At 36.5% G+C, this 72,089-nt stretch overlaps 2 protein-coding genes and 1 long non-coding RNA gene across 3 annotated transcripts; 1 reads left to right on the top strand and 2 right to left on the bottom strand.

The window, feature by feature from the left end:
• Window positions 1-30,728: 30,728 nt before the first annotated feature.
• Window positions 30,729-40,347, bottom strand: LOC145093369 (uncharacterized). The gene is made up of 2 exons (XR_013702842.1): window positions 40,224-40,347; window positions 30,729-30,878 (listed from the first exon to the last, which is right to left on the bottom strand). It is a non-coding gene; the product is annotated as an uncharacterized LOC145093369 (long non-coding RNA).
• A 302-nt stretch (window positions 40,348-40,649) lies between these two features.
• On the top strand, window positions 40,650-42,303 carry LOC145093368 (NAC domain-containing protein 2-like). Its single transcript, XM_079031480.1, has 3 exons — window positions 40,650-40,968; window positions 41,084-41,361; window positions 41,462-42,303. The coding sequence occupies exons 1-3, from the start codon at window positions 40,806-40,808 to the stop codon at window positions 41,876-41,878; spliced, it is 858 nt and encodes a 285-aa protein (XP_078887606.1). The 5' UTR covers window positions 40,650-40,805; the 3' UTR covers window positions 41,879-42,303.
• Window positions 42,304-64,053: 21,750 nt separating this feature from the next.
• LOC145095876 (zinc finger BED domain-containing protein RICESLEEPER 2-like) lies at window positions 64,054-66,374 on the bottom strand. Its single transcript, XM_079033692.1, has 3 exons — window positions 66,014-66,374; window positions 64,485-65,180; window positions 64,054-64,112 (listed from the first exon to the last, which is right to left on the bottom strand). Exons 1-3 carry the CDS (start codon window positions 66,372-66,374, stop codon window positions 64,054-64,056), a joined length of 1,116 nt encoding a protein of 371 aa, XP_078889818.1.
• Between the last annotated feature and the right edge of the window lie 5,715 nt (window positions 66,375-72,089).

The raw sequence follows: 72,089 nt of genomic DNA, 5'->3' as shown, positions 1-72,089 counted from the left end.
GAGGATGAATTTCGATAAGGTCTCAAAATCATTAAGATTGTCTTAAAACATGATACTAAAGTACTCTCCCATATTTTCAGATTTGAGAAACTTTTATCTTTCTGCCTAAGTTGATTCTTCTTATTCGCTCTGCCATACATTGGAACCTTTTCCAATGTCTCAGATTTACATTAAGCTTGTAAGTATAACCATATTTACTGAGCTATAATAAATTATGACGAATAGTCTTATCGATCTTTTGTGGTGGACTTAACCAGTGCACAAAAAATGTGTACTTGATCCCTTAGTCCTTTACTTGACTCACACATCCATGTGAACAAGTAGTTAGTCTTAATTTTTCAAATGCTTGACAGTTCTCATCCATCATGCTATACAACTTGCATGATTCCAAGTTTCGGACCAATTGAAACCTTGGGTGACGAGAATCTTTCCTTATTTGGTAAATTTAGACATTACCGCAAATGAGAGAATCAAATTCACTTTCCAATATTGCTATCAGTGGAATCTTATAAGCAACAAAAATTTTCACAAATCTCATTTTAAGGATATTTTAAAATAAATAAAATCAAAATTTTTCCTTTTATTTTAAAAACTTTGCGGAAAAACTATCCTTACAATGCAAAAGCACATGAAAACCTTGTCGTTATCTATTCCTAATCAATATATCATAACTCCTAAGAAGTAGCTCAAGAATCCGATCTTCAAACTATGCGATAGACATCCATCTACGCGATCAGATTCAACATATTCTTTCTTTAAGTTTCTTCACTTTTTCTTTGATTCTTAAAACATCAACATGTGACCCAGTCACATCATGTATCAAGAATCTCAGAATAAAAACTTAGTAGAGTTAGATAATGGACTTTACCTGAAGTAGAGTCAAACTTATTGACTTTAATATCCTTAGGTAAAATTGGCAACTTCGCAACTAATGACCCTTCCTTTGGCAATAGATACCTATGGACCCTTGATAATGGGACTATCTCAGACTTAACCTCTCACTTTACCATTTGGTCAACCAAGTTTACTATGTCTGATCCCTTTCCATTGGGAAGAGAGAGCTTTACTAGATATCCAATGTCACATTGTCAATGTCCATTGAAAGTTTGGGAAGTTGATATTCCAATCACATTTGCTTTACCAGTGTTTCAAATCATTACTGATTTAGCAGCACCAAGCAAATAGATAAGATCATTAAGGGCCTTGTCATAGTCTATTTCATAGGTGTCCCAAAGGAACTCACTATGTGACTTAGAAAGTGATTGATCATCAACTTCCTCTAGACTTTGACACCCAACTCTCCCGACTTGTCAATATGTGACTATGTCACACCCCAAAACCGGAACGGCGGAAACGTTCTGGGGTGGATGACGTCATGTCAAGTATCACAACACATGCACTATAGTAATCAAAGTACAACAAAACATTGCATTAATAGTAATAGTTTTACATGGTTTACATTACAATATACAAAAGTAATACAAGTAAATAATATAGGTGCAACTTGGTACTAAACTGTCTTCGTCAGAAGCTCCGGGGATGTACCTGTCTAATGCTGACCTGAGAATACAAGTTATTTGAAAAGTGAGTATCAACATTTTCACAAATGCTAGTGAATTCATAAGTATTTAGTGTCATTTTATTCAAATAACTTTAATAAAAGTGGTAGTTTTAGAGTATCCATTATCAAAATATGAATTATAAGGTAACCTGGGATACTCGTTTCCTACTTGGTAAAACAGTTTACAGTGTGGTAAATCCTTGTGCATGCGGGTTATCATTCACATGTGATTGATATGATAACTGGCATGTTTAACTTGTATTCCCCCCCCCCCCCTATAAAACATGTAAAAACATTTAAAAGGTTCATTCAGGGGTATGAACTCACCTGGTGTAAGTGGATCCGACGAAGGTGCCAGTTGGGTGCTCGGTGTCAAGTAAAGACTTGGACACACTTAGTGACCTATTTAACATATGATAACATATGTTCACATACAATTAGTACATTTAATACTAATTAAACAACTATACACACTCTAAGGAGCGGAAAACACTTTGGTTAAGTGTTTGGGGTGTCCCGGGTAACATTTAAAGGTGTGAATAGCTTAGGAATGGAGTTTACTCTCCAAGAGTAAACTCTCCATATAGTGTTTACGGACCTGGGACAACTCCCCATGAGTTTACGGCCGTAAACTCATGGTGAGGGGTTTCTAGGATGTTTAAAGGCTTTATCTTGATCGTGGAATTTTGCTAGGTCCAAATCTAAATTGTATGAGTGGATTTAAGGTGTTTAAAGAGACTATATGGGAGTTTACGGCCCATGAACCACCCCTATGGGAGTTCACACCCGTGAACTCCTATCCCTTGATTTTATGGAAGTTTAAGGCCCTTATTTCAATCCTAGTAATTTATAATGAAGTATAAGGCCATTTGGGGGAATTAAAACTACCATTTGACATGGTTTGGAGGTGTTTACGGCCTAAGCACTTGCTTGGGCCGTAAACTCCAATTTACCCCACATTTCTTTAAGTTTGAATGTTCCAAACCCGAAATAGCAAGTCCTTAATTTATGTCTTAAGCCTAAGGGTGGTTTGGGAGTGTTTGGAACTTGTTTTAACAAGCTTAGAGGGTGTTTACGGCCTAAGCATGTGCTTGGGCCATAAACCCTCTTTTAATTCCCAAAAATTGTTGTTTTATGCCTCAAACACTCCTAGGCTAAATCCTTAATTGGTTCCTAGGCTCAAAGGGACAAATTTGGGTCATTTTGGCCTCATTTAAGGGGTTTACGGCCTAAGGAGGATCTTAGGCCGTAAACTCCTTTTCAACAGCTTCTAAGTCCGATTTTTGGGGTATAACAACAATCCACGATGTTTAGAACAAGCTAGGGTAAGGGGACTTACGATTTGGAAGCGTTTGGTTGCGGATTTGAGACGAAATCGGGCTTTATGAGAGAGAGTATAGAGAGAGGGTGAAAAAGGTTGAAATGGAGTTTACTCCCCCTTATATAGGGGCTTGAGTTGAAGCTCAGTGGAAATCTACCCGATACTGCCGTTATACGGGGCTTTTTGGTCGCACCCGATTTAGTGGTCGTAATAAAATTAACTTTTTCCCAATTTAATATAGAAATGTAGAGTAATTGCTTTATTTACTTTATTACGACTATAATGACATAGAATATAAATAAATAAAACATTTATTTATTTTACGACCTCGAATTAACGGAACTTTTCTAAAATGGAATATTCCGTTAACGGTAACGGGGTAATGTAACGGAATAAACTTTGGGTTGTCACAGACTACATCTCTAAGATGTGATCACACATAGACATTTGCTTGCCAATAGGGCTTGAGTGACCTTAAACTTTTCAAGAACTTGTGGGTTAGGGAGAATAATTGGAGGAGGTCAAAGAAGTATGATTTCCATGGGACATCATCATCATTTAGGAAAGCTTGTTTCAAGAGATTTGGGAAGATCATAAATGTCTAAACCAGACATCTTTTGGGAGATATTCAAGATATTTGATTTATAGTCCCTAATATGACACCCAATATGAAATATTAAGGCTCGGACCCAACAATCTATTTTATAGATTAGAAGAGGGATGTCGTAATCGAAGCTATAAAATATTTGAAGGTAGGTGAATGACAATTCACCAATTTCCACCAAGATAAAAAAAATGTATTATTAATTTGTTTTTGAAACTCCTAGATTCTTTGAGATTCATTGAACTTTTCAATGGCATGTTTCAATCTCGAGTGTGCCCTTCAGGTTTTGTGACTAGGATGTCGAGGATCACAAAACAAGGTGTGAATAACCATGCAAATGTACTTGATACCCTTAATATTTACCCCTCAATCGATGTGCCTGTTAACCACACATGCTCCATCGATACTATGATAAACAGTAAGTTACCCTTTGCCTACCTTGTTAAATACTAGTTAGTGTGTCGGTTAACCACACACGCTCTACTAACCGACTTAAACAAAGTGCAAAATGTAATTTCATGGATTAGCACCTTATTCACATTTTCCTAAGTAACTAAGATTGGGTATTCAGAAGAGTTTAGTTACTTAGTATTTATCATTAATACTTTAAATGCAGGGATAATTATAGTCCTTGTCCTACTCGTTCGGCTAACGACCCTCCACTAGTCAAGGAAGCGGTGAGTGAGAGTGGACACCCATTAAACTGCCATTTTATAGGCAGTAACCTTATACCCCCTTATAGATCGGCTTCGTGAATGAGGCCTACTAATGGTAAGACTAACTTTACTCTTATACATACATACATACATACATACATACATATATATATATATATATTATTAACTTATAATATTATAAAGTATAAGGGTTGAATTTTAACTTTTAAAATTCTAAGGGCTAACTTGGAATTAAAGTATTCATAAGTGAAAAATTTTCAAATTCCAAAACTTGAGGGCAAGTTTTGAAACTATTCAAAACTAATTAATTCCATAACTTATGTGTTTAAAGTAGTTTTAATTAAAAGACTCTTCAAGTTCCATAACTTGAGGACAAGTTATGGAAGACTTTAAACTACTAAAAGAATGTAGCTTTTCTTTATTTTGTAACTTTTGGAATTAATTAAGGTTACACATTTTAGTGATTTAATGAAGTGACTCTTGAACCTCCATAACTTGAGGAGAAGACTCTTCATTTTTGTAACCTTTGCCAACTTTTATGAGTTTTAAGAAACTTAAATGTGACATTTCATGTAACTTGAGGACAAGTTACACAAACACATTTTAGAATCATCTCTTAGATTAAAATGGATTGAAAACACATAATCAATTAACTTATCTTTTAATCTAAGCAACTCATATGAACAAAGATAATACACATCAAACTTTTTCATGTAATTAGCATAACTTTTAAACTAATACAAAACATGAATCTATTGAAAATTATATTTGGAATTGGATTAGCATGAACATTACCACATCAAAAACAAGTTTATAAGTCCAAAAACATCTTAGGGTAATGTTCCTAGTCCATTTCTAGCCAAAAAGGTCGAATATATGTTGTTTGGGGGTCCAACTCGTCGAGTGCACGAACTAACTCGGCGATTTGGATGCTTTTTGCCTTCGACTCCGCGAGTCCATCAGTGGACTCAGAGAGTCTGTTGTGCAGACAGCACCAAAATTCGATTTTCAGCTAATTTTGCAAGTATAACAAGAAAACAAGCCTAGGGTCTGATACCACTGATGGGTTTTGAGCATTCTAACACTCCTAAGTGTACATGCAACCCTAAATACCCTAGATCTATGTTTTCTCTATTATACATGCAAATATGAACTTTCCAATGTACTCATCCTAACTAGCATAATAACATTGATTTATATGAATAGCTCGAGTTAGAATTACATACCTCAAATGGTTCACACAACACCAAATACACTTAGAATAGATTAGAGAGAAATCCACACTTCATAAAATCGGCTAGCCCTTTCTCTCACACATAGTGGCCGATTTTTCCCAAGAATATGATCTCTATATAGTGTCACATCTAGGGTAAACCCTAATTGTCATGGCTTTCCATTTACTTGGATCCATGGGTTCAAATATACCATGGAGCATCCTGTGGGTTTTAGCCCAACTTAATAATCCATGGAGTCTTAGCCCACTATACAAGTATGGATGATTTATACAATCAATCCATATATTTAATTAGTCTTCTTTTGATCACTTAATTAATTCTAGATTAACTATTGATCAATAATAATTAAATAATCTTATTAATATATTAGAACTTATAATATATTAACAAACCTTAAGTGTTATTTCTCTCATTATAGTCTATCCAAATGCATGATGCCATGCAACCCAAATGGACCATATCGGGTCGGGTCAAGTCTTACCAATTATAGTTATAGACTTAGACATTAATCCAACATTTACCTCAAATGAGCTGGAAATGGAACACAACCTCTAGATCTACTAGCTTCAACGTGAACTCCCAAGCTCCTTCCTGCTTCTCAAGCATCATAGCCACCAAAAATGCACAAGAATGGCTTAAGAACACTCAAACAAGGCTAGGGTTTCAGTTTAGGGTCTTCTGGAAGTGAGAGGGATGATGGAGGCTGGTTTGGGACGAGATAAGTTGTTTAAATAGGGTAAAAACCCTAAATATTAGGGTTTCATCCAAACAGCTTCTACTCGTCGAGTCGGTCCGCCGACTCGTCGAGTAGGTCACTAAACCTCCCGGTTAGAATCGAGTCTACTCGACGAGTTGGGCCTCCAACTCGCTGAGTCCCAGGGCAAAACATGGAATTACTTGAATTTAAATACGTACCAGGAACAAGGTGAAACAAATGTCCCCCACTTATTTTAGACTTTGTCCTGGTAGTCTATTGCTGAATCCGGAAAAAGCTCGGGGTAGTGCTCCGTCATCTTTTCCTCCGGCTCACAAGTCGATTTCGAGCCCTTGTGGTGCTGCCACTGCACCTTTACCAGCTCTACATCCTTGTTCCGTAGTGCCTTCGTCTTCCTATCTAGAATGGTTATCGGTCGCTCGATGTAGTTCAGGATGTCATCCACCTGAATATCCTCAAGAGGCACCATCGCAGAGTCGTCTATCAGACACTTCCGTAGCTAGGAGACGTGGAAAGTACTGTGAACTTGGATAAGCTCGGCTAGCAGATCCAACCTATATTCCACCTTGCCCACCCGGGCTGCAACTCGGAAAAGGCCAATGTACCTGGGACCCAACATCCCCGACTTCCTGAATCGGATGACACCTATCCAAGGTGACCCCTTCAGGAGGACCATATCTCCGACCAGGAACTCCAGGTCTGAACGACGGTTGTTGGCATAACTTTTCTGCCGACTTTGAGCAGTATGAAGCGTGCTCCGAACCTGCTGAATCCTCTCCATTGTCTTGAGCACCACTTCAGTGCTCCCCATGACCCTCTGTCTAACTTCGCACCAACATATCAGTGTCCTGCACTTCCTCCCGTACAACATCTCGAAGGGAGGGCGGTCAATACTCGCGTGATAGTTGTTGTTGTAGGAGACTCAACCAAAGGGAGATAGGTATCCCAGCTACCACCGAAGTCTAATACACAGGCCCACAACATATCCTCCAGTGTCTGGATGGTCCGCTCGCTCTGACCATCCATTTGCGGGTGGAAGGCAGTGCTAAGATGTAGACGAGTACCCAACTCATCGTGAAATTTCTTCCAAAATCTGGAAGTAAACCGCATGTCTCTGTCAGAAATCATGGAAACTGGCACTCCGTGTCGGGCCACAACCTCCCGTATGTAGATGTTGGCCAGCTTCTCGGGCGATATGCTCTCCTGGATCGGTATGAAATGGGCACTCTTAGTCAACCGATCCACGATGACCCATATCGAATCCACTCCCCGTGCGGTCCTAGGCAGCTTGGTGATGAAATCAATAGTAATATCATCCCATTTCCACATGCGGATGTCCAACGGCTGTGTCTTGCCATGAGGTTTCTAGTGCTCTGCCTTGACCTTCTCACAAGTCAGGCATCTCTCAACATACCAGGCTATATCCCGCTTCATGAAGGGCCATTAGTAATCAGGATGGAGATCCCTGTACATCTTCGTCGCCCCGGGATGAATAGAAAACCTGGATTTTTGCGCCTCCTCCATCAGCACCTAGCGCAAACCTCCATGATATGGGACCCACACCTTACGGTGTAGAGTAAACAACCCATGACTATCACAATCGAAGGAGGAAACCTGCCGCACAATACGCTCTCTTTTTCGATGCTCCTCCTTCATTACCTCCTGTTGGGCCTCTCGGATCTGCTCCAACAATTGAGTCACTACTGTCATCCGTAGGCAAATATCTCTGATTAGGGCAGCCTTGCGGCTAAGAGCATCGACCACCACATTGGCCTTCCCCGGGTGGTAGAGGATCTCACAATCATAATCCTTCACCACATCAAGCCACCGACGCCGCCTCGTATTCAAATTCGGCTGATCCATGAGGTGCCTCAAACTCTTATCATCCGTGTAAATGGTACAACGGACCCCATAGAGGTAATGTCGCCAAATCTTAAGGGCGAAGACAACCGCCCCAACTCCAGATCATCCGTTGGGTAGTTCGCCTCGTGAGGCTTCAGATGCCTTGAGGCGTAGGCGATGACTTGCCCTCTCTGCATCAGTACTGTGCCAAAACCCAAAATGGACGCATCGTAGTACACTACAAAATCCTCCACACCCTCTTGCAAGGCGAAGATCAGCTCCTAACATAGCCTCTATCTCAAAGTCTCGAATGCGACCTGCTTCTTAGGCCCCGAGCGAAATGCAACGGCTTTCTTTGTCAGCCGAGTCAAGGGAACGACTATCTTGGAGAAATCCTGAATGAATCTCTGGTAATATCCCGTCAGTCCCAGGAAAATCCGAATCTCAGATGGAGACTTTGGAGCCTCCCATCTCATCACGGCCTCCACCTTGGCCGGGTCAACCAAAATCCCGTTCTGGTTGACAAGGTGCCCAAGAAACCGCACCCCGCGCAACCAGAACTCACACTTGGAGAACTTAGCATACAAGCTCTCACTCCTCAGGGTATCTAACACCTCTCGTAATTGCTCCTCATGATACTCATACGTCTTGGAATAAACCAAGATGTCGTCAATGAAAACTATCACAGGACGATCGAGCATTAGTCTGCATGCGCGGTTCATGAGGTCCATGAATGCAACACGAGCATTGGTGAGCCTGAAGGGCATCCCCATGAACTTGTAGTGGCCATGGCGAGTCCGAAAAGCAGTCTTATGTACATCATCCTATCTGACCCTCATCTGATGGTAGCCTAACCGGAAGTCTATCTTGGAAAACCAAGATGCCCCCTGAAGCTGGTCAAAGAGATCGTCAATCCTCGAGAGTGGGTTCTTTACAAACAGAATCGGGACTCCCCAGGGTGAGCTGCCCGGTCTGATGAATCCCTTATCTAACAGCTCCTACAGCTGTGTAGACAACTCCTGCATCTCAGTAGGAGCCAACTGGTATGGTGCCTTGGCTATCGGAGCCGCACCAGGAACTAGGTCGATCCTGAACTCCACCTATCTCTCCAGAGGTATTCCAGGTAGGTCCTCCAGGAATACATCTGCGTACTCTCGCACCACCGATACATTGCTTACCGTCTCCTTACCCGCCTCTCGGGTATCCATAACATAGGCGACATACTCTGCGCAACCCTATTGGAGGTAGCGCCTAGCCCTCACTGCTGAACATAAAGTTGGTCCATGTTATGGCCTCTCGCCCTAAATCACCAGCTCTCCCCCACCTGGGGTCCTGACCCGAACCAACTGCTATGCGCAGTCGATCACTGCCCCATTGGGGCTCAACCAATCCATGCCTATAATAACCTTGTTCCCCCGCAATGGTATGGGAACCAAGTCTACCAAGTAGCGCTCATCGAACAACCTCAAAACACAATCCCTGAAAACCTTTGATGCTCGCACGGATCGATCGTCCGCAATCTCGACCTCTAGAGGGCAATCCAACATGCCCAATGACTCAGGGAACTTCTTGCTAAGTGCAAGAGAGACAAATGATCGGGTAGAACCCGATTCAAACAAAAACTGAACCGGGATACCATTCACATGGAACGATCCTAAACAAAGCATAATACATGGAACATCAATATCATAAGCAACATAAAATAAAACCTAGGAAGAAGAAATCATACCCATCACCACATCGGGTGCAGCGCGTGCCTCCTTGGTAGTCAACTGGAAGGCTCGGCTCCTCACCACTGGAGCCTCTGCCTTGCCCTGCCGACCATAAGTAATTTGCAGGGTCACTGGAGCTGGCATCGCTACTGGCGCTGCTGCCGCTACTGTCAACCTCGAGCAATTGGCCCTTTTGTGGCATCGCTGGTTGCAATGGAAACACAGCAACTTTGATGTTTGAATAGTAGGAGCAGGGGCGGTACAATCCTTGCTAAAGTGCCCCGTCTTGATGCACTTATAGCAGCCCAATGACCCTAGTCTATATGCCTCCTCATGTGGCTTGCCGCACTTCCCGCAGCGGCTCCGGCCCTGATGGCCCTTCGACTTAGAGTCGAATCCCTTGGGTTTCTTCCCTGAAACCCCAATACCCTGATCAGTCTCTACCTTCCTCTTCAGGAGGTGCTCTGTATCGATCTCCCTCTCCCTTGCCTTGGCAATCATGGACTCTAAGGTCGGGCACACTGAGTAGCTGACATGCTCTCGAATATCAGTCCTCAGCATATCATGGTAGCGGGTCTTCCGCATCTCCTCATCTCCTGCATACTGAGGTACCAGCAAGGCCCTCTCCCGAAACATGGTGGTAATCTCTGCTACCGTCTCAGTAGTCTGCCTCATATCAAGAAACTCCCTGGCTAGCTGTTGAAGCTCCACAGACAGCACAAACTCCGCCCTGAATCTTGTCACAAAGTCCGCCCAAGTCATAGCCTCGATAGTTGAGGCTCCCAAAGAGTCACCAACGGACTCCCACAAATCCTTAGCCCTGTCTCTCAAACATCCAGCAGAAAACCAAACCTTCGACCCCTCATGGCAGAAGCTAGTCAACTGGGCAGACTCTATGTCTGCAATACATCTCCTGGCTACGATGGGGTCCTTCGCCCCATGGAAATCTGGCACACCACTTTACTTGAAGTCCTTGAAGGATAATGTGAGTGACCCTGACTGGCTAGACGCTATGTCGCTCCTGAATGCCCTGAGGTGATCCTCCATCAGCTTTATGATCCCTTCCTTGATCGGCCCAAAGATAGTCGCGGTCATCTCAAGGATACCTCTCGTGATCTCTGATGCTATGAACTCGCGTAGTCTCTCATCCACTGGCTCGGAACACGAACCCGAACCTAATCCTGATCCTCCTGCTCTGTGACGCGTAATCATCACCATTCTGAAACAAAATACATAAATTTCAGGGTCATACATAATATCGAGAGGTCTTACACTCTCTATAAATTCCTTGGTTCCATCTCGGCCCCCTTTGACTCGAGTACGGATCCTTTACTTTCAGTAATACGGGCCCATACTACATTCCACATCTATCCATACTTTCCTCAAGGACTGTCTTGACTTTACCAAGTCCCTCTACTGCTACTGCTCTCTGCACTAATCTCATCCTAGGCTTATCCTAGGGTAACTCTCCGACCTACTCTCCGCCATCAGCTGCATAAGGAATTCCTGGTTCCTTTACCTAACTAGTTTTTGAATACCATTACATATCGCTAAGACCAGATAATTCTTCGAATGAGAGGCCCTACCCTACAATGGTTGGACTCAGACAAGAGCTGCACAATAGGGCTAGACCTAACCTTCTGAAATTATTTAGTCATCGCAATATGTAACTTAACGTATTCGCTTACTAATTAGCTAAAGATAACTAGAACTCCTAAAAGCACAAAGCAAGCAGTATTCAAGCATTGAGTAACCATACCAACCATATCCTATTCAGGCCATCATACAACTCAATAAGCAAATACAAAAGGAATAACAGGCATCTTCCAATATCCTTAGCCCTATTCTAGCATGCAGTTCTCATAATTATCTCATAACATAATATAACATGTATGGGTATCTTGGGGAAAACATACTTGAGCTCGGTCGGTCGCACGCATCACACACCTTGTTCTTTCTCAAAACCTTTTCGCTTTAACTTTTAGAAAACCATTTTTCTTGAGGAAAAATCTTTCAAACCCTCGATTTGAGTCCAGACACCCCCGAAGGTGTGTCCAAATCCCTCAAACCAAGGCTCTGATACCAACTTGTAACATCCCAAATTTCGAGTGCAAAAATTTCGTTTTTAATTAATTAACTTATAAAACCATTTACTGAAAACATTATCGATATCATAGCAATCCATAAAACCATAATAAACATGTCTCAAAATCATAACATCGAACAGTAATAAAATTAGAGTACAATCCCATAGATCTCAAAATGTGGAACCCAATGTGTGTATGTGATGCGTTGCTACCGTGCTGACTCCTTCCCCTTCGACGAAGAGGTACCTGAAACTAAACTGAAAACTGTAAGCATGAAGCTTAGTGAGTTCCCCCACCATACCACATATCCTACTATAAACATACTGTTAGGCATATCTGGGTGCCCAACCTACCCTGCTAGGCATATCGGGGTGCCTAACCTACCCCTGTCAGACGTACCGGTGTATCCAACCTACCCCTCCAGTTTATCTTAACCGGTTACAGGGACTATTTCACCCCTACTACTATCGCATACTAACACAACACAACCCTACTGTCCAACATAGTTGGTACTAAACTACCCCTTTGGTCCTATCGACCGGTAATCGGGGACTATTCCCCTTACTACTACCACTATCACATATAACATATCATGGTAACACATAAACATACATGTAGTAGCAAAGCAGAAGATTATCACAAAGACAAACATTTCAACTATAATCAACGACTAGTGGGCCGGCCTTGGTGCCTTAGTCCCACATCTATTGGAAGGTAACTCACCTCAATGTCGTATAGTGACTACGATGTCCTCGGTACGAAAATCGACTCTTCTCGACTCTCTAATCCCTACACAACATCCTTTCTACATTACCATTTCATACTCATAACCCTTACAAGGGTCACTAAATTCCAAGTCAAAGTCACGGTCAAAACCCTGGTCAGAGTCAACTTTGGTCAACTAGACTCGCCGAGTTGGTTCACCAACTCATCGAGTCCCTACGTCCATAAAATGTTACAATCTCTTCCTTACTCGTCAAGTCTAGCAAGAGCTCGACGAGTTTACCTTCAACAGATCAACGAAACCTACTTCAACGGACTCACAGAGTTCATCCTTGAACTCGTCGAGTTCATCCTCATCCGTATGAAGGTGGTTAGTCTATGACTCGTCGAGTTCTCCTTCAACTCGTCGAGTCCGTCTTCAAGTGGTTGGGATATTGCCTTAAACTCGCCGTGTCTACACATACACTCGCCGAGTTCCATGATTTCCAGGTCCCTAATGAGCCTCGAAAGCTGAGTGTTCTTCTATCTTAGCATCTGGTCCATCAACAGAAGGATTTGATGGGGAAATACGACCCAAATCGCCAAGTCCATCTTTGTCCAAAACTATACAGTCGATTTCAGTAGGTCTCAAAGCATTTAAATCATAGATCTGACCTCCTAGGTTCCATATGGTACGTAAAGTTACAAACTTTACCTTCATGCATGGGCCATTTAGCTCAAAAGGCCTTAAAATGGAATCTTCAAGATGCATGGGGCTCTTATGGCAGGAAAGTTGGCACCTTTATGCCATGAGAACCCTCCTATGTTCCATCTCTGAAGTTATTCCTCTATATAATACCCCAAACCCAAAGGTGACTTAGAAATATCCCAAAAATGACAAGATTCAAGCCCTAAACAGGATCTAACAAATGGAAAGTCAAGGTTGAAGCTTTTTACCTCAAATGAGCTGGAAACGGAACACAACCTCTGGATCTACTAGCTTCAACTTTAACTCCCAAGCTCCTTCCTCCTTCTCAAGCTTCACAACCACCAAAAATGCATAAGAATGGCTTAAGAACACTCAAACAAGGTTAGGGTTTCAGTTTAGGGTCTTCTGGAAGTGAAAGGGGCGATAGAGGCTGGTTTGGGACGAGATAAGTTGTTTAAATAGGGTGCAAACCCTAAATATTAGGGTTTCATCCAAACAACTTCTACTCGTCGAGTCGGTCCACCGACTCAACGAATAGGTCACTAAACCTCCCGGTCAGAATCGAGTCTACTCGACGAGTTGGGCCTCCAACTCGCTGAGTCCCAGGGCAAAACATGAAATTACTTGAATTTAAATACGTACCAGGAACCGATTGTTACACTATACCAGTTTTCTCTCTGAAATTACTCAATCCACAAGCAACATTCAATTTCATACTTCCAAATCCATAACACTCTTGTCAATTTCGTATAATCCACCTTCAAACTGGAACAACATTAAAAAACAACGAATCCATCTTTATAAGTCCTCGTTTGACTGCATGTTTTTTATTTCGATTTATGGGTCAATCAGAGATGAACATGCAACTGGAAAAACGATACAAAACCGGAAAAGAGATCCTATTTGTGGGGTGATTTACCCAACAACTCTTCCTGCTTGTCGTAGTTGTTTCCACTATTTTTTTTTCTTATTCAGTTTTAAAGACCAGTCACCGATTTGCTGAGGATAGATACTCAAAAAGAAAAAGGGGTAATTGATATGAGATCTAGAATTTCAAGGTTAGTGTGAATTTTTTGTTTGCTCCTTGTCAGAGCATGCACCTACGAAGGGATATCGGAGTTGTGATTATACTGACCGTGCCATTTTGGTGGGTCACTGATGCTAGAAATGGTTGGCGACTGGAGGTGGTCAACAACTATAGGTGGGTGTCAGCACTAAGGCTACTGGTCGAGGGTTCTGGGTTGCTTTGGTCATTTACATGAGACAATTGTTGTTGAAAATGCTATTTCAGAGTTGAAGGCGACTGCAACCGGCGATTGAGCTCATCATGGTGAAGGAGCAACAAACGTAACCCAGTAATGGCGGTTTACACAGGGGTCAAGATGTGTTGGTCCGATGGAGCTTATGTGAAGGGCGTCGATGGCGATGTTCGAAGATAAGAGATAACAGAGATCAATGGTTGCTGTTGGGATGACATATAGGAAGGGTTTTGTCGGAGCTTTTGTTGGCCTACTGGAGACGACTATGAATGAGGAAGAAGGATATTTCAATAATCATGTGTTTGATTTCTGTAACATCCATAAAATTCGAGCCAATTTAAAACTTTTTAAATAATTTAAAACCATACAGTTATTACATTTTGCTTTCAAAATAGTTTAAACATCAGAGTTCCCAGAAATCAAAAATCATCAATTGAGGAAGTGTACGGTCACGCTTTAGCCTTCCCGCTGTCATCCGCTGAACCTGAAACAATAAACTGAAATTGTAAGCCCGAAAAATTAGTGAGTCACCCCCAAAATACCCATACACACAGTAATACACATACAATAACAAACAACATACTATGGGTCCATTCATCCATCGGGATGGAATACCCCAGTCCCTCAACCATCGCGTTCGAATGCCAACATACCGATACACTTCACATAACACATATACAAATAATAACATATACTGGGTCCACAGCTTTACAAACTGGATTACACCTGGGCCCACAGTGTGAGTCTGGTTTGCCTTCCAGGCCCACAACTCACATCCGGATTGCCACCGAGCCGACAGTACGAGTCTCCCTCAGCTTGTATCTGGAATGCTCCTGGGTTTGTTGGTTGCCACACGGAGCAGTATCACCTCAACCCATCCCACATAATATGACGACATATAACACAACTAATGTGCATACATATAATCACATAATAACACAGGTAGTCCTACAGATCTACCTAACTGCCATAGCAACTAGCATGAAACACTAACTCATACTCAACATACTACCAAGTACTAGGATATCATATCCAATGGGCTGGCATTGGTGCCTTAGACCCCTTGGTATAGTGAGGATAACTCACCTCACAACTGATGCGCTGAAGTGATAAGCTCAATTCTCGGATCATCATGACAAACTCCACCACCTATATCCACCATAGAACCATATCCATAAATTTCCAATTTCCCAAAATGCTCCCAAAAGTCAAATAGTTAACCCCTGGTCAAAGTCCAAGTCAATGGTCAAGGTAACGAGTCCATGTTGACCTCAACTCGTCGAGTACAACCATCCACTCATCGAGTTCCTTGCATAACTCATCAACTCGACGAGTCACTTGAGTGCTCGTCAAGTTCCTAATGTTTTCGGCCATAAACTCCTTGGCTAACTCGTCGAGTTTCCCTGAAACTCGCCAAGTTCATGCGTGTCTATAGGTCGGGAAAACCCTCGCTGACTCGCCGAGCCCACAACAGTCTTCATCGGACTCGTCGAGTTGACCATGCAACTCGCCGAGTCCCTTCAGTCCATATCCAAACAGATGCTTATTAAGCCATCTTAAGGTTCCACATTGCAGATCCAGCTTCCCAAGGCATGTTTATCACGTAAAGTTGCAAAATTTACGTTCATGCAAGGCTGTAAAGTCTTATAATGACAAAACTAAGCTTGAAATGGAGTTTTACACTTAAGGAGAGGTTCACACTTGCTAAAGCTGAAAGCTTTATGGACTTAGAGACCAAAGAGAGTTCAGATCTGAAGTTACAAGTTCAGATCTGAGCTCATACCCAAGAATAGCTTCATAAGATGCTATAAAAGCCCTAAACTTCACCCAAATGAGATCTAGAAGGAAATGAGGTCAAGATAACAACTTGATACCTTCAAATGATGCTAACTGGGGTAGATTTCTGATTCCCACACATTCTTTGCTTCTAGCCAATTATTCTTGAAGCTCTTCTCACCAAGAATCCTCTTCTAAAGCTTAAAACACACAAATGGGGCACACACACACGTATTAGGGTTTGCTGAGCTCTCAAGGGTGCAAAACCCCAAAGATTAAGGTTTCATCCTCCAGCGCCTACTCATCGAGTCCCTTCTTGGACTTGGCGAGTAGGACACTTAAACACGTGGACCAACCCGTTGCTACTCGACGAGTCATGGAAACCAACTCGTCGAGTAGACCTTCAAATCATTAAAATTTAACCATAAATAAATACTTTCAAATCGGGGCGTTACAATTTCAAAGAGATACTAATAAAAAGGAAGAAGAAGAAAGTAGGTATAATCAGTAAATGGGTGGGCTAAGTGAGGTTTACTTTATTTATTTATTTTTTCTTTTTAATTAATATAAGAAAAAGATAAAGATAAAAGAAATAGAAAATGGCATAGAAGTCATTTTATGTGGCTAAAGGACCAACCATGTAAGTTTTAGAAACCATAGGGACCATATTTGTCAAAAAAAATAATAAGGACTGAGTTTATGACCTTTGGTAAACCATAGGGACCATTTTTTTGTCAGGAATAAAGACGAGATGATGAATGCAGAATCTGAAGAACAATCATGACTCAATCACCATAATGTGTAAGTAATCTGACAAAGTTTCTGATTCTCAATAATTTGGATTGGAACGTATAGAGAACCCTTTTTTGGGAAAAAGCTTACATCATAAGCTAACGTAATGATTATTTATAGGGAACGTAAAACATTTACCAAAAATATAAAACCATAAAAAGGCTTCCCTAACTAAACAAAAATGCCAAATCAGTTTCAATATCTTAAATACTCAATAATCTTCCCCTAGATGTTGAAACCGATGAAGACCATGATTTCCAATCTTCTTGGCATTTATCCCCCTAAATTGTGAGACTCATCAATAGGTCCTTCAAAGCGAGAGAAACAAATATCATCTTCCAAATGCGAACTACCCCTTGAATCTTCAACAAATACCATGGAGAGAATCCGGAAAGTTAAGAAGAATCACCAACAACCTACGATATCCCAAAGAGTAAGTCTGTGTATAACCTGCTCTGTCATAAGGAGCGAGTTTGCCAAAATGGATCTTCAAAACCCATCAGATTTGAACAAATGATGAAATAAACTCTTTTTGGATTTTCACGATTTTCATAAATTAAAACTGGAAAAATAACAAAAATTATTTTGTATTTTTTGGTTTTTAAAATTTAGAAAAAAAGAATAGAATAATTAACAATTATTAGAAGGGATTTGAAAGAATTAGAACAATGAGAAATGAAAATATTTTGGGTAGAACGGGTAAAAGTGGTAAAAACCCAAGAAATTAAAAGAATTAAGAATTTAGGGTTAAAGTTGTCAAGCTGATACCCTATTTAGGGTTAAAGTTTGGGGACTGGAATTGAAATTTTTTCCATCTTCATCATTAGATGGAGAAGACACCCTATTTTGATTGTTGAAAATGAAAATTGATTTTGATCCAAAATAAAATTCTGATTTCTGAAAGCTGATACCCCTAAGATTTCCGATTTGTCATGAATTCCGAATACGATATAACGTTCTGAGTGTGACTTTGAATACGAAATAAAATTTCCGAATTTGGTTTCAGAACCGAAGAAGATAATAGAGTTGATGGAGTTCCGCTTATTGTGTATCACCGTAAATTTCGAACCAAAATTTTCAATTTAAAAACACATTTATCACAATTATAAAGTCACAAAATGTCACAATTTCAAATCATTAAATCTCATATCCAAAAACTATATATATCAAAACTCCAGGATCCTCTTAATTTAACTCTGTCTCCGATGTGTGTACATTCAAGCCAGTGCCTTCCCGCGATCTTGAGAAAACCTGAAACACATAACACATAACATGGTAAGCACGAACTTAGTGAGTTCCCCAAAATACCACATACAACATATTATCCACTCGAGGCTATAACTCTGTAAGACCCTCCGGTCAATGTGTCTCAGTGGGACCCTCCAGTCCCACAACTCTGATGGACCCTCCATTCCTAACTCTATGAACCTTTCAGTGCTAACTTTGTGGACCTTCCGTTCCTAACTCTGTAAACTCTAAATAATACATAGCATAAATCACATAGAAATAATGCAGTATATCACAGTACATAAATAACATATAAGATACTCTGTCACACAACTCTGATTACCACTCTAGGTATGTATAGTGAGAAGACTCACCTCAGAACTAGTAGGAGTAAATACGCACTTGGCACTCTCGAATTATCCTCCGCCTAAATACATTAGACAAGCATCTAATCAATATATTTCTTTTACTCATTAAAATCCTAAGTTCTCTTATTCCTTTTTTAACCCCCGGGATGGGTAAAAGACCCTTATCCCTTCAAGGTTCCAGAAGCTCCTAATTGACTCACTCACAAAGTCAACAGAAGTCCCAATGAGTCAATAGTCCAAATTGACCAGACTTGTTGAGTGCACTCGTGTCAGAGATCCTCAAAAAGTCCAACTCAACGAGCTAACCTTAACTCTTCGGGTCATCGCATGACTCAGCTAAATCGGGACAAACCCTAAACTACTCGCTGAGTCGACCCATCAACTCGACGAGTCTATTCAGACTCCCATGCATTCAGACGATTTCAAGGCAGGATTCTTTCCCAAACTTCAGATCTACACTCTTAGAGCTCACAACTTACGTAAAGTCATAGACTTTACGTCCATGCATGGCATCTAGAGCAAGAAATGCCAAAAACATGAACAAAATGGGTTATACAAAACTTAAATCTTCACCAAAGTTGGATAAAGCAAGGACCTCAAGGTGTTTGGGACCTCCTAGGGTCTAGATCTGGGGTTTTAACTTCCTCATGACTCCCAATTCACAAAATCCCCAAAAATGATGAATAAGAAGAACCCTAATCTACTAAAATGAGAGATGCACATCAATAAAAAGGGAAAAGTCGAGTTCAATACCTCCAATTGAAGCTTGAGCGTGAAAACTAGCAGATCCAACACCCGTCTTTGATCCTCTAGTTTGAACACTCTTCTTCCTTGCAAAAACACCCACCAAAAGTTCACAATAGCTCTCTCTCTCTCTCTCTCTCTCTCTAAGCACTCAAGACTCGTTTAGGGTTTTCTCTCCTGAAGGGTAGCCGCAATAGGAGGCCTTAAGTGCCTTTAAATAGGCCTCAGGCCCGGAAAATTAGGGTTTCCTTCAGCAGCGCTGACTCGGCGAGTCGGCTAATGGACTCGTCGAGTCCACTCATTAATCCACGTCACCAGCCGCGACTCTACTCGAAGAGTTGAAGCACCAACTCGTCGAGTCATCCATGAAAACCCATAAAGAAATGTTATACCTCGGAACCAGGATGTTACAATTCTCCCCCACTTAATTTGATTTCGTCCATGAAATCGCTCTTTAGCATCACATAGATTAAAACCCAATGACTCGGGAAGCACCCTCAAAAGGATTTAATACCACACAATTGTCTTCCTCCATGGACACCTGAATCCAAACTCCCAAAAAAGGACAGACCCATTTGCTGCAACGATACCCCTTCTGGCTCTCCAGAATCTGGAAACTCTAATGGCCTGACTCACTGCCAGACCGCCCTCTCAAGATATCACTATGTTATTCGCTCCTCGAATAACAGACCCTAATAACTTACTACCCTAAGATCCTCTCGTTGCGGCTGATAGAAACAAGACAAAGCCCAACAAATTTCCACCGATTACTCATACCAGACATACTAAGCGCTCCATATCATACTCCAAGGAGAAAAAGGGGTCACATTACACCATAGACTCATCCACTATATTGTAATCGAACTCCTGTTTGAACAAAGAACTCTTAACACCTTGTCCTCAGACGCAAGAAAATGATCAGGCTCGTTCAGAAGTATCCTCAGCCATTTAATAATCATAAGCCCCAGCTCCCTCTCAAATATCTCTTTCAATCGCTGAGCAACAGGTCAACTCCCGACCCACTGTTGAAGCTCCAAAGGTTACCCATTGCATACCCCAACACGTCTCACTGACTTCTTCCTTACAATAACTATCTCGACCCACACAAGCCATGAAGTTTGCCTTACCACAAGCGAATATTACAACCCCACTGAATTCGTCACCCTTGACCTCTGTCGTCTACAACTCATTAGCTTCCTACGTCTCACTGTCCTTCTCATACTACCCGACTGACCCACACAGGTCTAACACATCAGGTTACACACCATGCCCCTCAAGGTGAAACCTACCACTAAATCCGGAATCTCAATACGCCTTCTCAATACACCACTAGGGCCACCTCGAACTCAAATGTCGGATTTAATAGCAGAATTGGAACCACTCATTTCAAATTTGATACCCAACTCAACCAAGATTTGTGAATTTAGGCACACCCCATCTCTCTAATTCCTTCCGATCACGACAATCCCACATTAACCCAGATTACGGCGACTCCCAACCATTAGATAGACCCTAACCTCGCCACTGGCCTGACCGCCAGGTTCCCACAGACTTAACTGATAAGGCTACACAAGCCTAAGAACCACTCTGTGTCACACTCTGACTAGTAAGGTTGTGGCTCCCCGCAGTCTTATGTTACTCGCTATCTCTCTGGCTCGCGTATGTTACGGCTCCCCGTAATCATACGATACTCTCTCTATCTCATGTATGTTACGGCTCCCCGTAATCATACAACTCGTTCTCTGTCTCATGTAGGTTACAGCTCCCCGTAATCATACAACATCCTCTCACTGACTCGTGAATGCTATGGTTCCCCGCAGTATCACAACACTCCCTCGCTAACCAGTGAATACTATGCCTCCCCGCAATATCATATCACTCTCCCGCTATCCAGTGAAAACTACGGCTCCTTGCAGTATCACGATACCATCTCCAACAGACTCATGGATGCTACGGCTCCCCCTCCCCCCCCCCCCCCGATAGTCTTACAACATTTTCTAGATCACCGACTCACCATGGGATCACTTCATGGCTTCTCCTGATAATCCTAAACGATTACTCTCATCCGGATCCACTTGCTCTCTTATCACCCCTTAGTCTCATCATTAAGTCATCACTACCCTGGGTTCACCATCTCATGCTTTGCAGCTCAACATAGATAGGTGCATACACCCACTCAGCTTATGCACGACCACTCACGTTGCAAGTTCTCGTAGGCAATGCACTAGTCTCAGCACAGATAGACCCTTATATAGTCCCAATCCAGCAACAATTAACTGATAGGTTCCAATTGGAACAAAAGTAACTCGGGTACCTTGGTACACCATCAAAATATCTCACGATGTCTTGGCTTAATCACTGCTTCCACTTATGCAATTCAAAATCTCGAATTATTCCCATTTTACAATTGAAACACATAGGAATCGCCAACGACTGAGAACACATTGATGAAAAACCGAAGCTCTACCCTCTACTGATCAGCACCCATACACAGTTGCTCATACCGACTCGGAAATTGGTTGACAAATCAACTCCTTCCCTTCCTGGTGCATAGATCACAATCCATACCTATACCCGCAAATCTCACCTGTTACACCTTGAACTCAACGACCCAACCGCCTCGAACTCAACACTTGCAAATCTGAACAATCCCTAGACACAATAAGTTCTTAGACCAACGGCCCCCTGTCGTGGATTCACTCATCTTTTCTTAAGCGTATACACATACATCATCCCGCCTTGCACATCGCCCAATCCACCAATAACCCAAGTCTCGTGCGTCCGCCCCACATATCTCCATAATCAGTTCTCTATTCATACTTGAACGAAACACTGGTCCTCTCAATTGAAAACCCAGTTCTCCCCCACTTAGGGTTCGAACTATTACCAATTGGCACACCAACCATCTGCTCCATAGACTGTTTCACCAGGTATATCACACTTGACTCTTGAAACGTACCATGCAATCATTCAATGATTCTTCCCGATGGAAACCAAGCAACTCCAAATATCCTGTATCTCAGACAACAACCTCAGAATCCTCCCAACGTGACTGCCTCTAGTCATCTTGAATGCCTCAGACCGACACACTGTCAGATACCCCGACCATTCTGAAACAGTCTTGACTCTCAATCTGGAATAATGCACTATTCCACACCTTGTCTCTGATTCCTTTACTAGTCTCCCATCGCGGGAAATCATCATACAAGTAAGAGACCTCACTCTCACAGTCGATGCACGACGTAGGCAACGAGGGCCACCTCCCCGATATGCTCTCCTCGATCACCTAGAACTACTGCCAAAAGTATGCCTCTGTCAATAAGTCACCTCTTTGTTCTCTTCCATCTTAGTCCTACTAATGACTCTCTCATGTTATGAAATACCTCACATCAACATGCTACCCAAATACTCTAGTGAAAAGGTTGCAACCCTATGCTACCCCACGGGGTTTACCTCCAAACTCTAGAACCGGGAACTCACTATCTCCTTTGCTTCTCCACAGAAGGTGACATTTTACTTATTGGTAGATTGCTCGACTCATACCGCAATCCTCCAATAAGCATCATCTCTACCCATCCTTGAGTCTTGCGACTCCAACTGGCATCTCACCAAAATCTCCCGGAAATCAACTCGATTTCTTTCTCAAGGTATGCCCCATTAAAACTCGCTCGACATGGCCCCCTATCCCTACACTCTATCATATTTGCTCTCAGTCTAATCAATCACCGCAGAATAACAGGTGAACTCTGCAGCACCAACCGCCATGAATCATGTTACTCGAACCATGTGATCACCTCTCGATCGACTATGAATCATGGTACACGAACCATGTTAGCTCATCTCAATCTTCCACGAATCATGGTACTCGAACCATGTTCTCTCTTCCCAATCAGCTACTTAGAACTTCCGGAATTCTCCCTGTTTCGAGTATGGGTCCTGTGCTTTCAGTAGTACTGGCCCCTACTACCTGCCACATCTACCCATACCTTTCACACGAATCGTCCCAGATTTCCTAAGTAGCTGCTAGACCTTCTTGATCACCAATACCGCTAAACCTGGTCTCTCCCTGTTGAATACTCTCCACTATCAACGCACTCAGTTGACTACGGTCACTCCCTAGGCTCTTCCTAGGTTCTTTCACTTCTCTGCCATCAGCTCCTGAAGAACTCCTTATGATGCCAGGCATCTACCTCCTGAATATCTTCACATTCAATTAGTAGTTGACTCCCATTATTAAGAGTTCCACAAAGCACGAAGCAAGCAGCATTCGGGCATCAAATCCAACACGTAAAACCACTCTAGGTTATTACTTCAGTTGCTCTACTCACACTCAAAAAGGTATCACCGAACTCAATCAAATCTACCCCACGCGGGTATCCGACTACTCTCTCAGTAGGCTACTCTAAAGCTCATCTAGGTATCTCTCATAGATTACTCCTCTACTCAAGCACCCTCTCTAAATACTCATACTTAGCACATACTTCAAGCAAATCACGTATAACAACAACTCCTAGGCTAAGGCATCACAAATCAGGCCACTCTAATCCTAAAATATGAAATACCTACCCTATTCACTAGCATGCATCACTAATATCCCAATAATAACTCATAACATAAGTAAATAAGAGTATTTTGGGAAATCACCGTTCGGGCTCTGGCTAATTGTACACATTTCTCCTTCTTGTTTTTCTCTTAGAAACTCTTACTCATTTTAGAAAAATCATTTCTTTTGAAATTTTTTCTCAAATCCTCAGTTTGAGTCCATATATAACTGAAGGTGCATCCGAATCCCTCAAACCAAGACTCTGATACCAACTTGTAACACCATAAATTTCGAACCAAAGTTTTCAATTTAAAAACACATTTATCACAATTATAAAGTCACAAAATGTCACAATTTCAAATCATAAAATCTCATATACAAAAGCTGTATATATCAAAACTCTAGGATCCTCTTAATTTAACTCTGTCTCCGATGTGTATACAATCAAGCCGGTGCCTTCCCGTGATCCTGAGAAAACCTGAAATACATAACATATAACACGGTAAGCGTGAAGCTTAGCGAGTTCCCCAAAATACCACATACAACATATTAGCCACTCGAGGCTATAACTCTGTAAGACCCTCCAGTCAATATGTCTTCGTGGGACCCTCCAGTCCCACAACTCTGATGTACCCTCCAGTCCTAACTCTATGAACCTTTCGGTCTTAACTCTATCGACCTTCCGGTCCTAACTTTGTAAACTCTAAATAATAGATAGCATAAATCACATAAAAATAATGCAGTATATCACAATATACAGATAACATATAAGATACTCTGTCACACAACTCTGATTACCACTCTAGGTATGTATAGTGAGAAGACTCACCTCGGAGCTAGTAGGAGTAAATACGCACTTGGCACTCTCGAATTATCCTCCGCCTAAATACATTAGACAAGCATCTAATCAATATATTTCTTTTGCTCATTAAACTCCTAATTTCTCTTATTCCCTTATTAACCCCCGGGATGGGTAAAAGACCCTCATCCCTCCAAGGTTCTAGAAGCTCCTAATTGACTCACTCACAAAGTCAACAGAAGTCCCATCGACTCAATAGTCCAAATCGACCAGACTCGTCGAGTGCACTCGTGAGACTCGTCGAGTCCCATCGTATCTTAGAGATCCTCAGAAAGTCCAACTCGACAAGCTAACCTTAACTCGTCGGGTCATTGCATGACTCAGCTAAATCGGGACAAACGCTGAACTACTCGTCGAGTCGACCCATCAACTCGGCAAGTCTATTCAAACTCCCGTGCATTCAGACGCTTTCAAGTCGGGATTCTTTCCCAAACTTCAGATCTACAGTCTTAGGGCTCATAAGTCACGTAAAGTCATAGACTTTACGTCCATGCATGGCATCTAGAGCAAGAAATGCCAAAACATGAACAAAATGGGTTATACACACTTAAAGCTTCACCAAAGCTGGATAAAGCAAGGACCTCAAGGTGTTTGGGACCTCCTAGGGTCCAGATCTGGGGTTTTAACTTCCTCATGACCCCCAATTCAAAAAATCCCCAAAAATGATGAAGAGGAAGAACCCTAATCTACTAAATGAGAGATCTACATCAATAAAAAGGGAAAAGTCGAGTTCAATACCTCCAACTAAAGCTTGAGCATGAAAACTAGCAAATCCAACACCCTTCTTTCATCCTCTAGCTTGAACCTTGTTCTTCCTTGCAAAAACACCCACCAAAAGCTCACAATAGCTCCCTCTCTCTCTCTCTCTCTCTCACTCTAGACACTCAAGACTCATTTAGGGTTTTCTCTCCTGACGGGTAGCTGCAATAGGAGGCCTTAAGTTCCTTTAAACAGGCCTCAGGCCTGGAAAATTAGGGTTTCCTTCAGCAGCGCTGACTCGGCGAGTCGGCTAATGGACTCGTCGAGTCCACTCATTAATCTACGTCACCAGCCACGACTCTACTCAACAAGTTGAGGCATCAACTCGTCGAGTCATCCATGAAAACCCATAAAGAAATGTTATACCTCGGAACCAGGATGTTACGTCCTATAATTTCGATCAATATGATGGACATTTACAATTTTGAAACCAACTACTAAGACGGATACCATCCAATTCCGATCAACAGTGACTTTCGATTTCGGTTTTACAATCAATTTCTAATTGCAATGGTACTTCCTATTTCGAACATAGGTACTTCCAATATCCGATTTTCTGAAAGCAAATTCCGAAAGACTTTTGAAAGGAAAGACTTACTATCTTTGGGATATGATCCTACACCGCTGCTCAACACCTTAGTGGATCAACTCTATTACATAAGTGGGTTCCTAACGTTTGTCTCACATCATGACATAAGTAGATTTCAATAAATCATGTTTGAAATCCAGTTTCGGTTTCAAGTGCAACATTGATTTCAGTTTCTTATTGCAGGTTCCGATTTCAGAATTAAATTCGATTGATTTTAGAAATAAAATTCCGATTCTGATTGATGAGTTCTGATTTTGATAATGAGAATTGTTGAATATGGTTTTGATTGTAATGTGTGTACCGATCCATATATCAATTCCGAATGCAGTTTTACAATTCCTATCGTGATCTATTTCGCAATTTGAAGGTCTAATTCTGATTTCAATGGCTTTCAATGTCAGAACTCCGAATGATTCTGATGCTCGAAACGTGAATAGTATAACTTTCTAATTTTAGCATTCCGAAATCGATTCTTGATTTTGGTATCGATGTACATGTTGAAACTCCCGAATCATAGGAAACGAACACAAACATTTTGACCATACTTCTAAAATCAACCCTTTATTTCTTCAATTTTCCAAAATTAACCCATTAAAATCAAAATTCCAATTCTAACCCCATTTTCAGAAAAATGTGACATCTTACATCCCTTTTCAGAATTGTCAGATTCCAACCTCCTTTTTGTAGAAAAAGTCACTTTTCAGCCCCTTTATTAACTTTTTGGCAGCCTTTATACAAATCAAACATGGAATCAGTTTTTTGTACAAGATCTGACAATTCCAATAAATAAAAATTGATTTCTTCAAAAAAAATCACCTTTTTTATAAAGGTTTTATTAAACCTTTGGGATCCATTTGAGATTCAAACTAGTAGAAGACTCCTTGCAAACCCATTTCTTTTAAGATTAATGATCATCTTCTTAAAATGATATCCACTTCTTAGTTGGAAAACAAAAATTTACATAAATCTCATTGACCCAACCAAATTCCCTTTTCTTTTTTCTCTAACATCTAAAACCTCCATTTGAACAAAAGTGAGAATTGAATTTTCTTTGAGCACGCTTGGCTTCAACTTTCTGAACTTTTTCACAAGCATGAGGGACTTGTACTTTTTGCATCCATACCTTCTTCACTTTACTCTTCTTCTTCTTTTTCTTTCTTTCTTTTTAGATTTCGAGACTTCAAATATGATTTTCGGATCTAAACATGTTCATCATATTTCGTGATCTGAACGTTAGAAGTCTTTTGAACACAATCATTAGGAGTTTCATACCTTTAAACGTCTTGAATGATAGGCTTTCTGTAAGGAATCATTCTTTCAAAAACATCATCAGAACATGAAAAAACTTTTGTTTGAGTTCCAATAGAACAAAACTTCTTCACTTTCACGATTTCATGAGATTTTCTTTGAGATTCACTATTCAAAACACTAGATTCGGAATTTAAGGCTTCTGAATTACAAGACTTTGTAGAAATACTTGACTCCCCCTCAACAAGAACATTTGGAGTCACCTTTTTTTCAGAAACTTGAAGAACTTCATGAACTTTATCAAGAACACCAAGAACATCTTTTTGAACAACATCTTCTATTCTTTTTCTTTCTTTCTCCAATTGTTCTTCTTTTTCCCATTCAAAATGATTTATGATAATACAAAATTGTTCCAACACAGGCTCATTATAATCCAAAATTTTCACAATTCGTTTTTCTATATTATGCAAATATGCATGTTTATCAATCTTTCCATCTACTAAGAGATTATAATAATCAATGACACTTTGCGAAGGTTTTATTGGACCATATATAAGATACCAATGATCTGTATTTGAAAGTCTAAATTTCGGATCTATAACTTTCATTCCTAGTTCTTTAATCGAAGTTAATAACTTTGAAACTGATGAGTTCATCATATCTTCAACAAGAAATAGAAAATTTGAAGAGAGAGAGAAAGTAGATCTGATAAGATTTCTAGAGAGAGAAAACAGATCTAAGATGATTTCTAGAGAGAGCAAAACGGATCTGAACACAAATATGAGAATAAAACACATATTTCTTCTTTTATTTCTCTTCTAAAACATGAATCAAGAACAAATCAAGTGAAAGAATTTGTAGAAAATAACATATCTGAATTGGGTTTTGCAATAATACGAGATATTTCACTTTTCTTTTCAGAAAACTTACAAAACTAGAAGAACAAAGTGAGATTCATGAAAAAATTGAGTCATATCTGATCGATTCTTGCAAGAATCATTGAAATCTACAAGAACTCGCTCTGATACCACTTGTTAGGAATAAAGACGAGATGACGAATGTGAAATCTCAATAACAATCATGAATCAATCACCATAATGTGCAATTAATCTGACAAAGTTTCTAATTCTCAATAATTTGGATTTAAACATACAGAGACCCCTTTTCTGGGGAAAAGCTTACATCACAAGCTAACTTGATGATTATTTATAGGGAAATTAAAATATTTACCAAAAATACAAAATCCTAAAAAAGCTTCCCTAAATAACCAAAGCCAAATGAGTTTCAATATCTTAAATACTTAATGATGATATATGGTCCATTAGCATGGCCTAGACTAATCTAGAGCACCAGCCTGGCCTGGCGCGCTTCTGCCAGCCCTGCTTGGCTTTCCCTTGTCAGCCTTACCTGGAGCTCCCTTGCCAGCTGTGCTGGGGACCCTCCTGTCGGCCCAGCCCGGCGCTACCTCGCCTGTCGCTCCCCTGCCAGCCTTTCCTGGTGCATGCCCGCCAGCCCTGCCCGGCGCCTCCGGGCGGCGTTGCCCAACTCCTTGCTAGTTGGGCCTGAATTGGACTGGCCCAAGGCCTGACCTAATTCCCCTTGACCTAATTGTCCATTATAAATAGAATAGCGCCTCCTCCATGAAGGAGGACCTTTCCTTTGGACTCTTCCCCAAGTGGCTTAGCCGCCATTAGACTTCCCCTATAACACAACCGCCACACTATAATCCGGCCGGGTGGCTCAGCCGCCATCAGTCACCATACACTGTCACCAGTACCAAGATGGTTCTCTCCATATATGGAGGACCATCTCAGATCTATTAGCTGATCTAACTTGATCGTCGGAGTCTGCTCCTGGGGCAAAGTCCCTGGGGCAGCTCTAACGTATCTCTCTGTTGTGACCTCGCATATCTGTCTCCGGCATAGAAGCACATCCTCAGAGCAGGTGGTCGGAGCCGATGTCACAACACTCAACATTTTTGTAGTTTTGTCTAATTATAATCATATACCACTATAAACAAAAGATTATATAAAGAAGATAAAATTACATAAATGGTACTCATAGTTGACAAAAAGGTCCAAATCTAGTCCATATGACGAAGTTATTACATAAATTATGGTTTAAAAATCTTGTAAAGATAGTCTTTTTGGCTAACGGTGTTCATTTTATCAATTAAGTCCTATGTGAAAAGATATATTTTCCCTTCCCGTCATATGAACAATTTATGTAAGTTTATCTATTATTTATTATTGTTTTATTTAACTTATTTATATATTTTATGATTTAGATTTTTTTGTATTTTTTTCAAATATATTGTTTATTTTTTTTTTCGCTAACATTTTTCAACGTTTTTGTTCATATATTTTTTTTTTCTAATTTTTTGACGTTTTCTTTGAATACATTGATTAATGTTTTTTTTTTGATGTTTTGGTCGCATAATTGTTTCTGATTTTCTTTGATGTTTGGTTGGAATATAGTTTTAACGTTTTTTTTCGTTTGTTTATCTTTGTTAAAGATTTTGTGGCTACTTTAATCAAAATTCGTAATTTAGTTCACTTTCAATCATGTTTTCTTTTTCTTTTTTTGTTTTTTAATAAAGATAAGGTTATATAATTGTTATTTTATAATTCAAATATTTAACTTTATAACACATATAAGGTTGTATAATTATTATTTTTGTAAAGTTCTTTATAAATTTATTTGTAAAAAAAGTGTAAAAAAGTTAGTTAAACATGAATAGGATTAATATAGATTAGGTAGATATATGCTAAGCTGAGACCATCTCTGGGGATGTCAACGGGGGCAAACGGTACGGGGGTTACATCCCCCGCCTCCACCATCGAAATTTCACTATTCCCCCGCCCCCGAAATTTTCAACCTCCCTGCCCCGCCCCCGCCCCCAAATTCCTGGATTTCCCACCTCCCCTGCCCTATTCCTCCGTGTAACATCCTGTTTTCCGTCATTTCTTATTTCAGGGCCGTGGTTCGGAAGTTGATTGTGTAAATGCTTTGGGACCTAAGGAGGTAATGTTTAGACCTTTTGGAAGGAGGTAATGATGGTTATGAAATCTAAACCATTTAATTGTATTTTGGGCCGAATGGTAGAACGGAAAAAGTCATAGGCCGAGTTCTTGCATGAAATATGAATTTTTGTTCGAGAAGGTTTTAGGCCAAGATACTTAGATAATAATCGGAGTTGAAACGAAGAAGTTATGACTGTTTGAAGTTAGGAAGGTTTTGGACTTAGTCTAGTACGCTGGGTGTAAATTGAGTACACTGGGCGTATGCGATCAGTGCATAAACTCTATTTTCGTGGTTCGATGTAACATCCCAAAAATACGGACCAAAAATTTTATTTTTGACATAGTAATTTATAAAAAACATCATCAAGTTAATTCATTTCATCAAAAACCATAGATCATAAGTCTAAAAAATATGCCATAACATAGTATCAATGCCAAAGTACAATCCCAAGAATCTCATATGCGGAAATCATGTGTGTGATGCATTGCTACCGTACCGGCTCCTTTCCCTTCGAGGAAGAAGTACCTGAAACAAAACTGAAAACTGTAAGCACAAAGATTAGTGAGTTCCCCCATCATACCACATACCATACATAACACATACTATCTATCATAGTCGAGTACTAGCTACCCCTTCGGTCTATTTCAACCGGTAACTTGCCTAACATATCAGGGTGCTGGCCTACCCCTTCGGTCTTTTCGACCGGTAACTTGCCTAACATATCAGGGTGCTAGCCTACCCCTTCGGCCCTATCGACCGGTACCTCGCCTACCATATCAGGGTGCTGGCCTACTCCTTCGATTCTTTCGACCGGTACCGGGGACTATTTCACCCCTACTACTACCACCACATATCATCCTAGTGCATAACATACAACTCATATACCGCCTAGCTTATCTACGTGTTGGCATACCCCTTCGGCCCTATCAACCGGTACTGGAGTCTATTATACCCTCCTACCTCTACCACATAACATCATAGCATACTAGCACATAAGCATAACAGATAGCGACAAACCATGTAATTATCACAAAGACAATCATCTCTACTATAGCTCTTAATAATGGGCCAACATTGGTGCCTTCGATTCACTTCTACTGGAAGGTAACTCACCTCAATGTCGTAGAGTATCCGAACTGTCCTCGATGCTGGGATCAACTATTCTCAAACTTCTACACATAACAATCTCCTTCAATTATCCTTTCATACTCATAACCCCTTTAGGGTCAATTCTGGTCAAAGTCTAAGTCAAGGTCAACACCCTAGTTAAATTCAACCTTTGGTCAAAGTCAACATTAGGTCAAAGTCAACATATGGTTGAGTCAACTCTTCGAGTTGGTCCAACAACTCGCCGAGTTCCATAACTCAGAGAATCTCGAACTCGCGATACAACTTGTCGAATTACCCTCTAACTCGTTGAGTTCTCCCTTATGACAAAATCGGGACTTTTCGTTTAAACTCGTTGAGTCCCTCCTTGGACCCATCAAGTTCTACTTCTCCCATAGTCGGGACATTTGGCCCTTAACTCGCCGAGTTCCTCCTTGAACTCTTCGATTTCTCTTTTAATCTACAAGCCCAAGGATGTCCAACTTGCTGAGTCATCTCTCAGACTTAACGAGTTTACTCTGTAATAGAAAAGGTTGGGCGACCATGGCCCAACTCACCGAGTCGTATGAACAACTCGTTGAGTCCCCCATAATCTAGTTCCATACAATCGATTTTAGTCGGGCATAATGCATCCAAAATACAGATCATGGAGTCCCTCAAAGACTCTGGATCTGAAGTTATTACCCCAAAACATGCTTGCATCCATGTATGGTTCCATAATATGCTCCATATTGCCCTAAACTACCCCATGAAGAGATCTTGTAAACAAATAGACAAGCTACATACTTTATACCTCAAATGAACTAGAAATGAAGCACAAGCTCTGGATCTATTTGCTTCCTCTAGAATCCCCAAACTTCCTCTTCCGCCTCAAGCTTCAAAATCACCAAAAACACACAACAATGGCTCAATAACACTCAACACGGGTTAGGGTTTCATGACTAAGGTTTGGAGGTGATGGAGGTTGTATTTGAGGCCGAATAAAGTGTTTAAATAGGGTGCAAACCCTGAAAAGTAGGTTTTCAATCTGGCAGCCCTACTCGTTGAGTTGAGGCTCTCAACTTGTCAAGTAGACTTCAAGTCCTGCGTCCAATAATTTCATTCCTACTCGACGAGTTTAGGGCCTCCAACTCGTTAAGTCCCTTCAAAAAGTGAGAAATTAATAATTAAAAATACATACCAGGAGATGGGCATTACATTTGAGCCCTATTTAAGCTCCTTAACTTCCCCAACCCCATTCCATTCTTATCCTCCACCCCTTCAACATCCTCCATTGAAACCTTAACCCTAGTTTCAGCCTTGTGAGCAAAAAGAAGTTGTTTTTAAGTGCTTTGGAGTGTTCTTGGTGCATCTGGGAGAAGAATGAGCTCATTAGAGAAGTGTTGGTTGCGTTAGAGCTTGTAGATCTAGACCTTGTTCACTTTGATATTTCTTCTGGAGGTATAAAGTTTGAATTTTGATGATGAAATTGTTAGATCTAACTAGCTTTGGGTTTTATGAGCTTTTGGTCACTTTAAGTGCCTAAAGTTTAGATATTGAAAGTTTGTGACCTTGTTATGGATAAAGTTGGAAACTTTATCTATCTAAACATCATATTAATTCAAATATGAAGATTGGAGACTTGGACTTATTGGATTAAGTTGAAAAAGATGCACTTTTGGTCCCTTTAAGACTTCAAGACTAGATCTTGTTTGTTAGGACCATTCTAATGGATAAAGTTGGAAACTTCATTCATTATGAAGCTATTACGAACCATAAAAATGTGATATTGCTCATTCTATCCCTTCCACGCAAGCGTTATGATGTCTTAATGGATTAATAAGTTAGGGTTTTGGTTTTTGGACCTTTTCTAGCCATAGAAAGTCATAAAGGTGGAAACTATATGACTTAAGTTGATGTTTTGAGTCTAGATCTGAGATCTAGACAAAAGGTATTATGTGATAAAGTGCTTAATGGAGAAATAAGATCAGACCGAGTACGCTGGAAGTACAAGGAGTATGTTGGGTGTACGTAGCTACCTTGGACATTGACTTTTATTGACTTCTGTTGACCGTTGACTTTTTGACCAAGTTTGACCTTGAGTCAAACTTGAGGATTTTGGGATTTTGATTAAGACTTTATCTGGTTCTGGTGTTAGTGGATTCATGGGAGCAAGCAGTGCAGAAGGGAGCATATCGCAATGTTTCAAGGTTCTTCGATTCAGGTGAGTTTCGCCTCATTGTACTGTGCCAATGTCAGGCCATTAGTTTTGGTTATATTTAGTAGAAGGATGTCATAAAGACTGTATATAGTCGTGTAAGAGAGATTAGGGACCTTTGATCTAGGCTCTCTTTTCTGTTCCTATGTGGTTGTGGCTCTAAAGTAAGATCACCTATCCAGGTGTCTAACTCATCTCTGAGTATATACGGTTATGCATTCCTTGGATTGTTGGTATTTAGTATGTTGTTATGTTGTAGTGATCTGTTAGATAAGTATCCTTGTATATACTTGCTATGTAGTAGTGATTTGTTAGATATGTATGTTGGTATATATGATGTTGTTATGCGGTACTGATATGTAGATGTATATGTTACATGTACTTGTTGGTTATCATCTAGTGGAGTGCCCTAGGGATTGTATGTGGTAATGTAGGATAACCTGAGAACTCTTGATCTAGGCTTTCTTGCATGTTCCTTGTTTGGTTGTGGCTCTAGAGTAGGATCATCTGTTCGGGTGTCTATCTCACCTCTAGTTACTTATAGTTAGGCATTTCATGGAGGTTAGTTGGTAGAGGGATTGTGTGCTATTAGAGGACTAGTAGGCGGTAATGAGTTGTATGATTGTTGTCTACCTATATTATGTGCCTACTTGGTCCTGATTGTTTATATGTTGACATATGGTAGCAGTGGGTTGAGGCGGTCCTTCTTTGTGTTGTAAGCCAAGATACCTGGTGCGCGCTGGCTGTAAGCCGCAGGCACGGAGGCTCGGGAAGAGCGGTTGGGTTGAGGCGATAGGCCAACAAACCCTGGGTATTGCAGCCTGAAGGCTGAGTAGATCCCGATGCATGCTTGTATGTTTATCGTATGGGGTATTTTGGGGGAAACTCACTAAGCTTTGTGCTTAATTTGTTGTTTATTGTTTAAGTATCATCGGTCGTCATGGGAAGGTGAAGGCGTGACTGTACACATTCATTAGAAACAATGAAGATTCTGCGCTTTAATATTACTTTGATTTTAATAAATATATTTGGATTAAACGATTTTATTTAAAATGGATTAGTAAATGGGAAGCACTGATGGGTTTTGGTCCTAAGAACATCCTATGTGCTCATACAAACCCTAATGCTTGGATCTAGGTTTCTCTATTGTACATGCAAGTTATCCAAGACTATAAACCCTAATTCTATCATACAAGTAATCATATTAACATGAGAATGGGTTTAAGATATTACCTTGATTGTCACTCCTCTAATGGTTCACAAACACCATAAGCAAGAGGATGAAGAGGAGAGAGGATGGAGGCTGCCCAAAAACGTCTACAAACCCTAGAGGAGTCCTGTCCACGTTTTTGGTCCTTAAGGGATCTATATATAAGAGGCTATTAGGGATAACTTAACAAGGAAACCCCAATTTGGATGCTTAAGCCCTAAGCAACCCATAGACTCCTTTAATCAAGCCCTTGGACGATTTCCTTATGGGTTTCCCCATAGAATTCGTCCACCCCTTAATACAAGGCAATCCAAGGCCCAAATTGTAATTATCTTATAATTACAATTCCAGTCCCTTAAGTTTAATTAATCTCTTTTAGTCACAAAACTAATTACCAAATAATTCTTGACTAATATTAATTAAACAACATGATTTCTCCTTTAGTATATTATTCTCATAATATATTAATAAATCATATTTAATCCTTTCTCTCCATAATTCATCCTATCAAGTTGCTTTGGTGAAGGCAACCCAAAAGGACCATGCACCATCAGGTCAAGTACATACCAAAATAGTTATGGATTTGACACTAATCCAACAAGCTCTACTTAAATCAAATGAAAATTTTTGGTTGTGAAAATGGGACGTTACAAGTTTGTATCAGAGCCCTGGTTTGATCGAATTAGAGGAACACTTCTGTGAATCCAGTCTCAAACTAGGATTCGATAGTTTTTGTAAAATGTTTTTTTGAGAAAGAATTTATAATAAAAGGGTTGGGTTAGGGACATGAGATCGGTCTCTTGTCATATTCTTGTTTGATTGTTCGCTTGGGATCAGGAACATGGGCCTTGACCAAACTTTGGCTTTTTCAGGAAGATGCGGTGTGTACAGTCAACCAAAGCCCGAACAAGACAGTGGTTCCCAAAATACCCATACTTGTTATGTTTACTATGTTTTGATTTTTCTGATATATGAATTGTTAGAAAAGAATGCTAGTGGATAAGAAAAGATTCTTTTAGGAACTGTTGGACAGAAATGCCTGGTTTGTATGATGCCTAATGATACTGGTAGTTGCTTGCCTGATATATATTACTTGATTTGTTTTTGATGTGTGTATGTTGATTAGTTGTATATGGTTAGGATTGACTAGCCTTAGAACGATTGACTTAGCCATACTTCTTGTTCCTTGGTTGGTTGTGTACTTAGGGTAGAGTCGATTATTCGACAGTCTATCTGATCTCGTATTGTTTACAACAAGCATGAACAAAAGCAACCGGTGGTATGGGAGCAAGGATAATCCTAGGAAGAGTGCCTAGGAAGTTAGTTGTAGCTTGTAGAATAAGTGGATGTTAGCACGCATAGGAGTGGTCTAGTGTAGTGACTTAGGACCTTCAGATGAATTCTGAATCGACTACGGATAGGTGTGGAAGGTATTATGGGCCCATACTACTGAAAGCACATGATCTGTATGAGATTTAGGAGGAGCCTCGAGGTTACTAAGGAACTAATAGGAGTGTGGCATGGTGCATTGAGCACTATGTTTTGATGTCTGATATTTCCTTCTTATATTCCTAGTATGGCTACTTTTGGAGGTTCGTGATTAGGTGTTGTTGGCACTAGGAGGAGCAGGTATGAGTAAAGAGGAGATCTATGGGATCATTGTTGCCAAGGTGGTAGATGCGATCAGGGAGGCGATTCCGGAGCTATTTGGGTCGGTTAAGACCGTGTTGATCGAGGAGTTTGACCGGCGCTATGTCGTCGTTCTGCAGGTAGCTACTGCCGCATCCATAGTAACCGTCATCAATATAGAACCTCAGGGAAGCGGGGCAATGTAGTACCGAGATTTCAGTTATACGAAGTCTCCAGAGTTTAGAGGCAACATGGACCTAATAATCGCTTCGAGATGGATTTCTGACGTGGATGGTTATTTCTTCACGTGTTCATGTCCCGAGGCCCAAAAGGTGAAGTTTGTGCTGAATTTTCTTCGTTAGGGTGTGAAGGATTTGTGGGAGTTTGTGAACCAAGGCTTTTCACAGGCTGAGCGAGCCATAGTAATTTGGGAGAAGTTTCTAGACATGTTTCTGGGCGGAGTATATTCCTCTTATGGAACGAGAGCAGTTGGCTCAAGAGTATCTGGATATGAGATAGATGATTGAGTCAGTGGCAAAGTGACCAAGATGTTCACTGAGAGAGCTTTGTTCTATCCTGAGCTCGCTGCTTCGGATCAGGCCCAGATGACTCGGTATTTGAGTGTGCTCAAGATGGATATTTGGTCGTTTGTGTCTACCCAACAATACAGTACCCTCGCTAAGCTTTAGGATGCCGTGAGGAGGCGAGATATTGAGATAAATACCCAGATGAAGGCGCAACATCAGGCTTCAGTTCAGTCCTATCCTGCAGAAAAGCAGTTCAAGTCCGCCGGCCAGAGTTTGGGATCAACCGAGAGGAGGTACCGATCTTTTGTATGTCATAGAAGTGGCGACGAGGTTCATTTTGGTAGGGATTGCAGGCGGAGTTTGCATGTTTGTTTCTATTAATTGATTATTGTAGTGATGTGATGGATCATTTTGGTAGGGATTGTAGGCGGAGTTCGTGTGTTTGTTTCTATTGCGGCTAGGAGGGCCACATCAGAGCTCGTTGTCCTTTTCTTGTTTTTGGTGAGGCGTTGGATCCTACACCCCTAACTCGGCAGTTACCAACGATTGTCATGGGACACCGGGAGTTTCGGGGGCCGATGTTTGAGTCATTAGTTCTTCTATTTAATCGATTATTGTAGTGATGGTATTCATTTGTGTGTTCTACTTATGTTTCAAAGTTCAGTTGTAATGTTGGATGATTAGTTGAATGGAATTATCTTAGTTAGCTCATTTGAATTTGATTTCTTGTTATAAATGGATTAATTATCTTTGTCATCGGATTGTATATGTATTGGGATTTATGAATGTTTTGTGGGTTCAAATTCTTCTGTGTATTTGGATATCAGTGGTTGAGATCAAGTGGTGGAGTTCAAGTTAGTCTGGGTATCGAAGGATTGTGAAGTTGTCAGATTCTAGCATATTTCAAGTCGGGAAGAGTGGAAACTTGTAGCAGGAACACCTTGTGCCAAGGTTCGGGTGGCTATCTCACCTCTGCTTACTTATGGTTATGCATTTCATGGAGGTTAGCTAGCAGTGGGGCTGTGTGCTATGAGAGGACTAGTAGGCTATAGTGAGTTGTATTTGCTTGTATTATGTGCCTACTTGATCTTGATTGTTTATATGTCGACATATGGTAGTAGTAGGTTGAGGAAGTCCTAGGCCAAGATACCCTATGCAGGCCGGCTATAAGCCGTATGCACGGAGGCTCGGGAAGAGCGTTTGGGTTGAGGTAGTAGGCCAACAAACCCTAGGTATTCCAGCCCGAAGACTGAGTGGAACCGACACATGGTTGTATGTTTAATGTATGGGGTATTTTGGGGGAAACTCACTAAACTTTGTGCTTACTTAATTGTTTATTGTTTCAGGTATCATCGGTTGTAATGTGAAGAACAATGAAGATTCCGCACTTTAATATTACTTCGATTTTAATAAAAGTATTTGGATTAAACGGTTTTCTTTAAAATGAATTTATAAATGGTAAGCTCTACTTAAATAAAATGAAAATTTTTGGTTGTGAAAATGGGACGTTACACCCCGCTCCCAATTGATTTTGGGATTTTTTATCGGATGAAAAGAAGTTGTTTGTTGGCTTAAAGAAGCTATTTTTTTAAATAGTTATTTATAACATAATTTTATATGTTAAAAACAAAATGTTATCACATCTGAAAAACGTTATATTAACAACTTAAAAACATGATTTTTTTGTTGAATTTTGGAAGCTCAAAATCATTGATATTATTTATTGTATTTATATATATATATATATATATATATATATATATATATATATATATATAATATCTAATATATTAACAGGGTCCACATGGGGGGTTCAAGATTGACCTGACCACCCCCGTCCTCGCCCCCAAAATTAAAATATGGGTTAACCTTACCCCACCCCATCCCGATTTGTTGACAAATATTCCCCATATGGGATCGGAGCCCTACGATTTAGAGGTCCCACAAAACTTTTTGACATGTCCACCTCACAACTTTGCCGAAAACGACCATATCATTTCACATTGAACTTAATTGTAATGTTTTTGAGTTATTTTTTGTTTTTAGACATAACATTCGTTTTTGAGTTATACAACTTCATATTAGCTTATGTATAACTTGACACCTGTTTCGAATTCCGATTAGCCTATCTATATTAATCATTTCATGTTTAACAAACATTTTTGTACCGATTTTACAAAAAATGTTTTTAAAAAACTTTATAAAAATAATAATTATACAACATTTTATGTGTTATGTAGTTAAATATATGAATTAAAAACAAATATGTAACCTTATCCAAATTTAAAGAACAAAAAAAACATAATTATAAGTGAATTAAGTTATGAATTATAATTATAATGACCATGAAATCTGCAAGTATAAACAAACAAAATGTAAAAAAAAAACATAAAAAAATGTATTCAAACAAATCATCAAAATTTGTTAAAAAAATATTTGAAGAAAACATCAAAAATAAAATTCAATAAATCTATTTGAACAAAACGCTAAAAAAATATTTTAAAAAATTATTCGAACAAAATATAAAAAAATATAAGCAAAAAAATATAAAAAAAATATATTAAATAAAATAATCGAACAAAACGTCAAAAAAAATCTAAATTATAAAATATAGTACAAACAAATTAAATAAAAATAATAAACAAAATTACATAAATGGTCTTTATGGCAAGAAGGGAAAATATTACATTTCACATAAAACTTAACTGAAAAACTTAACAATTTTAAACAAAAAAAAACTGTTTTTTGTAAGATTTTTAAATTACATAGACCATCTATGCTAAATATTCATTAGAAAGATTGAAGTTGGTCAATTTTGTTAACACTATTTATATAATTTTGTTTAAAAAGAATGGTATGAGTAACATTTAATTCAAAATTCAAAATAAATGGATAAAATAATGATATTCTAAGACTTTTTTCTCTTGCAACATAGATGCTTGATTTCAAATTGTGAAAGCAAATTTTTTAGACTCACATGTATGGTATATAATTTTAGACTAAAATGATAACATTGGATCAGGTTAAGATCATAGTATCGTAATCGTTAGTCGGATTCTAAGATTATGATATAAATCTTGATTGACGCATATAAAATATTAAAAAAAAAAAAAAAATCCTATGATTTGAAGAGGATGGGATCTAATATGAAACCAAAAGAAAATATATATAATTATTGGAACTTGAATGAATGCACCCACCTTAGTTGATGACGAAAACAAGACACGAGTCAAAGTGACACCTATCCATTCTTTCTTCGTGTCAGCCGACTTTTCTCTCTCACCGGATCTGTCCAAACTACATGACGAACGCAGTGACACCATCCTCCCTCACCGTCGATGGGCCCAACCACCTACGCGTCACCTCCTCATTCGCACAATCCACCCCTCGCACACTTTTTGTTGTTTTACAGTTTGCACAGAAAGCGAGAGAAAATTCAGGGCTGCGGTCAATACTCAGTTTCTCAATACCCCAGGAACAACCTCGAATCAAAGCCTTCTTATCCAAGCAACTCTCTCTCTCTCTCTCTCTCTCTCTCTCTCTCTCTCATGCTCGTTCCACGAAGCCACGTTTTCAACTTGTTCCAGATTCAATCCTCCACGTGCTTCCCTCGGTGTTTATATATATCTCTCTCGGTTGTTAATCATATAGCTGCTGAAGAAGAAGAACAAGAACGAGAACCAGAAGCAGTAGATTTGAAGAAAAAAGGAAGACCAATTGAGGTTTAGAAGAAGTAATTACTGTTTACTGATAAATCATTGTGTGAAAGATCTCGTGTGAGAATGACCTGCGATAATTTGGAGTTGCCACCGGGGTTCAGATTCCATCCGACGGACGACGAACTGGTTATGCATTACCTATGTCGAAAATGCGCATCTCAACCGATTTATGTTCCGATTATAGCAGAGATTGATCTGTATAAGTTCGATCCATGGCAGCTTCCTGGTAACTTAATTTAAATTCTCCTTGTCCTTCATTCATCTTTCGATCATGGATGTTTGTTTTCGCGATTTGGATCTGATGGAGGATTCGTTTTTGTTTATGGATTGATTTCGAACAGATATGGCTTTGTATGGAGAAAAGGAGTGGTACTTCTTCTCACCTAGAGACAGGAAATATCCCAACGGATCACGTCCCAATAGAGCCGCCGGAACTGGTTATTGGAAGGCCACCGGAGCCGATAAGCCAATCGGAAAACCAAAGCCGGTTGGGATCAAGAAAGCGTTGGTGTTCTACGCCGGAAAAGCTCCCAGAGGTGTGAAAACCAATTGGATAATGCACGAATATCGTCTCGCCAACGTCGATCGCTCCGCCGGAAAACGAAACAACAATCTCAGGGTATAAATTATAATCAACTCCAAAATCTCCAAAAAAAATTAGTATCTTTTCTCGAAAAAGTAAAATTGTCAAATTCTGATCCTCTTTTTGTATTTTGCAGTTAGATGATTGGGTATTATGTCGAATCTACAACAAGAAAGGTACTCTCGAAAAGCACTATGTGAACGATAATCAATTTTCGGACATGGAAGTGGAAACGAAGCCCAAAATTACACCGTATACCCCTACTCCACCACCGCTACAACCACCGTCAACAACCGTACCCCATCACGTCACGAACGACGTGTTTCACTTTGACACATCCGAATCGATTCCAACTTTACATACGGATTCAAGCCCTGAACACGAAAGGGAGGTAGAAAGTGACCCAAAAAGAAGAAATGATTTTCAATTCAATTACATAGACCCGTTTCAAGATGACGCTTTTACCCCTACACCATCGCAATATTACAATGACTATCAACTCTCTCCTTTACAAGACATGTTCATGTACACACCCAAGCCCTTCCAGATGTGAGAAGATTTCATGAGTAATGAGTTCACCATGTGCACTTGATGACAGTATTTTGTACTGTTGTTTAAGCGTAAAGTACATATCGAGAAATTTGGGCAAAAGATGAAGATTCTATGTATGTATGTATATCAAGTGGAAATGGCCCATTCTTGAATTGGGATAAGATCATAAGACAAGTTGAAGGGTATAATGGGTACAATTTTGTGTGGGCAAATGGGGCAAGTTGTTGGAAGCACAAATGGTTGATTTAGAGGGGGGACACCTAATGGGTAGAGTAGTAGTAGAATGGGCAAATTGCCATAGATGCAAGAATTCTTGGTCGTGGCTTAGTTTTGCCCAAATGTAGAACACATTCATTTCCTTTTTAGACTTGTAATTTGATGAAAAAGGGAATGAAATATAAATGTTAAATGTGTTGGTTTTTACAACTTTAGGTTTAATATTTCATGGTGTGTAGATATGGTGTAAATGTGTTCTAATTGTTCATGTTTGAAGTATATTTTTAGAAGAATTTTGTGAATGATGGTTTTTATTGTCACTAACATGTGTAAGCAGTGTTTTAAAAACCGGTTCGAACCGGGAATCGGAGGTGAGGGCGGTTCGATTTGGACCGGTTTTATAATGATTTACTGATCGGATTGAACCGGCCGGTTTTAGTAAAAAACCGGTTCAACCGGCTAAATTGAACCGAAATGGACCAGATTGAACCGGACATTCTTGGACTTTTGTGTTTATTTTGGGCTTCTTTGTTTGATTTTGACTTCTATAATGATTGTTTTTATATGTTGCATTATATTTGCATCTGTAATACTAAAAAGATGATAAATTTTGTAATCAATGTATGCAGGATAATTAAAAACATATAAAAATATAGAACCGGTTTTATCATTCGGTTGAACCGGTCAAACCGATTGAACCGGAAAACGTCATCCGACCGGTTCAATTAAAAAACCGGTTTTTAAAACATTGTGTGTAAGTGAAGACTAGAAATACAGCGCGAAATAACTATTCAAAATAATGTATTAGAATCGATATTTTTAACTAGTACAATATAGGTATTATATAATAACAAATACTTGTGTAGACTTGAATATGAAAACTTGTTTTAATTTGTTAATGTTAATAGTTTATTTTTAATTTTGTGTCTGTTTGGTTATTGAAAATGTGATTGTTACTCTAACACCGCCGGACCACAAATCACGTCCATTTTGTGGACCACCAAGTTCGATACCCCGAACCTACAATTTTAATAGCATCTTCGAGAAGATTATTATTATTATTATTATTATTATTATTATTATTATTATTACTTTTTAATCTAAACATCATTGAAATGGATAAAAAAAACCTTGCTGATATATATATATATATATATATATATATATATATATATATATATATATATATATATATATATATATATATATGTTTAGGTTTTATGGAAAACAAAAAACCTTAAAAATCATAAAAATACATAAAAAAATACTTAGAGATCACAAAACTTTTTTTGAATTTTTTTAATAAAAAATCGCAGCTTTATATTAAAATTCGCTGAAAAAAATAAAAAATCAAATTTTCTTTTATAAAAAAAAAATTCAAATTTTTTTTTCAGTAAATTTCTTTAAAAAGCTGCGATTTTTACATAAAAAATTTTTGTGATCTCTAGGTATTTTTTATGCATTTTTATGATTTTTAGGGTTTTTTTGTTTTCCAAATAAACCTTCCTTATATATATATATATATATATATATATATATATATATATATATATATATATATATATATAAAGGTTTTTTTGTCACTTGTCACACTCTCATTCAATTTGTCAAATGTCGTTTTATGAGTTTTCTATTTTAATAAATTTCATATAATACTTTAATATAATAATTATAATAAATATAGTAATAAATGCATATCAATTTTATTAATAGATTTACCTTCTTATTTCAAAATTTCCAAATTAAAGCTTATTAGTTTATTTATTTAAATTTAAAAGATAAAAAAATCAATTTTAATAATTCATTATTTTTCTTATTTTCTTATAAATCCAAAGTTTTTAAATATTTAGACATTTATATTTAATTTTTTTAATTAACCCATGTAATACATGGGTCTTACACCTAATGTGTGTGTGTGTGTATATATATATATATATATATATATATATATATATATATATATATATAGATTATTCATGTTTTCTTTTCCTAGAATCATTTAAAACTAACTTATTGATCATTTCTCTAGGGCCGTGATTATCACGGCCCAAATAGGTTTACTAGTATAAAACTGATCATTTGCACGAGGAATAAAATGTATAAGTGAATGTTAATCTCAATAAGAGCTTTGTTTGGCAATATAAAATTGATCATTTGCACGAGGAATAAAATGTATCAACGTGGAAACACCATCCATTTCATCAAAAAGGAGCCCTTGCAAAAAGTCTTAATTCAACTAAACTAAACATCAAACAGTTGGTGTGTATTATCAAATGAGCAGCCAATTTCACTTTGGAGGGCAACAAGAAGTACAAAGGGCAGACTTTCAAATGATTCAAAATCATCATACATTTCCCAAGTTAAGTGAGCATAAACAAAATAGATAAAATCCAATTAAATATCCACAATTTCAACCATTCAGTAAGAGTATCAACTTGACAATGCAAAAGACTTGAATGAAAGGGCAATGAGTGTCTCCAAATATTGTAGACTTCGATCATATATATAAGATTAAGCAACTTTTTCTCTAGGTATGCTTTACTTTTACAATTTGCCCACAAAACATTTGAGAAGAAAAAAAAATATAGTTATAAAACAATTCAGAGAGATTAAAGATATAATATTGAACTGGTTCCTTCATAAAGAGTGTAATTTTCGATCATATATTGAAGTTCACAAGAATTTTCTGATCTGGGTAATCTTCGTTTATCAATTTTATCATAACTTTGTAAGAAAATATCAATATTTTCTCTAGAAAGATTAAAATTCACCTCAAAATTTGTTTTGTAATAGATTAGGCTTTGGTTGATCACCAATCAACTTAGCAGCAAGCACTTCTACTACAAAAATATTAATTAACACACCTAAAATGAATAAAAATTACACACCACCCTTTTGATCATTAACTTTAATATCGTGTGCGTGCGTGCGTGTGTGTGTGTGTGTGTGTGTATATATATATATATATATATATATATATATATATATATATATATATATATATCAACATATGAAAATTTACACAAAAAAGTTACAAAATTGATCCATGAAAAACTTACACAAAGGCAAACAGATTTTACAAGATGGAGAAATTGTTACCTTTTACTAAGGTCCCACTCTTGGTACAATCAACTAAGGATCATCCACCTATCGTGGAAAAAATTGACAGAGATAAAGAAAATGCTTAAATAACAAGAAAAGGGAATGGCTAAACTTATATGAGTTTGTGATTAATAGGGTAAACTACTTTGACAAACGACCCCCATATTTTTAAATTAGTTCTATAATTTATACACACACTTTTCAACCATTTCTAATAAAGTTCGATTAAAATGCATTAGAAAGTATATTGAGGAAGCTAAGAGGCTTTGCTTCTTTTTGGTGTTAATGTAGGTCTGCCATTGTTTCTATACAATATCATGAAAATGGATAATTGAATAATTTACGTTGGTGATTTTATATCACTAATGTTATTTAAGTGTAATGGGGTTAATTTGTTGATCAATGTCACTTTGACAATTATTGAACAAATCAGTATGGTGAGGAGGGCACATTTGTTTAATTTTGTCTTTGTTGAAAGTATAATGCTATTTAGGGGAGAAGCCCCTCAACCAGCGGGGGTCCAGGGGCAGCACCCCTGGGAACGGGGTCCAAGGGGCAGAGTCAATCTTAGATGCACACAATAGATAATTATAAACATTTGAACCTAACTATATATATATATATATATATATATATATATATATATATAGGAGATTAAAATTATTCATTTATTATAATTAGAATAGGGATATATATGTATATATATATATATATATATATATATAGAAATGATCATTTGAGAACCTATAGTTTCCCGAGAACTAAAGGTGGAACGTTGGATTGAATTATTGAATGGTTTGGATGGATCGTGACATTTTTGTAAATATGAATGAATGTAATGACATTGACATTTTAGGTTTTTATCCATGTACTACAAGGGTAAATTTGGAATAGCAAGTAAATAAATCATTAATAAGAAAAACAATTTACATTAATGTAAATATCCTCTCGTTCTCTATCGTATTCCTGACCTACTCCTTCCCTTCTCCACCCACCTCCTCTCTACGCCCTCCAACAACCACTTTTCTCTGGCCTCCAGTAACCACCCTTACCTCGTCAACAGCCACCACCTATGTCGCCTTACCAACCTATTCATTGCCGACTGCCACTACATAGACCTAATATCACTGCTCTCCCGTATATTTAGAACAGAAGTGGTTGTCTTCAATCGGCTTGTCATTCTCACCATCGGCTTTAATCATCGTGTGTACTGTCATATATCTACTCCTCCATGCTTGTCCACACTCCAAAATTTTAGATCAATCGGATCTGATCCATCTATATCCTCTCGAATTGATTTTTACGTCCGCCTCTAGGCCTTCAAATTGACTTCAAGGTATGTCTCTCTTTTCCTCCGCCGCTACCCTCGGTCAGCGTATTCGCCGTTTATCCTCTAAAATAAACGATTGCAGAACTCTGCAACCACATCGCAATTAATTTATTCTGCTCACCACTTAAGTGCTTGTGTTGTGAAACCTTGCTTCCCTTGTTCGAAGGTATATCTAGTACAATTCGATTACTTGTAGTATTCTAAGATTTTAGGACTCAATTTGAGTCTTCGCCTGATAACATAGTATTAGAGCGTCTGATGTGCTTTATATATGTATGCACATAAAGTGTTTGGTATTTTGCCTACGATTTTACTCTCAATGTTTCTCTTTAATTTTTTTAGAACCGAACTCATGCATCTAAATTATACATGTCCTTTCGTTCACGTTTGCCAGGATATGGAGTTGTAATTACTTTTTCTTTCAGTGTTCTTGATAGGATGCTAATGTTGAGGTATTATTCTCCACCAGATTTCATTAGAAGATTGCCATTCCTTAAATTATCGAAGAAAGTTAGCAATTGTGTGGTAAGCCTTAATCCTATCTATGACATCCCTAAATTTCTCGGGCAGAAAAGACCGATTTAGTTTACGCTTTTAAAATAAAATCAGAGTAATTTTCCAAAAGATGTTGCGGAATTTGTCCCCAAAACAAAATATAATAAAATTTTATCAAAGCATTTCTTAAAGAAATGTATTTCATTATATAACAAAACCTGGGAATGTCATGTTCCGATACAGACCAAAAGCATAAACACTACATTATAATCCTTACAACAGTTATTTACATCTACTAGCCTATAATCCAAAAATCCCTCGTCATCATCCAACTATGCTCTGGGTCCACTACCTGTAATATAAAAAGCTGAGTGGGTCAGGTTTGGGAGCCAGGTGAGCATATAGAGTTTTCAACCCACAAATAATAATAAATTTATTAATTTCATCAACCAACAAATAACCCTGATTACCCGTCAAGGCCTCTCATCATTTTAACACACATCAACTATTTCATCTACCTATGTTTTACCCAACATATTTGTAGATAAAAATACATATACAATTTAAAACTTGTATAAACATCTATTCAACACCCATCTCAAATAAAAAAACAATATAATTACATATAACACGTATCTTATAGAAAATACTTCTTATCTACGTGTAAGATGAAAGTGACCACACACTTACTTGATTTAACGATAATCGGGCAACATCTCATCTCTTAAAACGATCATTTCCGATAAAACCAGGATGTTTTCTCAAAAACCGGGCTTTATGTAGGAATAGTTTCGTCTCGAAAAAACTCTTTTCTCGGGATCTTCGGGCTCTCCGGGGCTTGCTTATGATGCTAGGATAGTATATTAGGTTTAGGGGTAATTTTTGCAATATAGAAGAAAGTGTAGGGTTGAGAGGATGAAAATTGTAACATCAATTCGGCTGGCATTGTCCACTATTTATAGTGGCTGAACACTCGAGTTACGCTGGGCGTACCTCTATGGTACGCAGGGCGTACTGCTTCACTAGCCACTACGTTGGGTCTACATTGAGTATGTTGGGCGTACGAAGGGATCATCTCAGACACATCAAGGCTACGAACACGCATCTATCATGCGCAGGAGTAGGCGACGTGGCCAACTTCAGACCGAGTACACGAGTACGCTGGGCGTACTTTGATTTATCAAACTTAAAAAAGTCGTAACTTTCACATATGAACTCTGTTTTTGACGTTCTTTATATCCACACGTAGGTGAGACCATGATCTACAACTTTCGTTTAGACACCGTTGGCTAATTTTGAAATTATTATTAAAGTTATATTTCTAACAAGCCGAGATAGGAAATGTCCGTTAAAAATTCATAACTTCTTCATCCGTCGTCCATTTTTGTCTGTCTTTTTACCGTTAAACTACTATCAACAAGATCTTCGATTCTCGTTTAGGTTGTGTCGGCTAAAAATCACTCGATCTAAAATTTGAGTTTCGGGTTGCATACTACTAAGCCGAAACTTAGAAAAATCATAACTTCTTCATACTAAGTCAGATTTGGACCTTCTTTTTATGCACGTTCTCGGTTTAACATATACTACGACTTTCATTTAGATTGCTAAGGCTAAAAAGCACTTTATCACAAACTCACTTTCTACATCACACAATGTTGTGTCGGTTCTGTTGCGAAACTTCGACAGGTCATAACTTCGTTATAACTCGGATTTCGGTATTCTTTGTATCTCCGGAATCCTTGTTTCTACCACTACAACTTTCTTTATAGATATTGGCTTTATCTAACTTTTATTTTCGACGCTTATTTTTTTTATGCTTAATTCATTAAATTATAATAATTAAGTATAAAACACATAATACTCAAATAATACATCTTATTATTTCAAAACAAATTACAAAGGTTGACCTAGACTATTACATCATCATTAATTCCTATCTTAGAAACACGGACATTACACTATCCATTACTTTGGTATGGAATTCTAGGGTTATTTTGACATGCGTTCCAGAATTGATTATTGTAATGCTTAAAATCAAAATCAGCGATTAGATATCCTTTTATTAGTTGATTTGACCTGGAATTGATTTGGGAGGTCCTTCCTTCTTAGGTAAGTCATTGCCATTTTACTTTTTAGTCAATACATTCAAGTAATGCAGTCGATTGAATCTTCCTTACAATCTACACTATCAAGAGTAAGTTATATATATATATATATATATATATATTAATACTTATTGATTTAATGTTTATATAAAAGTAAATTATTTGTTGTAAATAAATTGATTTACTTACACTTGGAGGGGACAAATTGGGTGGTTTCTTAACTTGCAACTATAGCTGCACATGAAAGAACTCTTCTTGATCAATGCGAAGCTTTATGGACTTGTGCATCTTTTGTACTGGTAAATATTTACTTTTTAAATTTTAATAAAAGTTTAATAAAACTACAAAGCAACAAAATTTACATTATATTTTATCTATTAGCTAATTTACCACATATGATTTGTGGTAATTGCTTCTATATTGAGCTTCATTAATCACTTGTGAGTCACATATAAATCATCTTAATTATTTATTTTTTGTAGCCATATAATTTATTTTAATTTTTTTCTTTTTAACGATTCACATATAGATCACATGTGATTCAAATGTGAATCACATGTGATTTACATGTGAATCACATATGATTTACATGTGATTCACATACAAATCATATGTGATTCACATGTAAATCACATGTGATTCACATGCAATTCACATTTGAATCAAATGTGAATCACATGTGATTCATATATGAATCACATGTGATTCATATATGAATCACATGTGATTTACATATGATGTCATATGTAAATGTGATTCATGTGTAAATTGAATGTGATTCATATGTGAATCGGATGTGATTCATAAGTGAATCGCATGAAAATCACATATGTATTTTTGTGAGTGTTTTTGCATGAAATAATTTTTTTTAACTTTCTTGTAGATTTGGAAGAAATTGTGTTGAATATTGAAGATGTGAAAAATGATAAATTGAAGAAAATAAGGAAATATAGATATGAAGACATGAAAACGTTTTCAAATTTGTAGCATTTTTTATTTTTTATATTTTATTTTGTATCAAATAAAATATTTGTACTATTATGTTTATAAATTATTTAATAAAAATGAGAATTTTTATGATTTACTTATGAATGTTATAACAATATAAGAAATATGCATATATGCATTTGAAAAAATATGTATATATGCACCTAAAACTTTGATTTTTATTGTTAAAAAAATTCGAGTATTTTTTTTAAATATTCTAGTTATTTTTTTTTTAAATTTATTGATTTTTAAAAATGTACTTTTTAAAAAGAAAGCATTTTTATTAAAAAAAATTGCAGTTTTTCTTTAAATGCAATTCTTTTTAAAAAAAATGCAACTTTCTTTAAAAACCTGTAGTTTTTTTACAAAAATTACAGTTTTTGGAAAAATTGTTGTTTTTTTATTTAAAAATGTAGTTTTTTTTTTTAAATTGAAGTTTTTTTTCGAAAAAAATGCAATTTTTTTAAAAAACCAATGCAGTTTTTTGGATAAAAAAATGCAGTTTTTTTTTTAAATTGCAGCTTTTTAATTTTTTTTGTCAAAAACTCATGTTTTCTATAAAAAATTTAAAAATCTGCACATTTCAAAAAAATCGAAAAATACTATTTTGTTTAAAATCCAAAAATTTGATTTATTATGTAACTTTTAGACATTTATATTAACATATTCAATAACACACAAAAGTTAAACATTAAATGAGATTTGTAAGATCACGATCTTGTCCTTAATGAATTAATTTTAATCCAGCGCTCCACTTTTAGTTCTCGGGTCATCGGGAAATTATGAGTTCTTAACCGATCTCACCCTGATATATATATATATATATATATATATATATATATATATATATATATATATATATATATATATATAATTCTAATAAATGAATAATTTTAATTTTCTTTTGCCAACTGTCACTCTAATAAAACTACTCATTAATATTATAACATGTGTCATGTAGATATATTCGGCAACTAATTTCAAAATTCAAATTTACATTTTCTAATTATAAATTAAATTTGAAGTTATAATAACTTTTGATGTAACTCTTAATTAATAATTTATTTAAAATGATTTACTTAATATAATTGATTAATAATTATAAATTTTTATTATGAAAGTTTAATTAATTTTATAGCCCGTGGTTCTCACGGGTTATAAACTGGTATATATATATATATATATATATATATATATATATATATATATATATATATATTAATAATTATAAATTTTTATTATGAAAGTTTAATTGACTTTATAACTCGTGGTTCTCAAGGGTTATAAACTAGTGGGTGAGTGTATATATATATATATATATATATATATATATATATATATATATATATATATATATTAGTAATTATAAATTTTTATTATGAAAGTTTAATTGACTTTATAACTCGTGGGTCTCACGGGTTATAAACTAGTGGGTGAGTGTGTGTGTATATATATATATATATATATATATATATATATATATATATATATATATATATATATATATATATATATATATATATAGGGTCCGGTTCCTATTAGGACTCATTTTAAAATGAAGACTCCTGTGAACCCCTTAGAAAATTTGAAAAAAAATTTAAAAAAATACAAATCATAACAAGCATAGATCTATGTCCGGAAGAAAAAATTTGGAAAAAAAATTTGCATCATTAAAATTGATCCATGATTCAATTTTAATTTTTTATTTTGTATCATTATGATCTATGATTCAATTTTAATGATCCATTTTTTTTCCAAGACAGATCTATGCTCTATTTTATGATTTGTATTTTTTTAGATTTTTTTCAAATTTTTTAAGGTGTCGTTACGAGTTCTCACTTTAAAATGAGTCATCACCCGATCTTATATATATATATATATATATATATATATATATATATATATATATGAGGGTTCAATTTAGAAAAAAAAGGTTGAGAATAAGGGAATTATTTTCAACCACACATTTATTTTGCCGCAAAACGCTTAAGTGTACACACATGTGTTTTCCAACCAAACATGTTTCCTTAAACTATGATAATCATTAACTTAATATATACACAAAAAAAACATATATATATATATATATATATATATATATATATATATATATATATATATATATATATATATATATATATATATATATATATATATTTAGAAAGTTATTTTTATCGAAAAATTATTTTAAGTATATAAAAATTCATAATTAGTTATTCTCTATAAATTGACATCCATATTGATATCGTTTTAAGATAAAACAAATATAAAAAATTAGAGTTTCAGCTCTCGTTATCCATCGGTAAATAAAAACGCATCAGATTTTTATTATATTACATTTGTTATTCAATTATGAATAAAACGTATGCTTAACTTTTTATTATAGTTTAAGTATCTTTCATATATGAATATAACACGTAATAAAGTTTATTACCTAAAATACATTTTTTTACATCATCTTTAGTCACATATTATATTTATATATGAATAAAACATGTATTAGCTGTCGTCATATGTTATACTCGTATATAAATAAAACGTTTATCAAAAAATTTTTACAGTTAATTTGTTATTCATACATGAATAAATAGTATGTTAATAAAAGACGAAGTGTTTTGAAAATTTGAACTACTTATTCATATATGAATAAAAAATTAACTCTAACAAAATTATGATAATTGTGTTCTTGGTATATAAATATAACTTGTGAGGAAAACTAATACATGTTTTATTCATACGTGAATATAACATGTAACGAGAGTTGATGTAAATTGTAAAAATTTTATTATATGTTATATTCATATATAAATGATACTTAAACTGTAAAAAATAAATTAATCATATATTTTATTCATAAGTGAATAACGAATGTACTGTAGTAAAAAATTGATATAATTTTATTCACTTATGAATAACGATAGCCGCAACTATATAAAAAAATTATTTTATCTTAAAGTTATACCAATATAGATATCTATTTATAGAGAATAAAAAATTGTGAATTTTGATATATTTAATATCTTTTTTCGATAAAAATAGCTCCTTAAAATTTAAAAAAACAAAAAAAACTATATTTTTGTATATATTAAGGTAATGATTAGCGTTTGAACATGTTTTGTTGGAAAACACATCTGTATTTATTTCCCATTTTCGCCGGTATGATGAAGACTTTTGCGGCAAAAATAAATGAGTGGCTGTGAATGATTCCTCCATTCTCAACTTTTTTTTTTTTTTTTTTTTTTTTTTTTTTTTATATTTTTGCAATTGAACTTACGTGTGTGTGTACATACATATATACATACATACATATTGTAATTAATTATAAATTATTTATTTAATGGAAATATTAATTCTATGTTAAGTATCAAAATATATCATAATATACTATAAGGTATGATTTATTTTGTCATTTACATCTTTTTATACCAAAAGGGTTTTTTTTTTTTTTTTTTTTTTTTTTTTTTTGTCTTATATGGATTTATATGTTTTATAAGTTATAAAAATTAAAAGAGTTTTTATAGAAAAACTAGCTTCTTCTTTTTATAAAATATTCAAGGAGAAGATAAAAAAGGAAAGAAGACTTGCTTTTGATTAATTTATTCAACACAGGATGCTCTTGGAAAAAATGACTAGTTGATTTGATGAAGCATTGGTCTTAAAGTGCTAAGACCCATGAGATAAAGGCTTAAAGTAAGGACTTAAAAGAACTAGTTTTCTCACTTCTTTGACTAAGTGCAAACCATAAAATTTATGGCTTCCCATCTCATTCTCTTTATTTTTTTCTCTTAAAGTGTTAAGAACATAAAGATGAAGATGATACTTTGAATACTCTCTTTTAAGGCAAACTAGTTTCTTTGTCTTAAGAGCTAACGAGATTTTTTTTTATTACAAGAAGAAGAGTAGCATCTTATCAAGTTGATTTATTATTGGTGGATATCTCTAGAGAACTTCTACCTTGAAGTTTCATGCCACACTTCATCAACTTCTAATCTCTCATAATAATCAAAGTCTTCAAAGGTTGTATCACTTTTCTTTTTATGGCTGGTTTTATCTTTCTAAGTCTTGCAGACTGATCTTTTGGTGAGAATAAAACTAATTTTATTTTGTTCAAAAGCAAGTCTTCTGTTTCCATGTTTATGTTTTTGAAGCAATTTTTGAATAAACACCCAACAATTGGTATCAGAGCTATTTTTGGAAGATTAGTTAGATTTTTTGTTAAGTTGATGAAATTTTCTTTTTGGAAAACATGAATAGTTTTCTGTTTGCAAGAAAAATTCATACATATTTCTATGACAACTTTAAAATGTTTATAATTGTTATTTTTTGACTAAAAGTTTACATGCATCCTTTTAGTCATAAAAGTTATCTTAGAAAAACAATGAGTTGTTCTATATAATTTTGATTAAATAAATATGTATGATGTGCATAAACTAGCCAATGACCTTTGTGTTGATTTGTTAAAAAAGTGGTTGTAATATTTATTTATTCATATGGTAGGTAATAATTAAATAGATTAGTTTTCTTCATTTATTTTTGTAATTAATATATTAGTTTTTATAAATAATTTATTTGTACAAAAATATAACAAGAAATGAAGATGGAGTCATTTTTTGAAGAATAAAATCTAATTTTTCGCAAATTTGAAATGTGCAAGGACAAAGGCTTTTTGCAAACTCTTACAAAAGGTGTTGTTGTTAGCAGCTTCCCTTGGAGTTGTTGGACCTAATCCAACCTTTTTAAAAAGTGTTGCATGTTGAAGAATTATTACTTTTATGAAGCTTTTCAACCTTTTGCAAGCAATGGGTGTTTTCTTAAGTGGGAGCTTCCTGCCACTCTCCACCATCAGCTGCAAAAGAAACCCCACTAATACCCGCTAACTACCTTACGAATATAATTACATGCAACATACACTAGATAATTCTTTGACTGCTAGGTCTCACACTATAATGGTTGGACTCAAACAAGAGTTGTGTAATGGAGTTAAACCTAACCTTCTAAGATTATCTAATTCATGTAACATGTAACCTAGCATATTCGCTTGATAGGTAAATAATATTATAATGGTTCCTAAAAGCACAAAGCAAGCAACATTCGAGCATTGAGTTCTAACCAAAGCCCCGCCTAACTGACCACCATATCATATCATTTATAATCCATACTAGCATCTAGTTCTAGAGGCCCATACAATAAGCATACAAAGGCATCTCTCCTTATATACAAGTCTGAGTAGCTCCTTAGCCTTAATCTAGCATGCTATTTACATCTTCACATACTGAATCAACAAACATGCATGGGTATTTTAGGAACAATTACTTGAGCTTGGTCGATTGCATGCATCACACCCCTTCTATTCAATATAAATCTTTTTAGAAAATCATTTCTTTTATGAAAAATTTACAAAATCCCCAGTTTGAGTTCAGACACACCTGAGAGTGTGTCTGAATCCCTAAAACCAAGGCTCTTATACCAACTTGAAACTGTTGGATTAGTGTCTAAGCCCGTAACCATATTTGGTAAGTACTTGACCCGATTGTGTATGGTCCTTTTGGGTTGCCTTCACCAAAGCAACTTGACTGGAGAAATAATAGAGAAAGAGGTTATTATGATTTATTAATATGTTATAAGAATAATATATTAAAGGAGAAATCATATTTGTTTAATTAATATTGGTCAAAAATTAATTAAGAATTAATTTAGTGATCAAGTGTAATTAATTAAACTAGAGGGGCTGAATTGTAATTATGTGATAGTTACAAAATATGGTAATGGTTATCCTAGATATAGGTTGGACGAATTCAAGGGATAAGATATCCTTGAAATCGTCCAAAGGATAAGGATAAGGGTTTTCAAGGCTTATCTTATGGTTACTTGGTGGGCAAGCAACTAGATAAGGATACGGACTGAAACCCTAATCCCTACACCTATATAAAGACCCCTAAGGCCATAAGAATTCGTCCATGCCTTCCTAAAGGGTTCTTAGGGCCGATTTCATACCTCCTCCCTCTCTCTATTGCCTCTCTAATTGCTTGTGGTGTTTGTGAGCCATTAGAGGTACTACACTTGTGGTACTTGCTTTCAAGACTTAGGGTTTCAAGATTTGAGTTGTTATTGCAATATAACAACAAGAGGTATGTGATCTAACCTTCTATGTGTATTTCCAAAATACTATGGCATATTAGAGTTTCTATATGTGTTCATAATGTTGTGTAAACATAGATCCAATTCTAGGGTTGCATGCACACATAGGATTGTTTGTTCAAAACCCATCAGTGGTATCAGAGCCTTTGGTTAACTTGTTTTCAGTTAGTAATATACAATGTATGAACTTGACATACTAGGGTTTATAGCCAATAAACCCTAGGAGGCTAGAAATTTCGAGATTAGGGTTTCTATACCCTAATTTGCGAAAATTTGCAAGGGTTTTCAAATCTTTTCCTTAAGCCTCAAGATTTCGAAATCTAGGGTTTTATAAATCCCCATGATTTTCGAAATTAACCTCCTCCCCAAGATAAGATCCTAACTTTTAGGGATTGGGATTATCCTATATCTTGTAATTATCCTTTAATGGTAATATATGGTAATTAAAGATTTTGAATTTTCCTATCCCATGATTTTCGAAATATAGAGGGATTAAAAGGATTAGGATAAATTAATTGTTTAATTGGTAATTATCCTTTATGATTTAGATAATCCCTTATGATTTAATAATTTAAATTAATAGTTTAATTCAAGATAATTATTAAATCAAGAGTTTTAATATTTAAGATTTTAATTTAAATAGTCTTAAATTCGAAAATTTTAAAGTGAGATTAAAACCTAAATATTTTGAAAAGTTTCAAAACCTGCCCTCAAGTTTTGGAATTTAAATTGTTAGATTAAAAGTTTAATTTTGAAAAAATGTTAAATTCGAAAACCCTAAATTTGAAAAGTTCAAATTACACCCTTATGGTTTTATTAAATTAATTAAGAGTATGATTAAAAGAGAGTTAATAAATCCATAATGATAAGGTTTATATTTTAAGTGTAATTTATAAAATTTAAACCACCTAGTATTTTAAAAGTGTAAAATACACCCTTATACTATGTATAACATTAAAGTTCTAATATTATATATGTATAACTAAAATGCTAGTCTTATCGTTAGTAGGCCTCATTCACGAAGCCGATCTATGAGGGGGGTATAAGGTTATGGCCTATAAAATGGTCGTTTAATGGGTATCCACTCTTACCCACCGCTTCCTTGATAGGTGGAGGGTCGTTAGCCGAACGGGTGGGATAGGGCAATTATTTCTTCATTAATAAGTATAATGGATCTATGTAAAGTAACTAAACACTTTTACAAATTCCTAATCCTAGTTACTTTAGGCAAAGGTGAAATTGATGCAATCCCATGAAATTACACTTTGTACCCTTGCTAAGACGTTAGTGGAGCGCGTGTGGTTAATCGGCACACTAACTGGGTTCTAAGTAAAGGTGGCAAAGGGTGACTCAATGTTTGTCATAGTTCGATGGAGCGTGTGTGGTTTACCGGCACATCGAATAGGTGACTATAACAATGAGGGCACCATGTAGATTTGCATGGTTATTCACACCCACTTTGTGATCCTCGGCATCCGAGTCACAAACGAGAGGGGCATATCGAGATTTAAACATGCCATTGAAAAGTTCGATGAATCTCAAAGGAAATCTAGGAATTCTTAATACATTAAACTTAAGCCTTTATGTTTTTCATGGTGAAGAATTAGTGAATCGTCATTCCCTTACCTTCGAATTATTTGCATGTTGGATTACGTCATCCCTCTTCTAATGTGTAAATAATGTTGTTAGATCCTAGCCTCAATGTCTCATTTAGGTGTTTCATTAAGGATTCAATCAACTAACTTGAAATTTCTCCCATTTTGTAGATGTCTGATTCTAACCGTGGTCTTCCCGAATCCCAAGGAAAAAGGTATTCCTGTTGAAAGTGAAAGCTTGTTCCAAAGTGAAGGATCAATGTGGACTAGCTTGATTTCACTCCCTCCTCCTCCCGTTGTTCTCCCTGACCCACAAGATCGAAGATTTGAAAAGTTCAAGATCACCAAAACCCTATTGGCAATGGAACATGAAGATGGTAAACCCGTGTGTGCTCACGTCCTAGGGATGAAATCACACATTGATAGGTTGATTATGTTGGGTGCGTCTTTCCCCAATAGGTTGGCTGTGGACTGGGTTCTTCAGTCACTCCCTAAATCATATGATAAGTTCATAAGAGAGTATTATATGATGGATCTTGACGCGACCCTCATTAACTTAACTTACATGCTTATTGCTGCTGAATCAGAAATGATTTGGCGAAGCAATGGAGCATATTTGTCTGATAATTCAACCAACCATGCTTCCGGGGACACTCTAGAAGAACCCACTTGTTTCTGCTGCCAAGAGAAGAAGAAATGGATATGAAGCTGGACAAAGGACCTGAAGAGTCTAAGAGATGGGAGAGTCAAGAAGTATGGCTCTACTTCAGGTATAAAATCCACTATCTAACTCCATTAAATTCCTATTCTTTATACATAATGTGATAAGATTAAATTTGCATCTTTTGCAGCATTAGAGAAAAGAGAGGAAGTTTGATGGAAGAGCAAGATGAGTCTGATCACAAAGAAATGGATTATGATCGCATGGATTCGAAGATCAGATTTTGAGCTTAGGAAGTTATGATAGATTTGTTAGGAGTATTTGATTACATAGTTTTTCAGTTGAATTTTGCATTGTAAGGACATGTTTTCCGCTGTTTTTTTTTATGAATAAAATAAATTTTGGTTTTATCTTATTTGTTTATCCTTACAATGGCATATATTTAAAATTGATGTTTGTGTACTTCTATTATTAGCAAAATGGATTTGATTCTTAATTAGGTTATTTATGGAAGTGTCTAGAGTTTACCAAATAGGGAAGAGTTTCTCATCGCCCAAGTTTCAAGTGGATAGGAACTTGGAATCGTATAACAAGTATTATATGATGAATGGAAACTTTCATATTTGGGAAATTTAGACTAATTCCTTGACAAAGTGTCAATTGAAGGACTAGGAGATCAAATACACTAGGTCGTATGTTGATCAAGTCTACCACAAAAGTGACAAAGACATTCGTCATGATTTACCAAAGTTTAGTGAATATGATTATACTTATAAGATTGAGTATAATTCTGGGTTGATTAAAAGAGTTTCAATCAATAGCAGAACGAATAAGAAGAATCACGGAGGCAGAAAGATAAACGTTTCTCTATTCTAAGAAGAAGGGAGAGTACATTTTATTATGTTTTATGATAAGTCTTAATGATTAAGAACCTTATCTCAATTGATCCTCTAAGTGAGTCTTAGTACAATTTGTATGTCTAAAAAGAGGAATCGAGAATTGTGGAAATGGTTAAATCAAGAAGTCAATCATAATTCGTTCCAATATCAAGTCTTAGAGTAATACTCCAAGATTGTGAATTGAGTGACAAGTCTTAAGAAGGTTTATAACATTTATCAAATGTGGAATTTGGGAAAAGGTTTTCTTATTCTTGCACATTTGAAATTGGTAAGTTGTGATGTCTTGGATAAGACAAAGACCAACTAGGACCAATCATGTGAAATGTTTTGTATTGATAAAACTACACTAACTCTTGAATATTTGTTTGTTAAGAAATGTTTCTTGACAAGAGAACCTTATATGTCAAGGAGTCAGTAGAAGTCTTAATGGTATTGAAAGGTTTCAAGAACAAATCAAGAATAAACCTTATCAATCATCACTAGCACATGACTTGAGGTTTACAACCTATCGTGTTGACACTATTTTGTTTTCTGTGCCATTCCAATTGAGTTTTCTGTATATGTGAGTTCTACGAGTTCTCAATGGATCGTATAGGGGCAAGACACCTTGTTCAATAGAAAGTACATTGAAATGAAGGGGTGAGCTGCTCAATAACTTGGAAGTAATGGTGGGACCCTTAATGGCAAGAAATTAAGAAGAACAAGTTCTATCCATAAGAGTTTGGATTTGTCACTAACATTATCTTGTAATTATGGTTATGACGAATTCACATGGATGGGAATGTATACACCACAAAATCTAAGTGTCATAAGGTTTCTCTCATTCATGAAAATGGTTGTGAGGAAACGCTTTCACAAAGAGAGATTTTGAAGATAGCATTATGTAATTTGGGTTTCTCAAATTCAACTATGATTACGACATACCTCTTCATAGTTCGAATTGTGGGAAATGGCAAATGGGTCTGAACATTTTAGACTTGTTGATATGAGTCCTAGAATCATTTAGACATATACATATGAGATGTCCAAGGAAAAGTGTATGAATTTGAGAAGCTTAGATAAAGTCTTATCAAAGCATCTAGTATTAGAAATATGAACTTAAGAAATTGTTTTCTAGAAGTTCAGCTGATTTCTGAATACATGTCGAAGCTAATGGGAGAATAAGTGTTATGCTGGTAAAGAAATAATCATCATGTAAGTGGGAGCATGATTATTATGGTAAGTATTGCTAGTTAGCAATATTAATTATAGAAAACAAGAGTTATACTTTGCAAAGTTGTAAGGGTTGAAAAGTTGTTTTACTATAATTAAGGGAGAGAATATTATACTTCGTTCAAAATCTAAAGCTTAGATTGAGAAATTTTAATAAATTTTGTTCGAAGGAATGTACTTTAAGTGAGAGACATCACATCTATAAAATTGTTATGTAACAATTTTGATAGAGTACCTTGTAATTTCGTTGGCCGAGTCTTTGTAATTTTTGTGTCGTGACTTCACAAGAGGATCATTCCATAAAATATTAGAATTTGACATATTTTAATAGGTGGCAAGAATTTGGTATTCTTACACTAATTATAAGGATTGGGGATTGTGAAATGAGTTGCATTTGAAAAGTTTCAGTTGATCTATTTCACAAAGTATGGACCATGGGAAACCAAAGTGTGCATGCTTTGAGCATGGGACAATTGTGGTTATGATTCGAGTTATAAAGTTGATTATCTGAAACATTAAACAATGGATAATGAGTAATCGATATGGTGATAAATAAAAGGTGTTTTATTTATACTCAAAGGTTTGGGACCATATAGGATTAGTATTATTCTTGTGTTTCACTTTGCATGTTTTGACTTCCTGAATAATTAATTATTTCATAATAATCAAATTATTCAAATGGTCCACAGTCGTTCATATGTTGGAAGTAGGTATGAATGAAGATTGTCATGAACTGGTTTGTGGATTGTCTAAAGTGTATTAGACATAGCAAAGGTTTTCTGCAACGTTCATGGGTGCTTATGAATATGATTTTGAGCATTGGATTAAACCCACGCTCACTTGGATCGCTTCATGGATTTTATCACGAACGATTGGTGAGACGATAATATCTTGTATTCTTGAAACCGAGATGTGTGAGTTGTATCTTGCGAATCGGTTGCACATTGATAATATGTAAACGCACCAATAACTTGGTGTTATATAACTTATTGTTGTGTGTGATTTGGTGAGTGAGTGCAAGCAAACATTGAGTCGAATTTTATCCGTTCCTTTTACCCAAAGTGGGATAAAAGCGATATCTGGGGGCCCATCGATGATTTAGTGATGACAAACGTATATGCTCGACCGGGCTAGGGCTAATTTGATTTGTTCAATTAGTTAGTCGTCGTAAATCAGAAATCGGGAAACAACACATAGACTGAGAGAATGATTTCAATCCATGTCTCACGTCTATACGATATCTAGAATGGAGGAATATATGATCCCTTATCTAAAGGACAGGTTACTGATAAGATCAGAGTTCGACAGAGTATTTGAGAGCTGCGATTGCTAATCGAGTTGTACTCACATTTGTGGTTACTAGACTTATCCAAGTGGGAGACTGTTGGATTAGTGTCTAAGCCCGTAACCATATTTGGTAAGTACTTGACCCGATTGTGCATGGTTCTTTTGGGTTGCCTTCACCAAAGCAACTTGACTGGAGAAATAATAGAGAAAGAGGTTATTATGATTTATTATTATGTTATAAGAATAATATATTAAAGGAGAAATCATATTTGTTTAATTAATATTGGTCAAAAATTAATTAAGAATTAATTTAGTGATCAAGTGTAATTAATTAAACTAGAGGGGCTGAATTGTAATTATGTGATAGTTACAAAATATGGTAATGGTTATCCTACATATAGGTTGGAGGAATTCAAGGGATAAGATATCCTTGAAATCGTCCAAAGGATAAGGATAAGGGTTTTCAAGGCTTATCTTATGGTCACTTGGTGGGCAAACAACTAGATAAGGATAAGGACTGAAACCCTAATCCCTACACCTATATAAAGACCCCTAAGGCCATAAGAATTCGTCCATGCCTTCCTAAAGGTTTCTTAGGGCCGATTTCATACCTCCTCCCTCTCTCTATTTCCTCTCCAATTGCTTGTGGTGTTTGTGAGCCATTAGAGGTACTACACTTGTGGTACTTGCTTTCAAGACTTAGGGTTTCAAGATTTGAGTTGTTATTGCAATATAACAACAAGAGGTATGTGATCTAACCTTCTATGTGTATTTAAAAAAATACTAGGGCATATTAGGGTTTCTATATGTGTTCATAATGTTGTGTATCTAATTGTGAAAAACATAGATCCAATTCTAGGGTTGCATGCACTCATAGGATTGTTTGTTCAAAACCCATCAGAAACGTCCCAAAAGTAATAAAGAAATTTTTTTATTTTTAAGTAAACAAAATCATCAATATATATCATAGCCGAAAATAATTATCAGAGTATAAATCTCAAAATCATAAAAGGTTGGACACGGGTGGATGCGTTGCGATTAGTTCGAGCCCTTCCCCTTCGAACCGAAAGTACCTGAAACATTAATTTAAACCATAAGCACAAAGATTAGTGAGTTCCCATAAAATATCACACACCATACAAGTAACAGGCCCCACCCAATGAGTATAACGGGCCTTGCCCTAACTAGCATAACGGGTCCCACCCACTGAGTATAACCGGCCTCACCCTAACTCGTATAACGGGCCCCCACCCAATGAGCGTAATGAGCCTCACCCTAGTTTTCATAACAAGCCCTTCCCACATACAGAACATGCAAGTATCATAAACACAACTAGCATCCTACAAGCATAATCCAGTGAGCCGACATTGGTTCTTTCGACCCACAAGTACAATGAAGAGGCTCACATCAATATAATGATAACCAACCACATACACACACACAAGTTGCTGCTACGATGGCTCCTCACAATGAACATAATAAAACCAACCCTAATAGTTATTTAGGGTAATAACCCATAAATAAAGGTCCAATTCCTAATCACTCTTAAAAAAGGTTAAAAGACCCTTTTAGACTTCCTATACTGCACCGAACTAGCCATGGCCTAAGGACTTAAATGCCCTAAATGGGATTCAGGTGAGTACGCCATGCGTACATAATGCGAATGCCCAACGTACTTGACCTACACCAAAAGGAAACACGGGCTCAACCTATTATGTCATACGTAGGGATGAGCGTTGGACCCGGACCGGACCCGGACCGGAACCGGACCGGTTCGGAACCAGAACCGATAGTACGATAATATAAGAACCGGTAACCGGACCGCCGGTTCCAATACTGGTTCCGGTCCTGGTTTTCCGGTTATTTTTCCAAACAAGAACCGGTTAAAATTTTGGTGAAACTAATGACTTTTTCGGTTAAAAATTAGGTACAACTAGTTTAGATGCAATTCATAATACTTACATGATGTTAAGTTGGCTTCTAAAAGAACATAATATTCAATAATCAAGTTTCAAAAAAACATAATATTTAATAATCAAGTTTTAAAAAAACATAGTCGTGTTCAAAAAACAAACTCGTCCCCACATATCAATTTTAATACAATTCAACTAATCAAGTTTAAACCAAAATAATTCTTTCTAACTATCATCTACTTCTCCATTGGTCTCTTTCCCATTGCTTTGTCATTGTGTAAAGCTTCCTCGATCTCTATATAAAACACAAAAAAAAAATATTGTTAGCATTTACTAAAATATAAAGGTCGTATAAAAATATAACAAGGATTGAAAGTACAAAATACCCATAGCTACTTCATCATCATTTAAAATGTCATCCACGTTGTCTATTATAGGTTTTCTACTCTTTCTAACCCAATCTTGGGTACACAACAAAGCTTCAACTATCACGTTAGACAAGTTAGCACGCTAGTCGGTTAAAACTCTACGACTTGTGCTAAAGGCAGACTCCGATGCTACAGTTGAGATTTGTATCCCCAAAATATCTATTAAAAATGAAATTATTGTTAAATGTAACATCATTAGTTATTAAAAGAAATATGAAATATTAAAAAAAAGTCAATACCTTTTGCCATTCGAGCAACTATCGGGAATCTTAACCCGTTAAGTTTCCACCAACTTAGGATATCAAAACTTTTGTTGTACGTAACCCGCGGCTCTTTCAAATATATAATTAATTCATTTTCCAACGCATCCGAGTTGTCACCTCCACTATTAAGGAAGTTACCAAAAAAATCGTTATCATCATCACAATCAATGACTTGTTGAGAACTTTGTTGTTGAGAAGACCCGTTCATGTCGTATTTTTCCACGTAGGTCTTAAAAAATTTCTCAATCTTCCTCTCGACCTCATAAAGCATTTCATATGCTTTCAATTCTATCTCCGACTTTGATAACTTTTCATCCTTGGAACCAATCATTTCTTTAAAAGTATACAAAAATAACCGAGACTTCATTGTAGGATCTAGCAAGATCGCAAAGTAAACATAATCACTCATCTTTGCATAGTCGCCCCAATATTTATCATATTTTTCCTTCATGTCGGGTATCAAATGAACAAAGTTGACTTTCGTTGACCATTTTTTAAGATGTAAGTTCACATCTAAGATTTCCTGGATTAATCGATGGACTAAAGGTTTTGTTGAAGCCGAAACGTTCTCCGTTTTCGTCTTAAACTTTTCAAGGAAATCCACCATCTCTTTTATCGCCTCGAAGTCCATACGATCCGGTACTCTTTGTAGATCCTTCTCATACGATTTTTCTATCAAAATCCAAAAATAAAAATCAATTAAACTTTCATATATAAATAAATGAAAAAAATGCTGCATTGATATGCTGTCTTTCTAGGCTTGTATCTAATTCAATATTTAACCAAAATATGATTTGTAAAAGTCTAAAATGAAGTATAAACACTAAGCTACATGTTGAAAAAAAAATCAAGTGATTCTGACTTCATATGAGTGAGTTATGCTATTTTAAAAACCGGGACACAAGAATATAATGTGCTGAAACAGAAAAAATGCTGCATTGATATGCTATCTTTCCAGGCTTGTATCTAATTCAATTTTTAACCAAAATATGATTTGTAAAAGTCTAAACTGAATTATAAACACTAAGCTACATTTTGAAAAAAAAATCGAGTGATTTCGACTTCATATGAGTGAGTTATGCTATTTTTAAAAGCGGTATACAATAATAAAATGTGCTGAAACAGAAAAAATGTTGCATTGATATGCTATCTTTCCAGGCTTGTATCTAATTCAATTTTTAAACAAAATATGATTTGAAAAAGTCTAAACTGAATTATAAACACTAAGCTACATTTTTAAAGAAATATCGAGTGATTTCGACTTCATATGAGTGAGTTATGCTATTTTAAAAACCGGTACACAATAATAAAATGTGCTGAAACAGAAAAAATGTTGCATTGATATGCTATCTTTCCAGGCTTGTATCTAATTCAATTTTTAACCAAAATATGATTTGTAAAATTCTAAACTGAAGTATAAACACTAAGCTACATGTTGGAAAAAAAAATAAAGTGATTCCGACACCATAATAAAATGTGCTGAAACAAAATAAGAAAAGTAATACCTTTGATACCAAATTCCACAAAAGCTTCCCATAACTCATAGGCGGTTTTCAACAACTCGAATGTTGAGTTCCATCGGGTTGGAGAGTCGCCACACAAAAATTTCTTTGTTTCCAAACCCACATCTTTGATCGCTTTTTTAAACTTCTTAATCCTTTGTGTTGAACCTCTAATATACTTCACCGCCTTTTGTACACATTCCACATGATAGTTATGGTATTTTAACCCAACCTTCACGATAAGGTTTAGGATGTGAGCCATACACCGTATGTGGAAATGTTTTCCACCGTTGTAAATCGTAGGAAACATTTTAACCAAAATTTCAATTGCCGTGTCGTTACACGTGGCATTATCAACGGTCATTGACATAACATTTTTCATACCCCACCCATGTATGCATGCTAGTAACTCTCGTCCAATTTCTTCACCTTTATGTGTATCTATCTCCCTAAAATTGATGACTCTCTTATGCATGACCCACTCGTCATCAATAAAATAGGCCGTGAAAACCATGTAATTGTGACAACCCGAAATTTCCATTCTAATCAAACCATTTCAATCCAATAGAAGTAGAGCAGTTACAGTGAAAATTCAGACTTATGGTATAAGTTTGGCAGTTTTCAGGGTTTTTACACCTAATGAGATATTAGGAGAGTGGATGCACTAGGATTTTGTGCAACACTGTAATTCCATTACTCTAGATCATTAGAATCCATTCCGAGAATAGAAATATTTTATGCCAAAAATCTCAGGACTATAAATAGAATTCTAAACCAAATTGGTTCATTAGTTGAATTCCAATTAGAGAAAAGCCAATTTCTCTCTCACAGATCTTCGGGTTTTCATCCCAGATTGTGAGTCTACTTTCCTAGATGTGTTTTAATACTTGTTATATGCTTAATAACATTATTTACATGTCCAAAATACAAGATCCGGGAGCTTACGGCCCAAGAACGTTCTTGGGGTGTAAACTCCAAAAATCAAGCTTAAAGGCCATCTAGTCTCATTTCCATGTTAGGTATCTAGTTAGGGACTTTATGTATGAACATTAGAGGCTAGAAATCAATCAAAATCATATAAGTTTTAGGAGTTTACGGCCAAGGATATGCTCTTGGGCCGTAAACCCCTTTTTCAAGGGCTAAGAGTGCTCTAATCACCCCCAAAGGCTTGGACTCTATTTTAGACAAATACCCTAATGTGTTTAGGACCTATGAAACATAAGAAAAGCACAAGTATTCAAGAGTTTACGGCCAAGAGTGGTTCTTGGGCCGTAAACTCCCATAAAGGGGTCAAAGGACACTCTAAGCACTTCCTTAAGCCAAGAGACAATTTGGGAATGTACCTAAATGTATTATGGACTAGCTAAAACACTTAAAACCCCATTAGTGAGGGAGTTTACGGCCCAAAAGGTTCCAAGGCCGTAAACTCCATAAAATGGTACCAAATGGTGCCATAAACCCTCCTAAAGCCAAGTACTAAAGCCTAGAATTGTTCCTAGTTATTATAGATACTTGAAAGCACCATAATAACCCTCCCAAGGGAGTTTACGGTCGTAAACTCCAAGGGAATATGGTCTATGAGCCGTAAACTCCCCATAGGAGTCAATATGGTACCTTAAACACTCGTATAGCCTTGAAACAATTCCCCACTAGAGTTGTAGTAATTCTAAGCTCCATTTAGGGCCTTGGTGGAGAGTTTACGGCCAGGAGCTTACTCCCCTGGGCCGTAAACTCCAATGAAAATGGTCATTTGACCTTAAACTTCCATTAGGGGCATTGCACTCCTTTGTTGCAACCCATTAGCCTCCTAGCACTTGACAAAAAGTGTTGTCCTCGCGTTAAATGTTTATACTTGTATAATTAGTGATTAAATCTCTAATTATTTATATACATATGTCTTCATATGTAATTAGGATCATTGTGTGTGTCTAAGTCTTCACTTGACACCAAGCACTTGTCCGATCCTTCCGTACGATAACAGCCCATTCAATTCCAGTCACTTACTGCAGGTGAGTTCATACCCCTTAACTAATGTTTTAAACTATTTTAAATGTTTTATGGGGGGGATACAAGTAGAATCATGCTACTTATTATGTCAATCACATGTGAATAGTAAGTAGGATTATATTACTTATTACATCAATCACATGTGATTAATATACATCATTCAAATGATTTGGCTACTCATTAGCCATTTTACCAAACAGTTTCCTTCAAATGATTTTTATAAACATTTTATATGTTTTAAACTCCTTATTACACTGTACCTCTTACTCTGTATATCATATTTCAAACTTATTTACAACTGTGTTTCAAACAAATGTTTCCTTATACTTAAACTGTTTTATCAAACTTATGCCTTCAAATTGTTTTATAGATTGACATCAAGTCGATCTTTTCTTGAAATAATATTTACGTTTCAAATGTCTTATAAAAACTTATTTATGCTTTTATATTATAAATTGCATGCCCATATATGTATAGATGTATAAATAATGTTTAAAGGGCTTAGGATGGCCATCCACCCTATTTCCTTTTCGCACCTTGAGATGTGGTCTGGTGGGATTTCGGGTGACCATCCGAAGGTCGTTTCCATATTAATTAAATATCAAATATACATATATAGACATAAAAGTACTTCCATATTCATACGTACTAGACACATCATTAGTAAGTTACCATCGGGGTAACACAGGATCCTACTATTACATATACAACTATACTATAAGAACATATACAACAATACAACTATACTAGGAAGAGAACATATACAACTATACTAGGAAGAGAACATATACAACTATACTAGGAAGAGAACATATACAACTATACTAGAATGATTATATTACTATACTTGCTAGATAGAGAGAACACACATTACAGCTAGCACACGTAGAACCTTACAGTACTCTACTATAATATTTACATGATCACACTTATAGGAGTACTTTTGCATAGATATATCAGGAGGAGTCCTATTACATTTTATATGTATCGACTCTGTTATCAAATCTCCTTTACCTTGTGATACAATCACATATTCGACGAGATAGAATGGATTTATTATCCTAGTACCAAAGGATACGATTGTGGGATTGACCATTCCTAGAATCTCTGTTAGCTACAGAGGTAAAAGCACATCCACGGATGTCAACGGTTGGTACCATTACAGGTATACGATTAAGGGATTAAATATTCCTATACCCAGCTGTTAGCAACAGAGGTAAGAGTACGTCTACGGATGTCTTAAAGTTAACAATGTTAGTTACCTTAGTACCAAAGGGTAATATTCAGGTTAGTTATATTATTACCTTTATTTTGTGACTCATTCACATATTCAATGAGGTGAATTATATTTAGGTATCCTAGTACCAAAGGATACAATTTCTTATAATGATAATAATAGTAACACAGTTAGGTCTTGGTAGAAGATTACATTGAGAACAGTTAAGTCTTGGTAGAAGACTCCTTTTGTTACTAATAGGAATCATAGGGATTTCTAGGGTTTTTCAAACATTTACAGTTGATCTAAAAACATTTTCATACTTATACGAGCTTTCTTTCAAAACAATGTCAAGTCTTAAAAATTATCAGTTTTACAAACTAAGACACATTAATACATATGATCTCACCAGCTTCAAAGCTGAGACTCGCTTTCAAAATTACTTGTATCCTCAGGTCATCATAGACAGGTACCGATGCAAGGAGAAAGGAAGATGGATCTTGTTCAAGACTTATCTTTCATTTTGATTTATGCTTTAGTGTTTATCAAAATTTGACAGAACACAATTGTATAATAATTATTTTATTAATGCAATGGATGATGTGGTTGCTTGTTTACTACTTTACATTGTTGTTGATATTATACATGACGTCCTCCGCCCCAGAACGTTTCCGTCGTTCTTGGTTTTGGGGTGTGACAGTAATTGACCTTTTTACAAGAGGATGTCCAGGTGTCGGTTGTCAAGTGTACAGCGGTGTTTGCATTACTAAAATACTTGAACAACTTATTCCTCTCGTCTAAGTAAAACTTGCCTACGTCTCGGGAAATTTTATGTCTAGAAGGCAAGATCACCCTACCATTAAGCGCGTTAGTATATTCAATAAATGCTTCATTTTCAACATACTTGAATGGTAGTTCACCAACGGTAAAAAGGCCTAGTAATGCTCGTTTGATCCTAGTGTCATCATGTTTCCATGTTTGTACACTAGTCTCACCATTTGGTTCCTTCTTAAAATTCAATTTGGCTTGCTTTTTATCATTTTTTTCTTTGTTGTCCGGGTTTAACTTGCAATTCCTCCAATGTTTGTTCATATTAGACGTCCCGTTTCGGTCCGTATCGGCTTTAAGTATTGTATGACAATAAATACATTCCACACTTTTCCTTTCAACACCATCATCCTCTATAATCCACACCGGCTCAAACGCTACCCAACAAGGAGCGGTTCCTTTACCATTATTCCTTGCTCTTTCTCATTTGCTAGTAATTGGTTTTGGCACGCCTCCATTCCTTTTTCGTTTCTTAGGACTTGGCTTTAGCACAACTTCTTTTCCGGATCCGTCACTAATATTATTAATTACCGGTGGTGTCTCACCAATAAAATCATCTTCATGATCCTACATTTGGAAAATGAGTTCAAAAAAATATTATATATCATCAAGCAAAATGAGTTCAAAGAAGTTTGATTCAAAAGCTCATCCCTAAAAAGACACGTGAGAGGAACTTTGAGTTAGGAAATAAGCTTGAACCTGAGAGAAAAATGCAGCTTGTAAGACCACTTGGACTTCAACCAAGACAGATTGCTGATCTAATTTTGCTGATCTAATTTCATACACACTTTCTGATCTAATTTCATACACGCTTTCTTTAATTTTGCTGAATAAACTTAGATTGAGTTGAATTATATTCATAATATTAACCAACCATTTTGCTGATCATCGTTAAAACTAATAACAATAAATAAAGTTAATTAGTTAACTTAAATACTCCTATAAGACACGTCTAGACTGATTTGTTTTAATATTGGTACATTCCCCCTTATTCTTCTATTGGCAACATATTAATCAAAGTGCATTAATGCCATGAACTCGATATTCAACGTGCATATGGCTTCACATGAAACTCTAATTTATTCATGATATTAAACTTTAAATGATTAGCATTTTTGCAGTAACTGCTTTCTACCTTTCTGTATGTCAAAACTTTAAATGATTAACAATTTAAACTAAGGAAAATATAATTTTTTCACAATTTCCCATATTGGTCACCGATGTTTGTATCTTTCGAAAGGGAAAATGAGTCAATATGCAGCATGGGCACTCAACATACATAAAATAAAACTCACAAACAAAAAAGCAAGCACAACCGATCGTCCCTATTTATACAATAAGTAACAATAGCAACAATGACTTACTTGAGTTTCATCTTCTGTATTAACCCAATTACTTGATTTTGGCTTCTCCATTTTTACCCAGTAAGCAACAATCGATTTTTGATTTTGGCTTCTCCAATGTCGATTATCGATCGTGATTTCCTAAGCCCCAAGCAAAAATTGATTTTTGCACTTGCCGATTTTTGCACTTGCCGTTTTGTGTTTAGGTTAATCAAGGAATAGATTTTGAATTTAGGATATATCAATATACAGTCAATTTATTTTGAAAATAGATTTTGCATGGATCGACTCTTACACTTCCTAGCCGGTTCCGGTTTTTTAATCGGTTTTTTTAGAACCGAACCGGTGGTAGACCCGGAACCGGTTTTGCCAAAAGTCAAGAACCGATAACCGAACCGCTCTACTAATTTATGTCCGGTTCCGTTCCGGTTCCGGTTCGGTTCCGGTCCGGTTCCGGTTCCGGCGGTTCAAAAGCTCATCCCTAGTCATACGTACCTACAGGGTACGCCCATCGTACTCATTAGATGCCCAGTCATGCCATTAATATCTTAATGCTTAAAGACCACTCATCCAACTCAAAGATCTCAAGCTAAGGAACATCTTAACTAATAAAGTCGACAACTTGGTGCCTTTCCATGGCTCAAGGAAGCCCAAAACCAATTTATAACCTTCTAACTTCATATTA

The sequence above is a fragment of the Lactuca serriola genome, chromosome 3, assembly GCF_051521515.1.
Source record: "Lactuca serriola cultivar US96UC23 chromosome 3, Lser_US96UC23_V15, whole genome shotgun sequence".
NCBI classification, from domain to species: Eukaryota; Viridiplantae; Streptophyta; class Magnoliopsida; order Asterales; family Asteraceae; genus Lactuca; species Lactuca serriola.
Note: the sequence above shows the minus strand (reverse complement) of the source record. Positions and strands in the feature narration are given on the sequence as shown.

Excerpts from the sequence above, each read along its gene's own strand:
- LOC145093368 (XM_079031480.1), top strand. The coding sequence starts at position 40,806 with ATGACCTGCGATAATTTGGAGTTGCCACCGGGGTTCAGATTCCATCCG. Across the intron at positions 40,969-41,083 it reads CGATCCATGGCAGCTTCCTG|ATATGGCTTTGTATGGAGAA; the intron begins GTAACTTAATTT and ends GATTTCGAACAG. Across the intron at positions 41,362-41,461 it reads AACGAAACAACAATCTCAGG|TTAGATGATTGGGTATTATG; the intron begins GTATAAATTATA and ends TGTATTTTGCAG.
- LOC145095876 (XM_079033692.1), bottom strand. The coding sequence starts at position 66,374 with ATGACCGTTGATAATGCCACGTGTAACGACACGGCAATTGAAATTTTG. Across the intron at positions 65,181-66,013 it reads TGTGGAATTTGGTATCAAAG|AAAAATCGTATGAGAAGGAT; the intron begins GTATTACTTTTC and ends GGATTTTGATAG. Across the intron at positions 64,113-64,484 it reads AGTTGCTCGAATGGCAAAAG|AGATCGAGGAAGCTTTACAC; the intron begins GTATTGACTTTT and ends TGTTTTATATAG.